Below are 72,089 nucleotides of genomic sequence, written 5' to 3' on the forward strand. Positions count from 1 at the left end.
TGTCACGGAATAGCCAAAGGGGGAGATTGTAAGGTTGAATTTAATCAACTATCTTGTTGGCTTTATTCCATGCCAAATTTGCTTGTATTTCAGCATTTAGTAACCCTGTATTTAGGTGGGTTTTGTTGTAAGAGTAGTGAGTGAGATAGAGTGATTGAATGCTCAAGAGTGTGCAAGAAAACAGAGTCTCGTGGCTTGATCTCGCGGGTGACTCGCGGCTGCAAGCCGCTAGAAGCATCACACGTGCCAAGCATGCCAGAAGTTGAAGCGTCATGCTAGCTGGAGCACTACAAGACAAAATAGGACAATTGGCCTTTCTGTTATCGCGCTGCTGGAACTCGCGACTCAGTCAAGCCGCGAGTCCAAGCTGCGAGCCATCCCTGTTTCGAAAAACCTGACGTTTCACATTCTTTTCTCACCCCAGTATAAATACCCATCATACCCACAAATGAAAGAGAGCTTCTAGAGAGAATTTTGAGAGAGAAACCCTAGAGTAAAACAAGATTGTTTCATCTACAATCTTTACATAAGAGTCTCTTCAAATTCCTCAACTCTCTTCCTCTCCATTGTTAAATCCTTGAGAGGCATTTTACCAAAACCTTTTTCTCACCATATCCATTACCGTGAGAGGGCTGTTTGGTGTTCTGGGAAGCAGTTAGGAAGGAACTAATCTACATTGGTTGATGCTATGATCAAGTAGCGGAATCCGGGAAGCTAGAAAAGAAAAAGGTTCGGCGCAACCTCGTTGGAGCAAGAAGCTTGGAGGGCTTAGGTGCACTGGGTAGATTAGGCTTGGAGGGTCTATTGCTGTCCATGTATCCTAACTACATTTTCTAGTGGATTGTTTACCGCTTGGAGGGTGGCGAAGAGGTTTTACGCCGAGGGCTTCAGTTTCCTCTTCGATAACACATCGCGTGTTGTCCTTGTGTTTGCATCTTTCTTCCCTTTTATCTTTGCCTTTTATTATCTGCTATGGGTTGTGATTTTAATTTGGCTTAGATAGTTTTCCAATTCTGTTTTATAGCTTTTGTTCATTTTTCGCACACTAGTTGTTTGACATAAAGTTTGAATTGGTTAATTTGTAAATTGGGGGTCTAAACGTTCAAGAGTGTTTTTACACTATTTGAACTTTTAGATGCTATGGTCAAGTAGCTGAATCCGGCAAGCTAAAGAAAAAATAGGTTTGGCGTAACCTCGTTGGAGTAGGAGCTTGGAGGGCTTAGGTATATTGGGTAGATTAGGCTTGGAGGGTGTTTTGCTGTTCATGTATCCCAACTACATTCTTTAGTGGATTGTTTACCGCTTAGAGGGCGGCGGAGAGGTTTTACGCCGAGGGCTTTGGTTTCCTCTTCGATAACACATCGCGTGTTGTCCTTGTGTTTGCATCTTCCTTCCCTTTTATCTTTGCCTTTTATTATCTGCTGTGGGTTGTGATTTTAATTTGGCTTAGATAGTTTTCCAATTCTGTTTTATAGCTTTCGTTCATTTTCCGCACACTAGTTGTTTGACATAAAGTTTGAATTGGTTAATTTGTAAATTGGGGGTCTAAATGTTCAAGGGTGTTTTTACACTATTTGAACTTTCAGATGCTATGGTCAAGTAGCTAAATCCGACAAGTTAAAGAAGAAATAGGTTCGGCGTAACCTCGTTGGAGTAGGAGCTTGGAGGGCTTAGGTACATTGGGTAGATTAGGCTTGGAGGGTGTTCTGCTGTTCATGTATCCCAACTACATTCTTTAGTGGATTGTTTACCGCTTGGAGGGCGGCGGAGAGGTTTTACGCCGAGGGCTTTGGTTTCCTCTTCGATAACACATCGAGTGTTGTCCTTGTGTTTGCATCTTTCTTCCCTTAATTTTTTCCATTTAATTTCTGCTGTGGATGTGATTTTATTTGTTTTAGATGGTTTATCAATTCTGTATTAAGCTTATGTTCATTTTCCGCACTTTAATTGTTTGATATTAAGCTTGAATTGGTAATTTGTAATTTGGGGGTCTAAACGTTCAAGGTGTTTTATACACTTATTGAACTTTCAGTTTCTCTCTCAAAATTTTCTTTGGAAGCTCTCTAAATATCGTGGGTATAAGGATCTATATATAGTAGGGAGAGAAGGAATGTGAAAAGTCAGTTTTTCCCAAAAAGGGTGGTCTGGCGACTAGGCCTCGCGACTGGGCTGAGTCGCAAGTTCATGCCGCGAGCTAACGGCCTGACCAGCCTGGGACTTTTGTCCTGTAGTGCAACAGCTGGCATGACTCTTTAGCTCCCCTACATGCTTCACACGTTTGCCAACTTTGGCAGCTTGATAATCGTGAGTCACCCGCAAGTTCCAACCGCGAGTTTCTGCATTTTTGCATAATCTTGAGCATTTCTTCACACTCTCTCATTCACTACCCTTACATGATTTCCACCTAAATACAAGGTTACTAATTGCTAAAATACAAGCAAATTTGGCACGGAATAAAGCCAACAAGATGATTGATAAAATTCAACCTTACAGGTGTTGTGAAAAATGTTGTGGATGTTGCACTTTTTTTACATAATAACTAAAAGTAGCTGGTGCAACAGTGCAAGTTGAACAAATCAAAAATACTGTAACTTCAAGGCATTCACACTTTTTATATATAGATAATATAATATAAAATAAAATAAAAACAAATTGGTGCACTTGAGAAGAAAAAAAATCAATCTCACCAGATTGGCCAAATGCCTTGAATAAGTATGAAAGCTTTTTAGTAGCATTAGAATGAGTCCAGAAACTTGGCTAAACCAACACACTATTCAAAAGCCTATTGGCACTTTTAATAATTTTTTTTGACTTGTAAAGAACAGATTGCTTAGCAGTTTTGAAAATATTTAGACGACAATAAGATGTCTTAAAATTTTCACTGTAGAAATGTTATTTCCACAACATTTTCATAACAAATTAGAAGTAGTAGGTTGTTATTGGTAATTAAAAAAGTAATTTCATTAGCAAGTTTAGATTAGAACATATAATAATTTACCACCTATGGTTTGTTATGAAGGTGTTGTGAAAAATGTTGTGGATGTTGCACTTTTTTTACATAATAACTTTATTTTAGTTGTGGTTGTTTCCAATATGATATTTTATTATTTTATTTTGACCTATAAGAAATGAACACCTCAAAAATTGAGAAAATATTGTGCCATTTTGTTGTATTAATATTTTATTATTTTGAGAAGCATTGCAAATTGAACAAACCAAAAATAATGTGGCAAAACTAGTGTAACTTTACGCAATTAAAGAAACAAAAAGTGGCTGGAGAAACAGTGTAAGTTGAACAAATCAAAAGTACTGTAACTTCAAGGCATTCACACTTTTTATATATAGATAATATAATATAAAAGAAAAGAAAAGCAAATTGGTGTACTTGAGAAGAAAAAAAAAATCAATCTCACCAGATTGGCCAAATGCCTTGAATAAGTATGAAAGCTTTTTTAGTAGCATTAGAATGAGTCCATAAATTTGACTAAACCAACACACTATTACTAAGCCTGTTGGGACTTTTAATATATATATTTTTTAACTTGTAAAGTACAGATTGCTTAGCAATTTCGAAAATATTGAGACGACAATTAGATGTCTTAAAATTTTCACAGTAGAAATGTTATTTCCACGACATTTTAATAACAAATTATAAGTTGTAGGTTCTTATTGGTAATAAAAAAAAAAGTAATTTCATTAGCAAGTTTAGATTAGAACCTATAACAATTTATGACCTATGGTTTGTTATGAAGGTGTTGTGAAAAATGTTGTGGATGTTGCACTTTTGTTACGTAATAACTTTATTTTAGTTGTGATTGTTTCCAAGATGATATTTTATTATTTTATTTTAATCTATAAGAAATGAACACCTCAAAATTTGAGAAAATATTGTGCCATTTTGTTGGGTTAATATTTTATTATTTTGAGAAGCTTTGCAAATTGAACAAACCGAAAATAATGTAGCAAACCTAGTGTAACTTTACACAATTAAAGAAAAAAAAAAAGTGACTGGTGAAATAATGCAAGTTGAACAAATCAAAAATATTGTAACTTCAAGGCATTCGAACTTTTTGTATATAGATAATATAATATAAAAGAAAATAAAAACAAATTGGTGTACTTGAGAAAAAAAAAAAATTCAATCTCACCAGATTGGCCAAATGCCTTGAATAAGTATGATAGCTCTTTTAGTAGCATTAGAATGAGTCCATAAACTTGACTAAACCAACAAACTATTCCTAAGCCTACTGGCAATTTCAATTTTTTATTTTTTTTTGACTTGTAAAGAACAAATTGCTTAGCAGTTTTGAAAATATTGAGATGACAATGAGATGTCTTAAAATTTTCACAGTAGAAATGTTATTTCCACGACATTTTAATAACAAATTTAACTAGTTGGTTGTTATTGGTAATAAAAAAAGTAATTTCATTTGCAAGTTTAGACTAGAACTTATAACAATTTACCACCTATGGTTTGTTATGAAGGTGTTGTGAAAACTGTTGTGGATGTTGCACTTTTATTACATAATAACATTATTTTAGTTGTGATTGTTTCCAATATTATATTTCATTATTTTATTTTGATCTATAAGAAATGAACACCTCAAAAATTGAGAAAATATTGTGCCATTTTGTTGTGTTAATATTTTATTATTTTGAGAAGCAATGCAAATTGAACAAACCAAAAATAATGTAGCAAAACTAGTGTAAATTTACGCAATTAAAGAAAAAAAAAAAGTGGGTGGTGAAACAGTGCAAGTTGAACAAGTCAAAAATATTGTAACTTCAAGGCATTTGAACTTTTTGTATATAGATAATATAATATAAAAGAAAATAAAAACAACTTGGTGTACTTGAGAAGAAAAAAAATTAATCTCACCAGATTGGCCAAATGCCTTGAATAAGTATGAAAGCTTTTTTAGTAGCATTTTAATGAGTCCATAAACTTGACTAAACCAACACACTATTCAAAAGCCTATTGGCACTTTTAATATATATATATATATTTTTTTTTGAATTGTAAAGAACAGATTGCATAGCAGTTTTGAAAATATTGAGACAACAGTAAGATGTCTTAAAATTTTCTCAGCAGAAATGTTATTTCCACGGGATTTTCATAACAAATTATAAGTAGTAGGTTGTTATTGCTAATAAAAAAAGTAATTTCATTAGCAAGTTTAGATTAGAACCTATAACAATTTATCACCTATTGTTTGTTTTGAAGGTGTTGTGAAAAATGTTGTGGATGTTGCACTTTTATTACATAATAACTTTATTTTAGTTGTGATTGTTTCCTATATTATATTTTATTATTTTATTTTGATCTATAAGAAATGAACACCTCAAAAATTGAGAAAATATTGTTCCATTTTGTTGTGTTAATATTTTATTATTTTGAGAAGCAATGCAAATTGAACAAACCAAAAATAATGTAGCCAAACTAGTGTAAATTTACGCAATTAAAAAAAAAAAAAAAAAAAAGAAAAAAAGTGGGTGGTGAAACAGTGCAAGTTGAACAAGTCAAAAATATTGTAACTTCAAGGCATTTGAACTTTTTGTATATAGATAATATAATATAAAATAAAATAAAAACAAATTGGTGTACTTGAGAAGAAAAAAAATTAATCTCACCAGATTGGCCAAATGCCTTGAATAAGTATGAAAGCTTTTTTAGTAGCATTTTAATGAGTCCATAAACTTGACTAAACCAACACACTATTCCTTAGCCTATTGGGACTTTTAATATATATATATATATATATATATATATTGACTTGAAAAGAATAGATTGCTTAGCAGTTTTGAAAATATTGAGATGACAATAAGATGTCTTAAAATTTTCACAGCAAAAATGTTATTTCCACGACATTTTCATAACAAATTATAAGTAGTAGGTTGTTATTGAAAATAAAAAAAGTAATTTCCATTGCAAGTTTAGATTAGAACCTATAACAATTTACCACCTATGGTTTGTTATGAAGGTGTTGTGAAAATTGTTGTGGATGTTGCACTTTTTTTACATAATAACTTTATTTTTAGTTGTGATTGTTTCCAACATGATATTTTATTATTTTATTTTGACCAATAAGAAATGAACACCTCAAAAATTTAGAAAATATTGTGCCATTTTATTGTGTTAACTTTTTATTATTTTGAGAAGCACTGCAAATTGAACAAACCAAAAATAATGTAGTAAACTAGTGTAACTTTACGCAATTATAGAAAAAAAAAAAAAAAAAAAAAAAAAAAAAAAAAAAGTGGCTGGTGCAACAGTGCAAGTTGAACAAATCAAAAATACTGTAACTTCAATGCATTCAAACTTTTTATATATAGATAATATAATGTAAAAGAAAATAAAAACAAATTGGTGTACTTGAGAAGAAAAAAAAAAAATCAAGCTCACTAGATTGGCCAAAGGCCTTGAATAAGTATGAAAGCTTTTTTAGTGGCATTTTGAATGAGTCCATAAACTTGACTAAACCAACACACTATTCCTAAGCCTATTGGGACTTTTAATATATATATATATATATATATATATATATATATATATTGACTTGAAAAGAATAGATTGCTTAGCAGTTTTGAAAATATTGAGATGGCAATAAGATGTCTTAAAATTTTCACAGCAAAAATGTTATTTCCACGACATTTTCATAACAAATTATAAGTAGTAGGTTGTTATTGAAAATAAAAAAAGTAATTTCCATTGCAAGTTTAGATTAGAACCTATAACAATTTACCACCTATGGTTTGTTATGAAGGTGTTGTGAAAATTGTTGTGGATGTTGCACTTTTTTTACATAATAACTTTATTTTTAGTTTTGATTGTTTCCAACATGATATTTTATTATTTTATTTTGACCAATAAGAAATGAACACCTCAAAAATTTAGAAAATATTGTGCCATTTTATTGTGTTAACTTTTTATTATTTTGAGAAGCACTGCAAATTGAACAAACCAAAAATAATGTAGTAAACTAGTGTAACTTTACGCAATTATAGAAAAAAAAAAGTGGCTGGTGCAACAGTGCAAGTTGAACAAATCAAAAATACTGTAACTTCAATGCATTCAAACTTTTTATATATAGATAATATAATGTAAAAGAAAATAAAAACAAATTGGTGTACTTGAGAAGAAAAAAAAAAAATCAAGCTCACTAGATTGGCCAAAGGCCTTGAATAAGTATGAAAGCTTTTTTAGTGGCATTTTGAATGAGTCCATAAACTTGACTAAACCAACACACTATTCCTAAGCCTAGTGGCAATTTTAATATATTTTTTTTTTACTTGTAAGGAACAGATTGCTTAACAGTTTTGAAAATATTGAGACGACAGAAAGATGTCTTAAAATTTTCACAGCAGAAATGTTATTTTCACGAGATTTTCATAACAAATTATAAGTCGTAGGTTGTTATTGGTAATAAAAAAAGTAATTTCATTAGTAAGTTTTGATTAGAACCTATAACAATTTACCACCTATGGTTTGTTATGAAGGTGTTGTGAAAAATGTTGTGGATGTTGCACTTTTATTACATAATAACTTTATTTTAGTTGTAATCGTTTCCAATATGATATTTTATTATTTTATTTTGACCTATAAGAAATGAACACTTCAAAAATTGAGAAAATATTGTGCTATTTTGTTGTGTTAATATTTTATTATTTTTAGAATAATTGCAAATTGAACAAACCCAAAATAATGTAGCAAAACTAGTGTCACTTTTCGCAATTAAAGAAATAAAACCAGACTGGCCAAATGCCTTGACTAAGTATGAAAGCTTTTTTAGTAGCATTACAATGAGTCCATAAACTTGACTAAACCAACACACTATTCCTAAGCCTATTGGCAATTTTAATATATTTTTTCTGACTTGTAAAGAACAAATTGTTTAGCAGTTTTGAAAATATTGAGACGACAATGAGATGTCTTAAAATTTTCACTGCAGAAATGTTATTTCCACGGCATTTTCAAAATAAATTTGAAGTAGTAGGTTATTATTGGTAATAAAAAAAGTAATTTCATTATCAACTTTAGATTAGAACCTATAACAATTTACCACCAATGGTTTGTTATGAAGGTGTTGTGAAAAATGTTGTGGATGTTGCACTTTTTTTACATAATAACTTTATTTTTAGTTGTGATTGTTTCCAATATGATATTTTATTATTTTATTTTGACCTATAAGAAATGAACACCTCAAAAATTGGGAAAATTTTGAGCAAATTTGTTGTGTTAATATTTTACTATTTTGAGAAGCATTGCCAATTGAACAAACAAAAAATAATGTTGCAAAACTACTGGAACTTTACACAATTAATGAAAAAAAAAGTGGCTGGTGAAACATTGCAAGTTGGACAAATCAAAAATACTGTAACTTCAAGACATTCACACTTTTTATCCATAGGTAATATAATATAAAAGAAAATAAAAACAAAGTGGTGTACTTGAGAAAAAAAAAAAAATCAATCTCACCAGATTGGCCAAATGCCTTGAATAAGTATGAAAGATTTTTTGTAGCATTAGAATGAGTCCCAAAACTTGACTAAACCAAAACACTATTCCTAAGCGTATTGGCTCTTTTATATTTTATTTGGACTTGTAAAGAATTGATAACTCAGTAGTTATGTAAATATTGTTATGACAACAAGATGTCTTAAACTTTTCACAATTGAAATGTTATGTCGATGACATTTGCATCACAAATTATAAGCAATAGATTGGTACAGGTTGTTATCTTTGGGCAAAAAATAATTTAATTAGCAAGTTTAAATTAGAACTAATAACAATTTACCTTCTATGGTTTGTTATGAAAGTGTTGTGGAGAATGTTGTGGATGTAGCACTTTTTTTACACAATACCTTTATTTTTAGTTGTTGTTGGTTCCAATATCTGTACTATTTTAAGGGGCTTCTCCTATTTGAGATCCTCATTTTTTTGGTTCAAAAAAGCCCCTACTCCCCTATGTTTAATTAGAGACAAAAATAAAGGAAATCTTGTAAAAATACTACTCTAACTCCTAGTAAAACATTACCAAAAAAATAGGGTCACTTTTATATTGATTTTCAAATTACTTTATTCACTTATAAATTAGATTCTCAAAATAAAAATTATATATAAAAAATTAAAAACACCGGTTTTCTTTTTCTTTTTTTTTTTCTTTTTTTTTGGCTGCAAAATAGGACCCCTAAACAAAAAGCCTCGTCGCACGCACAAAGCGCATATGATGTGGCTAGTGATATTTTATTATCTTATTTTGACCCATAAGAAATTAACACCTCAACCATTGTGAAAATATTGTGTCAACTTGTTGTGTTAATATTTTTGTGAAACATTGTGAATTGAACAAACCAAAATTAGTGTAGCTAAACTACTGTAACTTTACGCATTCGAAAAGGAAAAAAAAAAATGCTTATGGTGAAACAATGCAATTTGAACAAATCAAAAATACTGTAACTTCAAGCCATTCGCTCTTTTTATATATAGCTAATATAATATAAAACAAACAAAAACAAATTGGTGTACTTGAGAAGAAAAAAAAATCCATCTCACCAGATTGGCCAAATGCTTTGAATAAGTATGAAAGCTTTTTTAGTAGCATTAGAATGAGTCCAAGAACTTGACTAAACCAAAACACTATTCCTAAGCCTATTGACTCTTTTTATATGGTTAACAAATATCTTTCTATTGACAGTGCAAGTTGAATAAACCAAAAATACTGTAACTTCAAGCCATTCGCTCTTTTTATATATAGCTAATATAATATAAAATAAACAAAAACAAATTGGTGTACTTGAGAAGAAAAAAAATCCATCTCACCATATTGGCCAAATGCTTTGAATAAGTATGAAAGCTTTTTTAATACATTAGAATGAGTCCAAGAACTTGACTAAACCAAAACGCTATTCCTAAGCCTATTGGCTCTTTTTATATGGTTAACAAATATCTTTCGATTGACAGTGCAAGTTGAACAAACCAAAAATATTGTAACTTCAAGCCATTTGCTCTTTTTATATATAGCTAATATAATATAAAACAAACAAAAACAAATTGGTGTACTTGAGAAGAAAAGAAATCCATCTCACTAGATTGGCCAAATGTCTTGAATAAGTATGAAATGTTTTTTAGTAGCATTAGAATGAGTCCAAGAACTTGGCTAAACCAAAATACCATTCCTAAGCCTGTTGGCTCTTTTTATATAGTTAACAGATATCTTTCGATTGATAGAGTGAGGAAAATTGCCCCTGCACTTCACGCAATGTTATTGGATTGGCTCCTGTCCATTCAACGCAGTATCATTGATGATAGATATTTATGCCTGCTCTGCAATAAAAATTGCATATTAAATTCTACTGCCATTCTACCAACCCTTGAAGTAGCTACAAAAAATATTTAAATCATTCTCAGAGAACCGTCAATAATATTTTCAGGTTAGAAAAAATATAAGTCATTCAAATTCAACCCACTACCAAAAAAAACAAAAGTTTCATTAAAATTCCACCCACTGCAAGATAATAAAAAAATAAAATAAAATAAAATAAAAACTCAATAGTATTTCCGGGTTAGAAAAATTAATCTGTTTCACGGGCATTTATATAACTATTAAAACCTCCACCCACTACGAAAAAAATGTCATGTTGGTTCTTGTGCCTTGAATTTGGGTCCACTTAATGTCGAGGTTCTAGATATAGGAGTACTTTTCTTGTAAGGCTACATATATTGGTTTATATATGAAGGCCAGCTGGTTTGCTTTGTTGGACTATAGACACCCAGAAATGGCTGTGCAAGTGGTAATGCGAATTAGGGTGAGTTTGGTTCAGCTTTTTGAAAAAGTGCATAATGAAAAAGTGGAGTTTTGTAAAAGTGCATAATGAAAAAGTAGAGTTTCAAAAAGCTGAGTGTTTGGTAAAAGCTGTTAAAAAGTACATAATGAAAAAGCTGAGTGTTTGGTAAAAACTGTTAAAAGTGACTTTTTGAGGGGTAAATGACCAAAAATGACAATGTATATATAAGGGAATTTATTTCATACTTTTTTTTTTTTTTGAGTTTTTTCATACTTAAATCAATTATTTCATCATACTTAAATTAATTTTTCTCTTTCTAAAAAAAATATTTTTTTCTCACCAATATTAGCTAATAATAACCTACCACTTAAGATTTATTATGAAAGTATTGTAAAAATATTGTGATAAAAATTGATACTAATTTTAATTTTAACATACTATTAAAATTATTTTTTTCTCTTTCTAAAAAAATTATTTTTTTCTCACCAATATTAGCTAATAATAACCTACCTTAAAATTTATTGTAAAAATATTGTGATATAATTTTTTTTCTCTCCCCCACACACACACACACGGGCTCTCCTTCCCTTCTTCTTTTTTTTTTTTCCCCCCCTCTTTTTTTCTCCTCCACCCACGTACCCACACTCTTTTCTTTTGTTTTTTCCTTCTTTTGTTTTTTCGTTCGTTCCTCTTTTATTCCTACCACACCAACACTATCCAGAACATTCATTCCACAGCTCTTTCTTCTTCTTTTTTTTTCCTCTTAGCACTTCAGTCCAGAACAGTCGCTCTCTTCTTCTTCTATTTTTTTTTTTTTTTCCTCTTAGCACTTCAGCCAGAACAGTCGCTCTCCTTCTTCTTCTTTTCTTTTTTTTTTTTTGTTCTCTTAGCACTTCAAAACGAATGAAGGAACCAGCTCTCCTTCTTCTTTTTCTATTTTTTTTTCTTGTTCTTGGATCATCGGGAAGATTGGATGATCGGGAAGATTGGATGGTCGGTAAATCTCTCCCTCCCCTTTTTTTTTCGTCAGTCTTTTTGATCCGCCAGAGGGTCTTGATCTGCTGTTGTTCTAATTTTCTTGTTGTTGTTGTTGATCTGCTGTTGATCCGAAAGAGTTGTTGCTCTAATTTTTTTTTTTTTTCTGTTCTTGATCTGCTGTTTCCGAAAGAGTTGTTCTAAATTTTTTTTTTTTTTTTTCTGTTCTTGATCTGCTGCTTCCGAAAGAGCTGTTCTATTTTTTTTTCTGTTCTTGATCTACTGTTTCTGAAAGAGTTGATGTTCTAATTGAATGGGTATTTCCGTAATTCTACCGTAGCAACGGTAACCATCCAAAACGTGCACTGCACGTTTTCATTTATGGACCCTCAGAGGTCCATAAAATTTTTCGCGTTTGTCTGCGTTTTTGCTCTATGCCCAAAACGCAACTTTTTGATAAAAGTTGCGTTTTGGGCTTAACCAAACGCAAATTTAGGACTGGCTTTTTTCAAAAAGCGCTTTTTGAGCTGAAAATGTGGAACCAAACGGGCACTTACTTTCTTTCTTCTACTGACCACCTATGAGTTAGCAGAAGCTGTAGCACCTATAGCAAAACCCAATTGTTCTGATAGCTGTGGAGATATTTACATTCCATACCCGTTTGGAAAGACTACCGAATGTTACTTGAATTACTGGTTCAAAATTGTTTGCAATGAAACTAGCGGCTCTCTTAAAGCATTCCTACCCAGCATTGGCATGGAGGTCCTGGAAATCAATCTTACTCATTATTATTTTTGGAATGATCCGGGACTCGTTCGAGTCAATATGCCAATTATTTCTTCCAACTGTAAGAATAGGAGTTCCAGCCATATTGGTGGTGTGAATATCTCAGGTGGTCCTTTTTTCTTCTCATCTTATCGGGATAGATTCATTTCAGTTGGTTGCGACAACTTCGCCATGATGACCGGCATCAATCCTATGTGGCGGTTGGATGCAAATCGAATTGCGTTGATAAAAGCATGATAGAGGACATCAAACTTAAGCACTGCTCAGGCATCAACTGCTACATGATCACAATCCCTTCTGGGATTCAAGTACTTAATGCAAGTTTCAGATGCATAAAAGAAGAAAATAAAGTCAGTGAAGAATGCAAATATGCCTTCCTTGCAGATGGTAAATGGTGGATTTCAGAAGATATCACTTACAATGTGCAGTTTTTGGAATACGTTCCTGTGGTGCTGGAGTGGACAGCATCTGACTTTATTACCGTGGATCCAAACGAGATGAGAAGACGGAACTCAGAAGGGTATCCTACACTTTACGGGACCAAATATTATTATTGCCTTAAAGGATACCAAGGAAATCCTTATCTTCCCATGGGATGTCAAGGTCAGCTACTGCAATTACCAACAAGCTTTCATTTTCTCGCATATTATTCGTCTAGTTTTCACTACTTTAATTCACTCATTTTATTTTATTTTATTTATTTGTAAATATACGAATGAAATGAAATTTCATTTCATGCTCCTTTGAAAAGTACTTAGCAAACATATTTTTCAAACTCAATTTAGATTTTCTATTATATTTAATGGACTTTTATAACTGAAAATGAAATAATATCACGAAAATGTATTTAATATTTTTTTAAAATTTATGAAATATATATTTACACAAAAATAAAACTCATTGAACAATAAGGTATGTAAGGGCACGATTATTTAACGACCCAAGAATGACATTGGGCTCGTGGGTAAAGGGCCCTAACAATGTAATTTGTAGAGAGTGGGCTTGAAAGGCAGGACCTTGGTCACAAGTCAGCAGTTTAATCATGGTTTTTATGGAAGCTTTTACATGGGAGGACTTGGCTTGACTAGCTAAGCATTCCATTGGTATGGGTTGTAGGATTTAAGTCCTCGGATTGCGTCCGAGGAGCACAGTCTCCTTCCCATTCTCCCTTTTGCAGGATTTTTTCCCTCCTTCCGGGGATCCCCTTCTCCTTCGCCTTCTTTCCCTTTTATACTAGTGTTCCTCTCCCCTTTTAGTGTCCACGTGTAAGTTTTACTTTCTGGGGTGCAGACCTGTCCTGTCAATCCATACCTAGAGTGGTTGGGGGTGGTTGGGGGTGGTTCGAAAAGTTAAATAGCATGGTTTGGACTATGGGCCTGTCAGATGCAGGATTCTGTATTACGATGTTGGCAGCTTTCTCCCTTGTCCTGCCCCTGTACTGAGTTTGTCCTTTTCTTTAGGCGTTTTGTGTGGTGCTGAGCATAAGATCGTCCTCGGCCATACCCTTATGCCTTTTTTGGGCTTTCATTATGCGTCCTCGGCAATAGCTCTCCTCGGCTTAGGCCTTGGGCCCTAATGTAGAGTGGGCCTGGGCCACGAATTCTCTGACCCCACAATAGCCCCTCAAAATCCTGCTGCCCGACTTTTAGTTGGGGATGAGGGTTTTGGTGATGTTGGGCCCACATCATGGCTCGCTCAAGTTCTGTACTTTACTGATGTTTGTGTTTTTCCATTTGCATGGGAGATGTGCCGAATTAAGAGGCATCCCTTTAGTTTTTACTCACGCGGTGTCCTTTGACGTTTCAATGCTCGAGACGCACCTTCACGAGGATCTTCAAATCTTAGGGTTGCAGATGGTGTTGGAAACCGAGCCAAAATCGTCTTGTCCGTAGCATTCCTTGGAAACCTGCATAAATTAAACACCACCACCTTGCCCTTTATATAAGTAGGATAGGAGGTTATTCCCCTTACACATAAACCCTTCGGCTCCTTGCAAAATCATAATCTTTCAGCCACAATCACAGTCTCCATATCCAGTGCTATCCACCCTTAGTGCAATATGTCTGAGGCGCGGGTGGGGGTGAAGGAACTACACCCGCCACAGAGGCACCGAACCCTCCCGAGACTCAAGGTGATGCGGTCTGGATAGGGGAGACACAGACTCAAGATAATCTTCCATTTTGATAAGGTGGGGATGGTATCTCTGTCTCTTTTAGTCAAAATCCGAAGCAGGTTCTGGTCGCATCAGATTCTTGGTGCGTCAGAAGTAAGGTTTTCCGCCATCAGCGCCGTCTGCTCTATCGCAGGTGTGGCTAACATGGAGGCTCATCAACTTCCGGCTCCCTGCACCTTTTCTTCAACGGTGCTAGCCCCAAGTTGGGCTCTCTGCACCTTTTCTTCAACGGTGCTAGCCCCAAGTTGAGCTCTTTTGCTGCCCGAGTTATGGGCATGTAAAAGTATTAAGGAATGGTTTTCGTAGACACCGTTTTAGAATTGTTGCATCTCTCTTCTGTTTTTTGTTCACTTCCTTGTACCTTTTCTTTTTGCTTGTGTAGTTAGTTTCTAGCATAAGCTTATTCAAGCTCTTTCATTGTACGTTGTACTCTTTCTTTGTCTTAATAAAAGATGAATATGTTTCCCTCTATATACTTTTCTATTCTGCAACAATTACTTTGTGAATGGGTGTACTACATGTGTATTTTCCTTTAATGATACTTAGGGCAGGAAACCCTCGAACAAAAAGCTATTAACTTTGAACTTATCAACATTATCGAATATAAAAATGCGAACCTACAGTATATTAAACTTATGGGACTAACCGAGATAACAGCTGAGCGCTTCGTAATGCGTGTGAGGCAGCCGTCCGAGAATGATAAATTCGAAATAAACCATCCAAGAGGGTTGCCGAGTAGTGAGGGACTTTGGCCGTGTTTTTGATAACACTTGGCCCTATCATAACCGTATCAATTCCCCTAGTATTGAGGATCCGAGGGTAGACTGGGGATTCCATTCAGTCTAGGGACTAACCCAACTATTAATGGCTAACTCCTCTCCGGGGTAGAGTTTAAGGGCCATATAACGTCCAGGTTGAGTCCGAGGACCATACAAGGCCTTGGTTCTATCCAAAACTCGTATTGTTTCTTCTGAGTAGTTGGTTTCCCCAGAGGTTTGAGTCCGAGGACCATACAAGGCCTTGGTTCTGTCCAAAACTTGTATTGACCATACAAGGCCTTGGTTCTGTCCAAAACTTGTATTGTTTCTTCTAAGTAGTTGGTTTCCCCAGAGGCTTGAGTCCGAGGACCATACAAGGCCTTGGTTCTGTCCAAAACTTGTATCGTTTCTTCTAAGTAGTTGGTTTCTCCAGAGGCTTGAGTCCGAGGACCATACAAGGCTTTGGTTCTGTCCAAAACTTGTATTGTTTCTTCTAAGTAGTTGGTTTCCCCAGAAGCTTGAGTCCGAGGACCATACAAGGCCTTGGTTCTGTCGAAAACTTGTATTTTTTCTGCTAAGTAGTTGGTTTCCCCAGAGGCTTGAGTCCGAGGACCATACAAGGCCTTGGTTCTGTCCTAAACTTGTATCATTTCTTCTAAGTAGTTGGTTTCCCCAGAGGCTTGAGTCCGAGGACCATACAAGGCCTTGGTTCTGTCCAAAACTTGTATTCATTTATTTATTTATTTACTTATTTATTTATTTTTTGAAGATTAGCCCCTCGACCAAGGTGGGGAGAGTTAGCTTGATATTGGAAGCCCCTAGAGCTGCCCGTGCCATTAGCACTGCGAGGCGTAGCCCCTAGCGGAAATTTATGTCGGAGCAACAACAGCATGTCACTGGAAATGGAGGAACCTTCGCTTGACAGAGGCTTAACTCCACCGCCACCTGTGCCAACGCGCAAGCCTTCCCACAGACGGCGCCAATTGTAAGGGCACGATTATTTAACGACCCAAGAATGACATTGGGCTCGTGGGTAAAGGGCCCTAACAATGTAATTTGTAGAGAGTGGGCTTGAAAGGCAGGACCTTGGTCACAGGTCAGCAATTTAATCATGGTTTTTATGGAAGCTTTTACATGGGAGGACTTGGCTTGACTAGCTAAGCATTCCATTGGTATGGGTTGTAGGATTTAAGTCCTCGGATTGCGTCCGATGAGCACAGTCTCCTTCCCATTCTCCCTTTTGCAGGATTTTTTCCCTCCTTCCAGGGATCCCCTTCTCCTTCGCCTTCTTTCCCTTTTATACTAGTGTTCCTCTCCCCTTTTAGTGTCCACGTGTAAGTTTTACTTTTTGGGGTGTAGACCTGTCCTGTCAATCCATATCTAGAGTGGTTGGGGGTGGTTGGAAAAGTTAAATAGCATGGTTTGGAGTATGGGCCTGTCAGATGCAGGATTCTGTATTACGATGTTGGCAGCTTTCTCCCTTGTCCTGCCCCTGTACTGAGTTTGTCCTTTTCTTCAGGCGTTTTGTGTGGTGCTGAGCATAAGATCGTCCTCGGCCATACCCTTGTGCCTTTTTTGGGCTTTCATTATGCGTCCTCGACAATAGCTCTCCTCGGCTTAGGCCTTGGGCCCTAATGTAGAGTGGGCCTAGGCCACGAATTCTCTGGCCCCACAAGGTATAATTCATATAACAAACGGAAGTTAATATGTTATATATTAGATCTCATCTCATAGCTTGAAAATTTGAACAACCCTTTTTTTTATTCCCTCTTGTCAGTTACGATCAGTTACATGTAACTCTTGGAATGTTGTCACACGACATACTTCATTGTTAATTATATTTTTTAAAATTTTGTGTGGTGTTTTAATTTTCTCTCCAATTATTAATTGAACAATATTGCATTTGTTCTTCTTTGGCTGCAAGTGGATTGTACTTCTTTATTTCTTTTAGAATTAACTCACATGAACTATTGGTATTTGGTTGTATTATATGAATTTCTAAATCATATAGGCACTGTGGAAAAAAATATCTTGAAAGTCACACATGGAGGCTTTAAAAAGAAAAGAAAAAAAAATCACATATGGCACTAAGCAATAGAAACTTAGTTACAAAGATAAAATTTGTGCAAAAATATTGTAGACACTCGATTTTGCACCATTGATTTAATCAAGGAAGATGACTGGAGTAACCATCCACGTACCCCAAAAATCATGATTTCATTACATGCATTAATTTGTCTATTGCATATCATAAAAATGATCTTGAGATTCTAATGGTCACAACAGTATGTCCGGTTTCTAAATCGGACCATCGAATTGAAATATATCACAAGATCAAGTTTTCCCATTTTGCATGTATTGTGTGGGGTGAAGCCGATCACGTGTGATTTATTGAAATTAATTTTGATTGGTTAATGATTAAAATTAACTAAATGGATTTATGTGATTAGTGGAGTATTTTTCTTAAAATGAGATTTGTTGCATGGGATTAAAACAAATAAGCTGATAATATTTAAAAACTGTGGATAATTAAGCTTTTGGGATAATTATATTCAAAATAATTATTTTAAAAGTCATAATTATCACTTTGGAATGAGGTTTATCATGAAAATAACTCTGAAATTCGTCCAAATACAGTTTAGAGTTGGAAAACACTTCAAAAACGTGCTAATCAAGTAGCAGATTTCAGATTCATGTTCTAAGGCACTTTTGGCATAGTAGAACTCAAAATTTGGACTAGGCTATTTTTGGAAAAGTTGTAGAGAATCGAATTTCCCTTCAGCTGCCAAAATTTCATCTAATTTGAATTTTGAGTAAAGATATATGATCAAAATACTGAAACTGGTTCTGATTTAAAAAATCAATTTATTCTTATCCAAATCTCCTTTTTCTTTTAGGATTTTCCCCATACGTTTTTTGCTTATTTTTTAAGCTGATTGTACTTAATTTTTAAGCAAACCTAGCTTATTTTCTAAGCAATTAACACCTCTATAAAATAAGGGATGCCTCCCAACATTCAGGGACTCAAATATTCTTAATAGTCTATATATATATATATATATATATAAAACCAAAGCCTTTGCTGGCACCACAATTTTCCATGTCAGCACAATATTTAAAAACATTATAACTCCTCAAAACCCTAGCAACCTTACCCCTCTCTCAAGTGAAGAAATATAAAGCCATAGAACGATTTAATGCTGGAGAATCCGCACTATTCCTCACCGTGGATACTGAAAATATTTTACATGTGATGTACTAATTAACAAGATGGTTTGTCATATCCTAAGTGCAGCTCCAGATGACTGCTCCTACGCTGGAAGGCATGGCATGAATGCCTTGCATGCACTTGTCCTTCACACGAGTTGTTGTAAGTGCTGCTCAATCCAGCCTGCTTCTTAAATATTTGTGCACTAACTTATATATCAATCAAAATTGGTGAGTTCAATTAAATAGGTGTGGACAGAAAATGTTCTTCGCATACAATTGCATGCACACACACCTAAACGCACGGTATAGCATTCAAGATCTACAACACACGGTATAGATTTTAGCTTATAAAGTTTAGCTTTTGTAAGGTTAGTTTTGTTTATATATTAATTAATACATAATACTTTGTTCACCATTGAATACTCATATAATCAATTTCCAATTCAGTGTTCAAGAATTAAACCAAAATTCTAACTGCGCTATCACAAAATATTATTATTAGTATGAATTTTATGGAGTTGCGGTGTTCAAGAATTAAACCAAAATTCTTTTAAATTATCTATAATATTTTGTCCTCCGAAAATTTTCTCTCTTTGATTTTAGTATATTGTGTTTCTTAAGATATAGAGAGATTTTCTTTGGTTTCTGCAAACTTTCCCTCTCCAGATGTAGGAAGCTCTAAACGCACGGTATAGCATTCAAGATCTACAACTCACGGTATAGATTTTAGCTTATAAAGTTCAGCTTTTGCAAGGTTAGTTTGTTTATATATTTTGATAGAGAAACATGTTCAATGTGGTACGGCTTAATAATCGCATTGATAGCCAATAGTTAATACCATTTGCAAATTCAATTCATGGAGTTGCAATTTTCATTAAATCGTTCTATGGCTTGAAGCACTTGCATTTTACCAAATTGGACATGTCTTTAAAGTCCTTTTATTTCTTTGGGGAAAAAAAAAGAAAAAAAAAAGGAGAGGATATGTTAAAACTTGGCATCATCAACTTATAAAGAGGATATGTTCTTAGATGGTAGGAATAGGACAAAATGGTTATATGTTTGTTACGCCTGACTGCCAAAAATTGCTCATAAAGATGTATGCACATGATCTACTTCCCTTTGCTTTAGTGAAAGATTAAATGCACGCCAATGTTGAGATCAACCACTCTAAAAAAATAGTCTGTGCAATCATAAAATATTATTATTAGTATGAATTTTATGGAGTTACGGTGTTCAGGAATTAAACCAAAATTATTTTAAATTATCTATAATATTTTGTCCTCCGAAAATTTTCTCTCTTTAATTTTATTATATTCTGTTTCTTAAGCTATAGAGAGATTTTCTTCTTTATTTTAAATTTTATGGGATGTAAAGAGATCTTTGATTTTGTGAAATAATTTATACTCTCTCCTTCTTTGATTTGATTTACTTACTATCTTTGGCACTTGCCATCGGCAATTACTTAGGGCCACTCTTATGGACTAAATCAACTTATTCTCCAGTCACCATCATTGATAAATGAGAAATCAAATCAAGGTTATAGTTTTTCTATTTGGTTGCTAGGGTTTTTGTTCATGAAATTGCTATTTTCTATTTAAAAATTGCACCTGTAGATCAATATTTATATTTCTTAACTTGGCATTTTGCACCTATGGCTAAAATTTGTGTGGATCTTTGTAAGTTCAAAAATATTTTCTCCATTTACCATGGTTTTTCATTGAGTAATTTCTTTCTCTCTTACTCCTCTTGACGAGTTTTGTTTTTGACTAGAAGAAAGCTTTTTTGCTTTGAAGGTCATGCAACACCTGTCTCATTTTATTTGTCCTCACCACAAGGAAAACATCTAGGTAAGGCAAATAATCTATTTTAAAGTTTGAATGGAAATTACCAAGTACAAGAGGTAAATCTTTAAGGGATGAGCTTAATTGTTTCTTATTTTCAATAATAAATCATTTTATTGCAATACCGGGTTTGAGAAATCCAATATGTTCATATCTCTATAGAATAGAGAATAGTAGAAGCCAATTGAGTTGACTTAATTCCGTACAATATTACAAAGTATAGCATGAGAGATAATGGAATTAATTGTTGTAATTTTTATTTTCTTTCCATGTTTTGAATTTCCTCTATATTATTATTACAACTGAGCAAAGATTGAGAAAGTAACATTACTACACTAATTTGAAGTTTAATGCGTCCTTCTCAAGTCATGGTCTTTATTTATATATTTGCAGTTTATATTTCTAACCGTTGATGAGAAATTAAGGCTCAGTTGCGCAATATGTGTAAATTCTTCAAAATGCTACTTTAAATAGTAAGTCAATGTGTCTCTTACATTTGGGTATTAGTTAGAATTGTTTTCAAATGATTGTACCAATAAAGGTGAATATGTATAAATTTTGTTTAACTATCCCGTGCATCGCACGGGTTAGCGACTAGTTAGATTAAACACCAAGTACGTCTTATGTAAACAATGTTATTAGGTAATTATCCCAAATTTGATTTCTTATTACACAAATTTTTATGAAGAAGAATAAATTACTAAATAAAGAATTTAATTTCATATTAATTTTTTTATTTTTAATATTGCTTTTGAAAATAATAATAATGTTCTTTCTTTCTCTTTTTACTTTTATTTTCCCTTTTGTTCACGTACCATTTACTTTTTATAGGTTTTGAATCTTAAAATATATTGATTAAATAAGAAACATTTTTTTTCTTCTTTTTTGAATGAATTTCGAAAACATAGAAGAGATAATAGTGTAATCACTATAGGTGTGATAAAATTTATTGTGTTAATAAAAAAAAGCATAAAAGAAATTCACCCAAAAATTAAATAAGAAAAAAAAATTCAAATTCAATTGAGGCAGGGGCATTAGTTGTAAAATATCTGTTGGCTGCTGATTCTAATTTGTAATTTGATTTCTTATATATTTCAATCAGATATAAACGAATGCGAAAGCAAGACACTCAATCAATGTCCCAACAAGTCGGATTGTGTGAATATACAAGGTAGCTACCATTGCAACATGCCAAAATCTCCAGTGAAGATAGCCATTATAGGTATGTCAATTTTTAAACCGTTATAGATGTGCCTTATACTGATTTAACTCGTGTGATGCACGAAAAAGTTTAAGTATAATATATATATTTTTTTCACTTTTTTTAGTCTAAATATGAAATTTTGATAATCATGATAGTTACTGATAGACATTTATTATTATTGTGTTTGTATATACAACTATATATATTCTACCATTAAAATAAAATATAATGTACCATGATTCAAATGATGGGTTTAGATTTATATAGGAAACAAAATTAAATTCAATTAAAAAATATTATAATGAAGTGTAAAATTGTGCGGTCTCAAAAGCGTATTTGGCAAAGTATTTGAGGTGGACCATAATTCAAATGCCTTCAATATTATAAATATTAGTTGGCAACCTATGTAATGCATATAACAATTTATATAATATGATATATATATTTTTATTCAAACTATTAAAGTTGATAATTTTTTTTTGAGTAAAAAGTTGATAATTATAGTGGATCTCAATTAGAATTTATTTTATGATTGTGTTTGTGAACTATATATTCTAGGAATCAGAATTTATTGTAAATTTATTTATTTATAAAATTATATATTCTAGCATTTATAGAAGATATGATGTGCGAAAATTCTAATGGATGGTTTAAATATAGAATAGGATTCAAAATCAATTAAAAAGTATATATTAAAATAATTATGTGTAAAATTGTGAGGTCTCAAAAGTCTATATGGCACAATATTATGATGTTTATCAAAAGTTAAATGTCTTTACTGTTTTTGATAATTCGATAGTTACAACAGGAGAAAGAGAATTTGAACTTTGGATATCTTAAAAACATAAAACAATGCCAACCAATTGAGTTGGAAGGCACTTGGCATAGATTATAGACTATAAATTTAGAAAATGAATAAAGTAAAAATAAAAACAAGATCATAGTTATGTGATAGAGAGGTGCTATACCATAAGTCCTTGACAAGAGGGACTATACACAAATTCTCATCCATTATTGTAATTCTATGGTGATATACAATTCTAACATCCATTCATTCGCATATATTTTTTTTTTTAGTTAAATTTTTGTATGGATTAATTTTTATTTTACTTGGAAAATAGAATTGTACTTTTAGTTTATTGGTTTTACTCAGTTCAATGGATCATGGAAGGGAATGACTAAGCCACTTGGGTATCCTACCTTTCTTTGAGCTAGAACGGATAAAACAACTATATTTCATGCACTTTTAGTTTACTAAATTTATGTATGCTTAGAAGATGAAGAAGTACATTAGCTTTTAAGTTTTGTTCTTTTGATAATCTATCACTAAAAGATAAATCATGCATTTTATAATTTGATAGTTTCAGACTTTTAGCTGAATTGCATTACTCATCTCTCTTACATGCTTTTTTTTTTTACCTTAAAAATGTTCTAAATCATAATATGATTGTCTATTATCTAATATTACAAATCTATCTTGAGAAGTCAATTTCTCTCTATAAACTTGCCTAATTCTTCATTTCAATTTAGATTTTTTAATCTATTATGATATAGATTTTTACAGTAAGCTTGAATCTGGTGTGAGAAGAGAGGACAAGCTAGCTCATCTTTTTCAGTCATTTTTCACTAAAAAGGGATAAAAAATTTGACATCATACTTTGATCAAATTCAACATATAACAGGAGATGTGAGGTATTTGAATAATGGAAGAAAATAAAGGAGAAATGAGTGAAGTATTTTGGTTAGTCCTAGAAAATAGTGAAGGCTGATTTTACTGATGAGCACCACTATACAATTTCTTTTGGTAGTAAATTTTATAATCTATAATAAGAATTCGCCAATTAGGTGTTTAAACTCATGTAAGGTAGGACTGCCAGGTACATGTTGCAAAGTTAGCTGGAGCCATGCAACGGGGAAATTTTTGTTGGGCTCATAAGCCCCTTAAAACACAATAGACTTGCATGAAAAATCAAATACCTAACAATAAATTTCATGTATAAAAAATGTTTCCATGAAGCAAAATAATAAATTTAATTCTTCCTAAGAAATTAATTAGTAGTTAACACCATTTTAACCACCGCACCAAGAACACCATTTTAACCACCGTGCACCCTTGGTGCGGTGGTCACTCCACGAGTATAAATGCTTGTGGGGTGTAGGGGGTAAGGTCGGGATTCAAGTCTCCAGGAGGGAGTTTCACACACATATACACTTAGATTAGGCTAGAGTGGAAATTCTATCTTGTATCAAAAAAAAAAAGTTAACACCATTTTATATTCTAGGATATTATGAGAAATATTAATGTAAAAAAAAGAAAAAAAAATTAGTAACTTCTTTTAAAACATGAGAAAGATATTTACAATTCATTGTACTTTTGTTCAAATCTATTTCACACTTATTCATAATTTTATATAATCTGAATTTAGGTTGGTGCGGTGGTTACTCCACAAGTATAAATGCTTGTAGGGTGTGGGGGGCAAGGGCCGGGGTTCAAGTCTCCAGGAGAGAGCTTCACACATATACACTTAGATTAGGCTAGAGTAGAAATCCTATCTTGTATAAAAAAAAAAAGAAAGTTAACACCATTTTATATTCTAGGATATTATGAGAAATATTAATGTAAAAAAAGAAAAAAAAATAGTAACTTCTTTTAAACCATGAGAAAGATATTTACAATTCATTGTACTTCTGTTCAAATCTATTTCACACTTATTCATAATTTTATATAATCCGAATTTAGGTTGATGTGATATTTCTATTTAATTTTCTTGACCTGTGCAGTTAGTTGTTCAAGCCTTGGGGCATTGTTTCTATTCGCTATTATATGGTGCTTGTACAGAATGATAAAGAAAAGAAACAAAATCAAGCTCAAGAAAAAATTCTTCAAAGAGAATGGTGGTTTATTATTACAACAACAATTATCTTCAAATGACAACAATGTTCAAAGGATAAAATTATTCAATTCAAAGGAGTTGAAAAATGCGACCGATCATTTTAACAAAAACAGAATACTTGGTAAAGGTGGGCAAGGTACAGTTTCTGAAGGAATGTTAGTTGATGGAAGAATTGTGGCAATTAAAAAGTGCAACACAGTGGATAAGGAAAATATTGAAAAATTTATTAGTGAGATTATCATTCTTTCCCAAATCAACCATAGAAATGTGGTCAAACTACTTGGGTGGTGTTTAGAGACAGAAGTTCCTTTGTTAGTTTATGAATTCATTCCTAATGGGACACTTTCTCAGTACATTCATGAAGAGAATGAAGAGTTTCCATTACTAACATGGGATATGCGCTTAAGGATTGCCATAGAAGTTGCAAGAGCTCTTTCTTACTTACACTCAGCAGCTTCACTACCCATTTACCATCAAGATATAAAATCTTCAAACATACTCCTTGATGAAAAATATAGAGCAAAAGTAGCAGACTTTGGAACTTCAAGAACAGTGGCCATTGGCCAAACTCATGTAACTACACTGGTATATGGTACTTTTGGGTACTTGGATCCGGAATACTTTCAAACAAGCCAATTTACAGAAAAAAGTGATGTTTATAGTTTTGGAGTAGTCCTTATTGAGCTTTTAACTGGAAAAAAGCCAGTTTTTTTAACAAGATCACAAGAAGATCGAAATTTATCTACATACTTCATTCATTCAGTAAAAGAGAACCATCTCTTTGATATACTTGATACTCAAGTAAGGAAGGATGGTAATAAACATGAAGTCATGGCAATTGCTAACCTTGCACAAAGATGTTTGCACTTGTATGGAAAGAAACAACCTACGATGACAGAGATTGTGAAGGAGTTGGAGGGAGTTCAAATAGTTTATCATGATCAACCAAATTTTGAAGAATTTGATTATGTTAGAAATGAAGAAATGAGGCCTTGGAATGACATTTCTATTTTATCAAGATCAAGTTTAGAAATAGGTGAACCTTCATCACAATTTGTCCTTCCATTTTTATCTCACTTTGATTAATAAATTATCTATTTTGGTACCTTTTTTTTCCTTGTTGTAAACTATTATAACTTCTTTTAGGCATATGCACAATATACTAGTCAATGCATACGTTCATTTTAAAATATTGTGTAAGAAATTATGTTTATGAGCCATATTTGGGGAATTAGGTTCAATTATAAGAAGAAATAGAACATGTAGTTTAGACCCAAGTTGTGTATTAAGCAGCAGATTAATTAATTGTATACCAATCTGTACCATATCATAAAGCAATAGATGCACAATATGGAGATGAAGTAGAAAACTGATGGATCTTGATTTTAAAGGGGAAAAAATGGTTTTAGGTTAAAAACCTTTTTGAGAAACCAGTGACTTACAAGAATTAATGTTGAGATAAACTAAAAATCTCAATGTTTCCCATGTTATGATGGGAAGTCCTAGCCATCCTTAATTAAGTTCCCATCATTTTGTTGTGAATAATGTGGTTATTTGATTGATGAGGTTTGAACCAAGTGATTACATAGAGGAGAACCTCCTTCACAATTTCATTAGTTGATGGCTTTTTGAAGGAAACCCTTAAACCGGAATTAAAATAGAATTTTTGAAAGAAAAAAAAAAAATTGTGCTTTGAAAAGAGAGTTTTGGAAGATCAAAATTTTTTAATGAGATAGAATTTTGGCAACATAATTGCTTTAAAAAGAAAGTTTTGAAAGATCAGATTTTTTTTAAATGGAGATTAGGAAATCAATTTTGAGACGTTCATTTTAAAATATTGTGTAAGAAATTATGTTTTTGAGCCATATTTGGGGAATAGGTTCAATTATAAGAAGAAATAGAACATGTAGTTTAGACCCTAATTGTGTATTATGTAGCAGATTAATTAATTGTATACCAATATGCAACATATCATAAAGCAATAGATGCACAATATGGAGATGAAGTAGAAAACTGATGGATCTTGATTTTAAAGGGGAAAAAATGGTTTTAGGTTAAAAACCTTTTTGAGAAACCAGTGACTTACAAGAATTAATGTTGAGATAAACTGAAAATCTCAATGTTTCCCATGTTATGATGGGAAGTCCTAGCCATCCTTAAGTTCCCATCATTTTGTTGTGAATAATGTGGTTATTTGATTGATGAGGTTTGAACCAAGTGATTACATAGAGGAGAACCTCCTTCACAATTTCATTAGTCGATGGCTTTTTGAAAAAGGGGAAACCCTTAAACCGGAATTAAAATAGAATTTTTGAAAAAAAAAAATTGTGCTTTGAAAAGAGAGTTTTGGAAGATCAAAATTTTTTAATGAGATAGAATTTTGGCAACATATAATTGCTTTAAAAAGAAAGTTTCGAAAGATTAGATTTTTTTTTTTAATGGAGATTAGGAAATCAATTTTGAGACAGGATTTTGGAAGCATAATTGCTTAGGGAAAAAAAAAAAGAGTTTTTGAAAACTTGATTTTTAATGGAAAATCATGAAACTAGGGTTAAGAAATAATTTTGGTAGCATAGCTGTAGAATTTCACCATTGGCTAAAGAGATCATGAGAAAGGGGAGCATGCATGTATGCAAGACTATAATGTTATAGAGGGGTATACACAATATTAATACCCATTTTTGATAACAAGGGCCCAATGGCAGAAAAGCCCAAATTAAGCCAAGAGAAAGAAAGAAAAGACTAAGGAATAATGGCAGGAACAATAGGACCATGTCCCTAAGGCCCAGAGAAAAGGAATACCCATAAAAGAGCAAGGAATAGAATACAATGGCCCATGAGCAGTAGGGAAGGGCCAGCCACGGTGAGATGGCCCTCTCCAAGAGAGAAGAAAATAGGCCTTGACTGGCTCCAAGAGGAATGGAAGAGGAAAAAAAAGGCCCAATGGGTCGGCCCAGCAGGAGTTAGAAGAAAATAATAAAGGAAATACCTTGAGGGGTCCACGAGCCCAAAAGGTGAAGATGAGACAAGCCCACATTGTTATCGTGAGGGGCAAACATAAGTGAAGGGAATTAATTTCAAAAAAGAATAAAACGAGACAACATCCAATGGCAGTGGCAGAAATTGCGTGGGAAAGGAAGAAGACAAAACGTGAAGCAATAAGACAACAATGCTATGGCCGGAGCACCACCAATTTGTACCCAGCTAATGCAAGGGGGGTGGACCCATGGTCAAGGGAATTACGGAGGGTGTGGTTTGGTGGAGGGGGGAAAGGGTCTATTTCTAGTATCTAGCCAGGACCTCTTTTGGGAATTGCTTTGCTGGGAAGGCATCTTGGCCCAAAATAGGTAGTAAACTGGCTGGGGCCACTTAATGCATGCTAGAGAGATAGGTAGAGAGAGACCTAAGGTTTTACCCATCAAAGGATAGAGAAAGATATACAGTAGAAGGGAATGGATAAGAATTTTTTGTGGGATGGGTAGTGGAAGAGAGAGAAAACATTGAGCATGCCCATATGTAGTGGAGGCCGAACAGCCAGAAGGGTAGTGGGCACTTCTGATGGGTGTTCGCAGTAGACAAAAATGGTTAGTGAGTAACAAGGGTAATAGGGAGAAATCATGTAGGCTTGATTCAGTATAAATAGGAACAATAACCATAAGAGGAAGATGGACAACGACTAAGGCAAGAAACACAAAGAATTGAAAAGGAAATAAGAAAGAAAAAAAGAGAGAGTGAAGTAAGACTTAGAAAGGTAGAAGAGTGCATACAAAAGAAATAGCATGCATCAATAGAAAATCTTTTCCCTTTTTTATGTAACAAACCCACTATTTGTACTCCCAGCAAGACAAGAAGTAGCTATCTAGACCTATTCTCCAAAATGAACAACTTTATGGTTTAATTTAGCATTAAGGTTGTCCAGGTTGGGATTTGGGCTCTCTTTAGTTCACTTCCTATGGGAGACTTATTATTTACGTTCTGCTGCTTTAACTACGTTTAATTACTAACGGTTCTTTTGACTAATCTTTCTACCATAACATACATATATATATATATATATATATTCATGTGCTCACACATATATACATATATTACTTGTTGTCTTTCTTTTGGGATGTTTGTCTTGTGCAAAGACTGGCCCCTTAACAAGGTCCTACGAAGATAATGGGCTAGGCCTAACTCTTCGACCCACAGTAGAATGGGCCTTAGCCCAAAAATACAAAAGGCCCCAACACACAACAATATGAAAATATTTTAATATATGTATGTATGCATGTTCATGTCATAGTGAGGTGGAATTTGGATAGCGTACCTGCTTATATGGGCAGAGCTTCCTTACTCTTAAGGCAATAGTCTATCATGGCCCAATGCGGGCGCAAACGCCCGCAACAAGCTTTTGGGCTTCTCATGGGAAGTACGCCTTGGCTTAGGGTGGACCATGGCGGAGGGTGTAAATGGAGTTGCCACCTAAATTAGGTCTAGGAACCATAAATATAGCTCCCTTGTGGAAGGACTGGTATTTACCAGAGCACGTGTCCAGAGTTCAGGTATGGGGATGGGAAGGTGATAGAAACCCAACCCCACTCGACCCGTGGGTTAGCCTTCACTCATTATGGTCCAAATCTTAATCTCATTAAAGGGTCTTCTAACTCACACACATTCTAACATGCATCTAAAGCAAGAAAACATGGCATATCATCCCTAAGCTTAGCATTCATCTATCATGGTATCCAACACAAACCAACAAAACAAAGGCATCAAAAGGCAGATCAAAGTAAACACATTTAAATATCCAAGCATTAAACTCATGATATTCAACCAAGCATATTAAGCAACTCAAAACTCAAACATCCAAATGCATGTTCATGTGATTTATGCATGAATTACCTCACTTACCTTACTACATCACAGCACTTATAAATCAATGCATGTTCATATTCATATGTATGTTCATGGTATCCAACCAACAAAAAAAAACCTAATTAAGACCTGATCACTAAAAAGAACAAAACATGTTAAAGCAGATAAATAAAGGCTTAAAATAAGAAAGGTATACTAAAACAGAGGCCAAACATGTGAAGGAAAAAGAAAAGAAAACGAAGAAAAAAGTGATTTAGGGTTTCTAGACACGAGTATGCGTGTGCATCCCAATTGTATGCGTATGCATGCATACAAATACACGCCTAGAACCCTAAAACCAGCAACTTAACAAAGAAAATAGAAGAAAATAAGAAAACTAACAACCTATCATGCTTCTAATACGAGCACAAAGTAAACATAACCTAACATGAACATATTAAAACATATTAAAGCATATAAAACATATAAACAAACAACAAAACAAAGAAAAAGTGGAGAACCAAAGTTGGAACCTATACCTCAACACAAGAAATCCCTAGAGCTTGATTTGACCATTCCCTTCAGTCAATCTAATCAACAACAAAACCAGCCAGTTAGTAAGCTTTAGAACTCAAAAGTCAAGACCAAAATAGGTCATAACCAAATAAAACTTGACTTGAGGATGTTTTATGAAAAACTCCCTCTTTGATTCACTATTTTCTAGTGAATCTTGCGTATATTCGCCTCCCCATTGAAAAAGTGCCTTTTATGGCTTTATATAGTGGTAAAATAAGGGTGTGGGGTAGCTCCCAAGCACTTTCCTTTCATATAATTTTGGAACCCTAGCTGCGTGCGCATACTCGAGGTATGTGTGTGCATACCCTAAGTATGTGTATGCATGCTTCAAGTGTGTGTGAGCATACGCGTGTATGCGTACATACACTTAAGGTTTCTAGCAGCCTTTCTTTTCCAAAAATAGGTTTATTCTTCCAAAAATAATTTTGTTTTCTCCATAAATAATTCTTCAAGTCAATTTTCACAAGATTGGGCCCTAAATCAACCTTGGACCTCAGAGTAATGTTGTCATTACGGAATGGGGGCCCGAGTCGTAAGTGGTACAAAATGAGGTGTCTACACCCAATAGAAGTAGAACAACGTGACAATCATATTAGTGTAAACATAATATTGACAAATTTTGAGTATAGTGTTAGCAATTTGGTGAGTGGTATCTTTACAAATTTCTTAGCACGAATGCAATTGGCAATACTAGTTGGTGATATTGTATTTTTTTTCGGCTATAAATTTTGCTAGAAGTTTTAGCTGTAAATTAAAGGATTTCATGGTTTTAATAGTTAAACCTCTTTTTCTTTTTTTTTGTTAATTTTTTATCAATTTTAATGCGGTTGGCTAAATTTAATTGAGCTTTAATTGAAATTTGAAAATGTGATTGGATTAATTTTGGAATTATGTTTAAGATCATGAAATTCCCTTTAATTTAACTCGTCATGGGAAAAAATTGAACTTGAATCAAATGAGGAAGCACTTAACTAATGAAATTACCCATTTTGCATTTTAATTGTGGAAAAAGTATTTAAATTTCTATGGAACCCATGCTAAAAGTTTAGAGTATTTCCTTAGAAAATCCGTACTAAATATACCATTTGGGTTTCATTTATTAAGCATGCCATTAAAGTTTTGAGCATCAAATTAATTAAAAAATTTAGCTGATTTTCATAAATCACGTGTTTTGTTTTTTATTTGGGTTTATTTACTTTGACATATTTGGTCCTTTATTTTTATTAGGTCATACATGTAATTTTTATTTAAAGATGAAATTAATTTCTTTTAATGGATAGAGATGTCAAATTTTATTGTGAGTTATTATTTGTTAGTTTAAAGTCTATGTCATAAAGTGCAAACCATATTCAAAAGAAGCAATTAAACGATGCGACATAAATTTCTATCCATATAGCCATATGTGTATGCTTTTAATTTTCATATGGCCATGCTTGCAATTAAATATTTATTTGTTATTTTAAAGATTTACAACCTGTCTAAATTGTTTCTCTAATTAAACCTATTGCTTCTCATATAAGATTTATGACTTGTCTAAGAGCATCTTGCCTCTGAACAACAATGGATCCGTAAAAAGTTAAGGCCCATTTGATATGTATGTTTAAACAACAGTTTTCAGTTTTTTTTTAAATACGTGTGGGTGAAAAGTGTGTGAAAATACGTGTGATGTTGTTTAAAAACTGAAAACATGTGTTTAAGCTCACGTACCAAACATGCCTTTAATGGCAAAATGGAAATCTTTCCATTGATGAATTAGTTGCAGAATGTCCATAGTAAAAAACTAAGGGTACTAAATTAGTTGGGTTTGTGGCAGTGGTTTTGTTCTTAGTTCAAGTTGCAGTTTTGAATATATATATAGTCGGGAGCACTTCAAGCACAGTGGCAGAACTTTGGGCTCTGAAGGACGGGTTTACCATGGCAAATCAAATGGGGATTGAGAACATTTGTATTGAAATGGATGCTGAGTTTATTGTTCAGCTTGTTTCAACGCCTTCTATGGTCAATCTAATGCTTGAACCTCTCCTTTCTGAATGTAGGGACCTGATTCAAACATTCCTTAACTATTCAGTGGCGCACGTGTTTAGGGAAGCAAATGGCTGCGCTGATTGGCTTGCAAGGATGGGAGCTGAACTTGATGTAACTGATTTTCTTTTTTTGTTTGACCCACCGGATGTGGTGGCTGAAATGCTGGCTAGAGATAAAGTTGGCCTTGTTTGTTGTAATAGACTTTTTGTTCGTTAGTTAATTCCAAGCATCGTTTACCCAAAAAAAAAAAAGAATATATATATATAGTCTCAGAAAACTATTGTACTATCAGTTCCTTCTTTTCACACACACACGAAAATATATATAAATATATATATCAGCTCCAAAAATAAAATCTGTTTTTTATTTTTGAAAAACTTTTTTCCCAACTTACCAAGTGCTTTTTTTATTTATTAAAAACAAATTTCTGCAAATAGAAAGCTAAAACCATTACCAAACATTACCTGATACTTTTGTTGGTTTAGGTCTAATTTGAGCTTCAGCATAAGAGAGCAATTTGTTTGTGATTGGTTCTTAGGGGTAAAATCAGCTCTTTCCTTTGAATCATGCAGTGGGTTGGATGATTTTTAAAAGTAAATATTTTCTTATTTTTAAGTATTTTTTTATATGTAAAATGTGGTTAAACTTGTAAAAAATATTTTTAGTTAAGCCTAAAATCATTTGTAAAAAACTGTAAAATGTTTTACCTTTAAACACTTAGTAGTCCTCTCCTCATTTGGTGGCTAAGTCACCAATTCGATGGGCTAGGCAACCAATGCCAATAATTCAGTCGTCCAAGTCGCCAATTTGATTGTTGGAGTTGCCACTCAGATGGTCGATACTAAGGGTCAAGTCACAAGAGCTGCCAGTTTTGCATCCAAAACGATAATCTGGTCACCGATGGTTTCGATAGTTGGAGCTGCTAATTTTGGTGGTTTGTGCTTTAAATATTTTATATGTAACTTATACCAAACATCTAAAAATATTTTATTAAAAATGATTTACATAGAAAATATTTTACTTCCAAACAAATTATACTGCTTATTTTGCTGAAAACTGAAACTAAAACTAAAAACTGAAAATAATAAAAAAAATAATTTCCAAATTACTATTCACACCAAATACATTGTTCATTTGCCTATTTGCACTGTTCATATTTCATGCACAATGCAATAAGCGCTTGTTAAAAAAAAAAAAAAAAAAACCACTGGGAGATGCTCTTTTTGCATTTCCCAATATCAGTTGGCTTTATATCTGGTTTCGCAGATGTACAAGGGCCAAGGGGTGGACTATATATGTCAAAAAAAAGAAAAGGGGTGGACTATAAATCAGATTTATCAAGTGGACAGAAGAATCTTACTGTAGTGGCGTGGCAAACATATTATATGCACTTTGTACTTGTAGTAATTAATGCTAATAATTGTATTGGATCCTTCTAAATTAATGCAAATAATTCAACGAGGTTGTTGATAGCATGATAACTTTTTTTTTTTTTTGATAGAAGCATGATAACTCTTATTTGGTCAATATCACAAACTTTTTAAATTATACTTAATGAAAAATTACAGAAATTCAGTATGACAACCAAACTGTGTTGAAATTGTATTGTTGCTTCCTCAAAAGCACTTGCATATGATAATGAACACTTTTATTAATGATTTATTTTGTTCATATGTCACTAATTAAGCACCCAAGACAAGTGAGGGTTAGTAAAGATCAAAAGACCAAACAGAAACCAGTTTTGACAAGCCCCAAAATGAAATAGAGAGAAACATCTTTCTCCTCCTATATTGTACTGACTGAAGCTCCATTACAAAGATTGAATCCATACCAAACATCATTAGGAATGTAAGTGTTGTAATAAAATGTAGCAGACTTGGTGTTATAACCATTGATTGTCACTTTCTCAGGCATCCAACCATCGAATCCACTCCTGTAGAGGTAGACAAAGCAGATTTGGTATGAGCATGGTCCTAATATCTGAAATGTATCTCTAGAGCACCTCCCAAACATTCATGTTGATGGATCATCCAGTCTTGGTGCATACACCCGATCATCAAACAAATGGTAATTACATCCAAGAAACAGTAATAAGTTACACAATTAGTTAATTATCCATTCTGGATTCTCATGACATATATGCATGCATCTACTTAAATTAATGTGCACAAAATTGTCATTTACATACATTTATACCTGTCATGACTGCTCTTTTATCATCAATCAAAACAATTTTTGGAACATGCGATATTCAAAATCAAAATATTTTATTGGACGATAAGAGACTTGGTCTGTTGAACTAACTCGCATCTACATTTATACATTAATTATTTTATGTGCGGGTGTGTAATGTGTACAGTGAGTTAAGAAAAACCTGTTTCTCAAAAAAAAAAAAAAGAGTTAAGAAGAACCTGATTGCCATAAGCATCACCAAATGCAAGACTGATTTGATCCCTTGTATATTTGGTTGATGAACAGCTTGTCGTTATTGATACTGTGTAAGAGCAGCTCTTTACATTCTACAAGAAAATTAGTATTTATTTTAGAGACATAAATTAAAAATTGTGACATAACCTTTTTTTTTTTTTTTTGGTTTTTTTACTGGAATAAAATAATTTTGTTCAAGTTAACCTCTGTCTGTCTAAGTCCATTGTTTTGAACCAAAAAAGAAAAAGAAAAAGAAAAAAAGACTCTTGCTCTAAAGGGATCTATCTTTTTAGAAAAAGATCAAAGCACCATGTGGGAATCTTTGAGGAGTATTTTCATATCTGGGTATTGTTGATCTTGAAGGATCTAAACTATTGGGGTTGAGGAATGATTGACTTGGCTTGTGAGAATGTGAAGAGGAAGGCCAAAAAGAGCAAAAAAGTCACTGCTTTCACCATTTCCTCCAAATTCCTATGAGCTATATCCCAAGAGTGATTGTGTGAGGAGCAGTATGATCTTTGGAATAATCCTAAAGGTACATAATATACGTAGACTAGTGTAGAGAGCTTTCCAGCAACCAAGGGTAGATCAGTCAAATTCTTGTCCCCTTTGCGTCTTGTCTAATTTATTTATATGAATTATGAGTTTTACTAGAGGTACAATAAATAACCATATTTCTTTTTTAGTAGGGCAAGTCAGTCTTTTTCGACAGGGACTTTTGGTTTTGGATGGACACAAGTAAACCTATGTTTATCTTTATCCAAGTCAGCTGGGAAACGAAGAATAACAAACTAGAGTTTATGTCTTAGATTCTTACAGTAATATTTTACTATGTTTGTGTCGACTTTAATGCTTTCCAACAAAAAAAACATAATTATATTTTTTGAAAAACTATGTCATTTTTCTAAATTTATTAGTGACTTTAAAATGAGATAGAATTTTTTCTTCAAAATGAGTCATACTTTAATAGGGTTTTTCATTGACCAAAAATAAAATCTTTTTTAGATATCTTTTTTGATACCACCAAATACAAGAAAATGTGAAAATTTATTTTATTTTTCTATATTTGGTAGTTGCTCCAAAATGAGATAAAGTTGTTTTTAATAGTAACTTTAAAATGAGTTATATCTTAACAGGTTTTTTGGTCGACCTTTTTTTTTTTTTTTTTCATACTACCAATTTTTTTTTTTTAAAAAGTGAAAACCTATATTCACAAAAGATTGAAATAAACAGAGCAAGATTAAACAAGTTTGGGTCTTCCAGCTCTCCCTTTTAGGAAGGAATCATTTCAAGGCAAATGACAAATGTTTGGCTAGTTAGTGATCTCTCAAGTCTCAGCTTCTCCATGCCCTCTCTGTCTCTCTCCGAAATTTTTTTGAATCATTACTAGAGGAGCATACACTCTTTTATGAGTCAAGGAAGCACTGTGAAAGGTTTTACCAAGCCCTACTTCTAATTCAAATTCATTGCACGTTTATGGTTCCTTGAACTATATTAAATACCCATCATATAAGTTGGACAATATTTTCCTCCACTCATTAAAAGTCATATAATTCAACCGCTACGTAGTAGGTTTAAAGGTTTAAAGGAAATTCCACAGCGCCCCTCTACATCTTCCATGATTTGCAGAATTTCCCAGCAGACTGAGCTCCTTGGGTCTTCAAATCCCACTTTGGCAACTCGAGTAAATCCCTCTTCAATGGCTATGTCTTCAATCATCCCCAAACTTAAAGATTTTCTTGTTTGCAAGACACTTTCAACCTCATTCCTTTTTGCACTCACCTTTATGGTATCTAACCACAACAGCTAAACAAGATTTATTATTCAACAATGCTATAGACACAAAAATTTCACATGTGAGATGGTAGATTATGATTAGTATAGCATCACTTTTATGGGACTACCTTTGACATCATTTTTATTGAATCTACTTTAATCCTAATCCTCTGCAGAAATCATTAAAACTTTCAAATCTCTAATGAAAATTACACATAAGATAAAACTCAAGCTGCATTGGCAGCAGCCATAAGGATTACACATAAATTTTTTTCTTTTAAAGAAGGAAATCCTTCGTGAAATTCTCTCCCATTAGCTCAGCCAGCTGTCCAGGTAATAGCAAGTAACTTAAATTGCTGTATTTAGCATTTTGACAATGTCAAGTTGCCTCAAGAAGGATTTCCCTGATTGAAAGGGTAAACATACATCAATGATTTGGTACATTTAAGTAACTTGAATTACTGCAGTTAGCATTTTGACAATGTTGAGTTGTTTTATGAAGGATTTCCTTGCATTGATTATTTAGTTCATATAAGTAACCTGAATTACTGCAGTTAGCATTCTGACAATGTCAAGTTCAAGTTGTTTTATGAAGGATTTCCTTCTTTAAAAGGAAAAACTTAACTGATTTAGTTCATTTTTGAGTTTCTTTACAACCAAAATTCGCTAATTCAGCTCAGCATATCAAAAGGGTACTTTAAATGCAATAGAAAAAGAAAAAGAAAATCCTATCCCTTCAAATTTTCTCCCCAATATTCCTTTCACAATAAAATTACTCTTATCAATCTTTAGACTAAAGCAGAAATAACAAATCCTAAGAAGCTGTCAGGATGATTTAATTATAATTTCAAGCCATCATAAACATGTGAAAATGACAGAATTGCTGCATTGTAATTGTCACCAACAATCCAAAAAGAGATACAAGAAGTAATAGAAAATTCAAATAGAGTTTTTACCTTGAATTCATAGACAAAACCGTGAGGCACTAAATTATGCAGCCTATACCCCAAACAAAAAGGTGATAAAGGAAAAGAGAAGAACTTTATAAACTCATCTTAGATTCAGAAACGTTGCAGTGATACACAAGCAAGTTAGAAATCCAACCATTTAGTGTAGTATACACAGGTCGCTGGGGAAATTATTCCATCCGGTGTACATAGACTTATCTGTGGACAAACTCCGCATGGAATTGAAGCCATGGCCCCAATTTTCGGTTCCGCTTTAAGGCCTGCTTTGCTTGCGCATCTATAACAAACTTTCCCAATAGGAATAGAATTAAACTCCCCCATTCCAGTACTCTTCACCTCCAATATCTCATTGTCCAAAACCAAAGCATTCACAATCTCTTCAATTTGCTGAGTTGTGAACTCAACATTGAAGGCTCTACTCCTCCTTATTGTGTCCAAAATTTCCTCCAGTGTAACAATCTTTTGCTCATAAATGATCTTCACACAGTGCTTTTTCAAGAAGTTTATAAACTCTGTATCGAGGCTCCCCTCAACATACCAAGCTCCACCAGTGATTTCCTTTGATGGTTCAAACTCTGTCGCAATATAGTGTTTTCTGCCTTTATTTTGGATGGTTACAACCTCTTTTATCAGTTTCTTAGCTTGAAGTGCTTTGAGGGATTTGTTAAGCACACATTGTCGGGGATGTTTGTTTCTCATTTCATGTCTCTTGTCCAAATAGCCATGTCTTGCTTGCTTCGGATCAGATTATAAAGGATACGCTCATGTTCTGTCAAAGATTCAATAGGTGATTTTGAGTCAGGCTGTTTACGCTTCAGAGATGAGAGCCCTTGTGATCGGTTCATTCCTATCAAAAGACAATTGCAGGGGAAAAAAAAAAGAAAAGAAAAAGAAAAGAAAAAGAAGGAGAAGACGTCATTCACTTACATAGGAGTACTGAACCTTGTTTTCTAGCATGGTGGGCATTAACATTCATATTTTAAAATAACCAGAATAATAAAAACTTACAGCCTTTATTCGATGTTGCATAATAACAGTAGGAAAAGGAAAGAAGAAAGTAAAATTTGTAAACTTAATTACTTCCATCTGTCAGCTATTCTTAAAAAAAAGAAAAAAAAAATTCTCAAAAATTTAGAATTTTATTTAAAAAAACCCAAATGAATCCACCACGAGAATCACCTTTCCATCCACTTCACAACAGAACAATAGTTCAGCCTATATCAGTATCACTACAAAGGCTAGCAAAATATTTCTATATTGTGTTGGTTTCTCTAGGTATACAGGTACAAGTACAACTATTAAAAGAGTTAAAGAATTATAATTATTTCTCAAGCCAAAATTCCCATAAGAAGATGTTGTTCAACCTCATAAGTCAGAATTTCCATAAGAACCAAGCAAGATCACTAGAAATAATCATACACAAATACTCTCATTGGGGAGGTTGCCATGGACATACAACTTCCTAGAAACAAATATGCTTTTATTAATTTTTACTTAATCAACAAAAGATCTAAGCCCACAAGCACATTGATAAAACTTCTCTTCTTCCTTAAGCCAAAACTTCCCAGTTTATTGGAAGCCAAAACACAAAGAAGTCAAATATATATTAACTCTTCTTTTCCTCAGTTTTCTTAGCATGCAAACAAAAAGAAAACTCCATTGATTTTTTTTTTTTTTTTGGGAGGGGGGGGGGGGATGGCTTAAGGACAAAAGGGGCATTTTTCTTTTTTAGTAATTCTAGTATGCTTTACCATTACAGAAGAGAAAAGCAAACTTACAAATTTAAATATATATATATATATATATTGTCATCTACAATTTATCTTTCTAGGCAACTTTATTCTCAATATATATATATATATATATTGTCATCTACAATTTGCAGTCTAATCGTTATTGCTTTTCATGACTGCATATCTGATTATTTGATGAAAACCAATGTTTTTTTTCTGCCACAACTATTTTATAGTGCTATTTCCTACCTGGAATCTCATGGAAATCAATAATAATTTTCCTTCTAATCTCTCATCTAACACTATCTAAAAGATCCAATAAGAAAGAAGCTCTAAGCTACAAATGATGAAATATATAAGAACATTTCCTACATAAGAAACACAAAACATTTCTAATACAAATGAAGATAAATACTTAAAATTTCAAGCAAACCACAAATGCATGTATCTTATCCCTAAGCAAATTGGAATTACTGTTATCAAATCTCATATCCACAATTTTCATTCTTTTTTGCATCAAAATCCCAAAATAGCAATATTTCAAAGGACCCATTTTCCCTATGACCTCCAAATCCCAAAAGAAGCACAAAAAAGATTGAAATGTTGGCATTTTCCACTTAGCTGACCTTACTATGATTGTTTATCTTACATGAATGAGCTCCTAAACACTTTTTTCCCATAAAAAATTACAAAACAGAAGTGCAGAATTGCATATTTCATATTCTCTGCTTTCTCTAAGCAGCCAAACATAGGACAATAAAAAGAAAGAGAGAGAGTACCTGCACTCATTTTGTAAAAGCTTTTTGAATTCTCTAACAGGTTCGGAACACAAAGGAATTCAATAGAAGAAGAAATATGTAATATTCAGTTGAAATCTGCATCACAAGGAAAGAGAAATGGGTCATATTATACACTCAATAATATTGGTCATTATCAATATCTAATACTCTGATGCACCGATACGGCAAAAATGCCATCGTATCGGTATCCGATACGGATTCGGTTGGCATACCGGTACGAACGTACCCGAAGAGTATCGAGTCGAAGAAAATCATTTTTTAATTCCGATACGGCTCGGATACGTCCGAGATATGGCGAGTATCCGATAGGATACTGGAGAAAAAAAAAAAAAAAGGAAGAGAGAGAAGAATTTTGACACCTGGATGATTTCTGACCATATAAGGAGCCCTAATTTTGCTTCACCTTCACCCGATCTATCACTCTCTCCTTTCTACTCTCTCAGTCGCTCACTCTCAAAAGTCTCCACTCTGCTCTGAGCTTGCCGTCACAGACAGACCCACGACAAGAGCTCCTCCTCCTTCTTCTTGCCGCCGGTAAGTCTCTCAAACTGTCACTCTCTCTACCTCGCCTCTCGCTTGCCTCTGTTCTGAATCGGAAATCGGAATCGCCGAGAGGATTTTTTTTTTTTTTCTTTCCCTTTTCGCCTTCCCTTCTCTCTGTTTTTTCGTTTTGGGTTTTGGGCCTCGGGCCCTTCGGCTCGGCTCATGTTTGTTGTGGGTCTGTGACTCAAAGACCAGAGAATGGTTTTTTTTTTTTGGGCTGAGAATGGGTATGTTTGTTTTGTTGTGGTGTGGCCCATTGTCTTGGCCCACATGGGTTTGTGACTCAGAGTATATATATTATTTTATTTTTATTTTTTTGCTGATAATGGGTATGTTATATGTGGGTCTGTGATATCATATATATATATATATATATATATAAAAGAAACATTAGAAACATCAAACATTAGATAATAAAAACAATAGAATGTGATATATTGTTACTTAATTTTAAAACTTAAAATAAACATAAAATATGTACAAAAATATTTAAATATACCTAAAAATAAATATTAATTAATTAATTACTTGTCATATCCTTGACGTATCATATCCTAGATTTTTTTTAAAAATGTTGTATCCTCATACTCGTACCGTTACCGTACCGATACCCATATTTGTATCCATGCATCATAGCTAATACATGAGTGATAAGTGGGGTGGGAGAAAATACTTTCGGCTTTAGCATAGTTTGAGTGAAGGGGGGGGGGGGGGGGTTGGGGAAATCAATTGAGTTTTGGTGAATATGAGTACGGAGTTGACACAATTACATATATATAATCTCTCTTTACAACTATGACAAGTCTATAATACAATACAAGTGCACTCTAATAAGCTTAAAATATAAACATATAATTCCAATGAATATGCCAATATAAGCACCAAAAAATAAAGTTACCCAGAAAAGACAGTGGTGTCAACGCATGGTGGCAAAAAGGGGGGTGGAGATGGTGAGGGAAAATGGGTGAAATACAAGTAAGGTGGGAAAATGGGTCATGGGAGAGAATGAAATAAAGGAGAGTCTCAGTGCAAAACAAGGTTCTAAAATCAGCCTCCTCAAATTTTTAGCGAAACTAACCCAAAAAACTTTATTTTTCTAGTTTAGATATCCAAGTTTTGTATGCACACATTAGACTCAATACTTTATTTCTTACTTCACTTAAATATTTATTTATTTTCTCTCCTCTCAACATATACAACCACCACCACACCACAACGAGCCACCACCACATTCACGACACCACCACCACTGCACAAAACCCAACAACCATTTCAACAAAAACCCAAAAAATTCCATGCAATTAACCCATCTTAACCACCATTGCCTTGCATGCATCTACTGACATAAGTTAAATTGAGTTACAAAATTCAACATCTCATCCACATTTTGGAATAAAAACATCTTACCAATGCCCAAGACCATAACTTGACCCGGGGCCTTATTTTTGGTGGTGCTACACCTTGCAAATTCAACCACAAAGAACAATATCCATCAACAACAAGTACCATAAACATATTTACTTTTAAAACAAAAACACACTTCCCTCAGGCCATGATCCAAGATTGCATTCACACAAACATGCTTTCCTCAAGGACTAAGTGCTTGTAGGTAACATTCAAAGCTGTAACACATAATAGCAAAATTTATTCACAGTTTGATACTCCATGAGTGGTAGTAGATCCACATGCTTGACATGCAACACAAGGAATAGTCAATAGGTTGTAAAGAACCATCATTGGTTGACTAGAACAAACCCATCATGCAATATAACTTGAACAAAAAAAATAGAGTTGTTCTGTTTAAAACCCTAAAACATGAACAAACACAGTTAAACAGATGTGAAAATGGGTCAAGAAAAATGATGATTTTGAGTAACAAATCGCATCAACTACTGAAATAGAAACTCTAATTCAAGATTAATGAAAAAAAGAGCCACAAAAATTGAACCCATCATCAAGCAAACCACACTTGTAGCACAACCAATCCCACACACCGCAGGCTACCCATCGATACATGGTAGACACACACACCCATCATCATCAAGCAATTGAAGCACAAATCAAGAAAATTTGGAGGAATTTCAAACCAAATCAATAGTACCTAAAATGGATTTCGATCGGCACTCCTTTCCTTGTGCCAGCAAGCCCAATTAACGGTGAACTCCTTTCTAAAAATGGCAAGTTGAAGAGAGAGCATAATCGAGAGAGAGAGAAAGAATGCAAGACAGCAAATAATTAATGACCTTTTATTGTTTGGCGAGAAAAATTCCCTCATTAGAGTTGGGTGAGTTGCCATTCATCCGCTAAGTTTGAAGGTTGGTCAAACAAGTTAGGTCAATGCGAAGTGGTTTTGGATGGATTTCTCTATTTATTTGCTAAAACTTTAAACCCTATGTTTGGTTTGAGGGAAAGGAGTGGAAGAGAAAAGAAAATGAACAAGGGGAAAGGGAAAAATGTGGGCTTAAAATAACAGGATTGTTAACAAATTTAATACATTTTTTTTTTCTCTCATGCTATCCAAATAGCGAAAAACATATAATTTCTCTTCCTTTCCCTCTTCTTCCTCTAAAACCAAACAAAGCTTAAGAGTGGCGACTCTCTTTTTTGAGAATTAGTTTTTATTATACTGTGCATTTAATATATATATATATATATATTAAGGCTTTTTATTTTATTGTGATATTGTATTGATAAACACTTTGGATAATATTATTCAATCCTTACTAAAAACTAATTTGATTTGATGTAATAAATTTAACTGTAATTTCAAGTATATAAGCTGGTTTTTTTTATAAAAAAAAAAAAAAAAAAATTGTAATAGGTGTGGGATGGGATGTGACAATTTCACACGAAGTAAAATTTTGCATAGTAGGGCCCCACGAAGCCCCATGAGGTAAGGCAGTTTGCCCCATCATATGGGATGGAGGTAAAGACCTTATCCCTTGGCCCCACCCGACCCCATTTCCACCTCACTTGGGTTTCTTTTTTTCCTTTCTTTCTTTCTTTCATTTGTGTGTGGCTTTTCTTTTCTCTTTTTTTATTTATTTATTTTGTAGTTATGGCTATTTGAAACACAAGGACCAAGTCTTTGATACATCAACACTCATTTACCATGGTAACTGAATTCAATTGTTAATTAAGCCAACTAGCCTTGATTCAATTCTTTTTGAAGTGTAATTGTACTCATGTAAAGTGACCATCATATAGGTGATCCTCGTCTAATTTTCAAAATAATACAAACTCCACCAAATTAGTAGCAACCAATCAGCTAAGTCTCTCTAATCAAACAATTTTATAGATGGGATAAATGCCTTTAAAATTTGAAATTTCTAAATCCAATTATTTGGGCAAATAAGATGAAAAAAAAGAGTAAGCAGAGAGTAGTGATCTATCATAGGGTGTTGCAAATTGTGTGTGCAAATTGTGAAGAACAGGAGCGAAAAACACACCAATTTATTAAATGCATTGGCCTTGAGTCTTGACGCATTGTTTCATTAAGAGGAACACGACAATGTATCTTAACTCTTAAGTTCTAAACAAGTGCGCCTGTTTTAGTTAAAAGATAAGCAAGTCACATGATTTCATTAATTCAATTGTTACTTTGTAGTTGGAGATTTTGTTGGTTATTGAGTTCAGTTGTTACTTTTATAGTTTAAAATTATGCGTGAAAGATGAGTTTATGAATCAAACTCTCCTTTATCTTTGTCGATACCATATTTTGTCCAGCCCTGATTCATGCGCCAAAATAAAGACAAAAAATTTAGAGAAATTGAAAAAAGGTACAAAAATACAAGTTTCAAAGCCAAAAAGGGTAAAAAATAAATACAAATATGATTGGATGGTGGATAAAGGGGTTACAACATTTAAAAACCCTTTTTATAGCAATTGAGGCCAAAACCCTACTCAAGTGTGGTTAAAAGGTTGACTTTTCGATCCAACCATTTGATCGAGTTGAATTTTGGACCGTCTCATAGGGCATATTTTTCTCTTCAAAATGGTAGTTTATGGGCCAAAATCAGAGTTAAAAAGGTAAGATATCATCAAAATACCAAAACCCAATAGAAAACTTCACCCTTTTTTTTTTTTGGAAAAACGGGCAGTTTTTAGGCCAACTTCGCACAATAAACTGTACCAATTAGGCAAGAACTGGAGCGATCCGGTTCAACTAACTCAAAGAATAAGGTATTGAATACCTCTCATAAAAAGGGCTCGATGAGATTTGCCTTAATTTGGAAGATACGAATTTTTCAAGGAAAAACATCACAAATTTTCAACACTGCGTCACCTTCCTTCCGAACGTGATATCTTGAAAACCATAGCTCCAAATCTTACGAGGTTAGGATCATTAGAAACTAGATATTTAGAGCTTTCCAGGGATATAAAGTTTGAAGAAATTGGAACCTGGAAAGACCTCCAAACAGCAACCTAAAAATAGTGTCAAAAAAGAGGAAATTCAGAAAATTGGAAAAGAAGGATGGAGAAGATTCTAAAGGGACAGCTGGACATCAGAACTAGAGTTACAACCGTTGCTATAGCTGGTGCTCAGTAGAATGAGTGCCACCTACCCCTCCCTCCATCCCTATAAATATCATCCCCCCTCCACTTGGAAATACACACTAGGAGACACAAAATTCCTACAAAAATTCTCTAGGATAGGACTCTCTCTCTCTCTCTCTCTCTCTCGTTTTTCCCTAGGAAACCACTCTCAGACTTTTAGCACAAAAAAAGTCCTATTTTGGTAGGTGGGTAAGTTGTAAGGGATTGGGTTAGCTTCCCTATAGCTATACCCATTCCCCTTTCTTTTGTTATTATAACATCATACATTAAATATAAAAATGCTCTTTTTTTTATTCATTGTCTCTTTATTTTACTTGCTTTAAATTCCTATATTGTTGTATATCTCTTTATCTTTATGCTTATATTATTATTTTTTGTTTGTAATATTGTGCTTGCTTCCCTAGATGGGTACTGGACCATCTCCTAGGATTTGTATGGGAAGTACCCTTAGGGTCTGTTTGGTTGGAGTGGAAAAGTAGGAAGATAGAAAATGGTAAGAGGATGGAAGAGTAGGAGGATAGAAAAGATTTTATTTTCTCTCCTTTTTGTTTGGTTGGGAGTGGAAAAGCGTGGGGATGGAAAAAATGAGTTTGAATAAATTTACTCATATACCCTTATTAAAGAATTATACCCAATTAAAACAAAAAAGTGACAAATAACCATAAAAAAAGGGGAGTAATCACCCAAATTTATTAAAAAAAAAAAAATCATATCCCAAAAAGATTTTATTTTCTCTCCTTTTTGTTTGGTTGGGAGTGGAAAAGTGGAGGGATGGAAAAAATGAGTTTGAATAAATTTACTCATATATCATTTATTAAAGAATGATGCTCAATTAAAACAAAAAAGTGACAAATAACCATTAAAAAAAAAAAAAAAAAAAAAGAGTAATCCCAATTTATTAAAAAAATAAAATCATGTCCCAAAAAAAAAATCACGTCTAGTTAAAAATAAAAAACTATTATCACACCTAGGCCTAGAAAATCAAAAGAAAAAAAAGAGAACAAAAAAAAAAAAGGCAACGTTGCTGCCCAAAAGAAGAAAGAAGGCACGCCTAGGCCTAAAAAATCAAAAGAGAAAAAAAAGGATAGAAAAAAAAAAATAAAAAAGAAGAGGCAATGTTGCCACATAAATAAATAAAAAATTTAAAATAAAAAGGCAAAAGACAACATTACTGCCCCGGGGAGAAGAAAATAAAAAAGGCAACTTGAAGAAGTCCATATGCACATGGGCATTTTTGTCAATCAAGAAAAAAAATTCATCCTCGCTTAGTTTTCTCTCCATGTTAGGGAGAAAATATTTTGGTGGGTTTGGGGAGAAAACACTTGGGCTCCACCATTTTTTTTCTCTTCTCCTTACTCAACTAAACACACTCTTAAAAAAGTTTTCCCTCTCATTTTCTCGCCAAAGTTTTCCCTCTCACCTAGGCATCTAGGGTCTTTACATTTATGTCATCCATTTTATTTTCAAGCAATCTCCCTCCCTTTTACTTTTAGGGTGTGTTTGTTTAGAGGTAAAATAAGGTGAATGAAAAATTTTGGAGAGGAAATGTGAATGAAAACTTTTTTATAGTGTGTTTGGTTAGGTTGGAAGGAAGAAAAATAAATGGTGAGGCCCGGGTGTTTTCTCTCCAGGCCCACCAAAATGTTTTCTCCCTAAAATGGGGAGAAAACTGGGTAGGGATGCATTTTTCCTAATTGACAAAAATGACCATGTGCAAGTGCACATGTGCTTCATCTAGTTGGTTTTATTTATTTATTTATTTTTTTCTGGGCAATAACATTGCTTTTTTTGCCCCCCTTTTTTCTTTATTGGGGAGTAACGTTGCCTTTTCTTCTTCTTCTTCTTCTTTTCTTTTTATTTTCTAGGATTGGGCGTGATAGTTGTTTTTTTTTTAAACTATACGTGATTTTTTTTTTTTGGGATATGATTTTTTTTAATAATAAATTTGGGTGATTGCTCTTTTTTTTTGTGTGGTTATTTGTCATTTTTTTTTTTAATTGGACATCATTCTTTAACAAAAGTATATGAGTAAATTTATTTAAACTCATTTTTTTTCCATCCCTTCACTTTTCCACTCCCAAACCAAACAAAAATGAGAGAAATTAAAATCTTTCTTATCCTCTCACTTTTCCATCCTTCCGCTACTTTCTATCCTCCCACTTTTCCATCCCTCCAACCAAACAGACATTTATGTTATCTATTTTATTTTCAAGCAATCCCCTTCCCCTTTACTTTTATGTCATCCATTTTATTTTCAAGAAATCCCCTTCCCCTTTACTTTATTGCACACGTGCGCACACATACACACTCTATATCTAGACACTTAAATAAATAAATAAAGATTTTCTATTTCAACCCTCTTAAATGGTTTTTAAACCTCAAATAAAGCACAATATGAGTATGTCTCATAAGAATGGTTGATAGCTTAGAACTCTCATTTCTTTATGATAAAGAACCCATAATGCTTGAAAGAGATTAAAATCTATTTAAGAGAGATATATATAAAATAAAAAAATAAAAATCTTTTTACTCAACATTTACAAGTGTGCCTATTTTATTTAAAACATGAGCAAGTTACATGATTTCATTAATTCAAAAGATACATTGCAATTAGAGAATTTGTTGGTTAGTGAGATGATCAATGAGTTATTTTTGTTTCACTAATTGTAGCGGTTAAGGTTTTTTATTAGAAAAAATTAGCAAATTAATTAGAGATTAAATAGAGTGAGTGAGTCTATGCTAAATATATAATTAAACTATTTTGAACCAATTAATTTCAATTAATGAGGATTTCAATTTTCTCTTTAATTCATTTTCAGTAAATCTAAGATCTATATAATCTTAACTTCTTGTATTTTGAGATTTTAGAGAGAGAGAGAGAGAGAGAGAGAGAGAGAGAGAGAGAGAGAGAGAGAGAGAGAGAGAGAGAGAGAGAGAGAGAGAGAGAGAGATTTTTGACAAATCCACTATTGGATTACATTACCTTTGTATATCCTCATTGTTTGCAAAATTTCAAAACAATCAAAAATCAATAATTAGGTCATCGATCAAATATTTAAAATGCAAAATTTTATAGTTTAAAATTATTCGTAAAAGATGAGTTTATGGATCGAACTCTCCTTTATCTCTCTCTCCCTCTCCGATCTCTCTTACAAACCAACAAGTCAATCCCCCATGGCCATCCTTTTAAGCTTCTCGTTGCTACTCCCTATCGCCATTATGGTAGTTGCTTTTCTCCCCCTTTCTCTCACTCAATTTCAACCCCTCCATCTTTCAAACCAAAACTTGGAAACCCTAGATCAAAACATACTTCGGTGACTGTTTGTGATGGAGTTAGTCGATTGTAACTAGCTCCAATCATGAGAGTTTAAATGATGATGGTTTAGGATTTGAGAGATGGTGAGAAACATGATGGTGTTTTGTTTTCTAAATAATATTTTTAAAAAAATTTAAAAATTATTTGGCATTTTATAAATGCTACATCAGCTTATGAATTTAAAGATTAAAAAAAAAAAAATTTGAAGTTTATCAATTAACATAAAATATTATTATTGTTAATTCAGTGGTACACACCAATTTTAGGTTTCAATTCAGCATCATTATTTTGATAGATTTAGGGTTTATTTATCAAATTATTTTGTAATTTAGCTTAATTGATTGTCAATGTCATAGCAATTTGTGCTTTTAGGGATTCAATTCCAATTGTATATTGAATGATATAGGGTTGGTTTCAATTCTAATTGATTTTTTCATTGTTTTTTTGGGCAGCTGTTAGGTTTTCAATTTGATTTTCCTTATCATGGCGGAGTCTTTCACGGATGTTTCAAATGCTCCATGGTTCAAGCAAAGGCACAATGAGGGTTTTGCTCCTCAAAAAGTTGAGGATTTCGGGGATGGGGTGCCTTTCCTGAGATTCACGTTGCTCAATTTCCTCTTAACATGGGTAGGGTCGTCCTCAGTGGAGGATCAAAGATTGTGAACAGAATCAGATTGTTTACTCGCACTATAAACATCTTATACCCAAGGTGCTTTTGAGTGTAAAAGAGAATGCTGGTGATGATGATGAGGAGGAGGAGTTGCAGAGGGAGATTGAAGAGACTAAAGCTTCCCTTCAAAAGATTCTGAATCGTAGGTTCACTACTGCAAGACAACGACACTCTTCTAAGTTTATAAAGTATAAACCTTCACAGCAATCTGCTTCTGCTGCGTTCAACTCAGGTGCTAAGGAGAGGATAATCAACATATTGGAGATGCTTGCCGATCCCCTTGATCCTCCTAAGTTCAAGCAAAAGCATCTTCCAAAGCCTTCTGCCTCTGCCTCCCCACCTGTGCCAATCATGCATTCTCCTCCTCGCCCCGTTAACGTCAAGGACCAACAAGACTGGAAAATTCCACCTTGCATCTCTAATTGGATTAACCCTAAAGGTTATACCATTCCTCTTGATAAGCGTCTCGCAGCAGATGGTAGAGCCCTTCATGATGTCCACATCAACAATAATTTTGCAACCCTTTTGGAAGCACTGTATCTTGCAGAGCACAAGGCTCGAGAAGCTGCAGCCATAAGATCCAAGCTTCAGAAGGAGATTCTCATGAAGGAGAAGGAAAGGAAAGAACGTGAGCTCAGGGCACTTGCTCAAAAGGCACGTTCTGAGAGAACTGTTTTGGATTATCTACCTCACTCGCGACACAATTTTTTTGAGTTTCATCCTCTGTCACAAGGTTTAGTTTAGCAAGAGTGTTTGTGCTCGTGTTGTGCTTGAGATTCTCTTTGATATTGTCCCTCTAGAAGAAAACACATAATATGTGCAATGTTGTTTAAACACTGAAAACTGTTATTTAAACAACGGTAACAAATGAGCCCTAAATATTTATTTGTTATTTTAAAGATTTATGACCTGTTTAAATTGCTTCTCTAATTAAACCTTTTGCTTCTCATATAAGATTTATGATCTATCTAAGAGCATCCTGCCTCTGAACAACAATAGATCCGTAAAAAGTTAATGGCGAAATGGAAATCTTTTCATTGATGAATTAGTGGCAAAATCCATAGTAAAAAACTAAGGGTACTAAATTAGTTTGGTTTGTGGCAATGGTTTCGTTCTTAGTTCAAGTTGCGGTATTGAATATATATATATATATATATATATATATATAGTCTCAGAAAACTATTGTACTGTTAACTGTCAGTTCCTTCTTCTTCTTCTTCTTCTTCTTCTCTCTCTCTCTCTCTCTCTCTCTCTCTCTCAAATTATCATTTCCAAAAATAAAATCTATTTTTTATTTTTGAAACACTTTTTTCCCAACTTACCAAGTGCTTTTTTTATTTATTAAAAACAAATTTCTGCAAATAGAAAGATAAAAACATTGCCAAACATTACCTGATGCTTTTGTTGGTTTAGGTCTAATTTGAGCTTCAGCATAAGAAAGCAATTTGTTTGTGATTTGTTCATAGGGGTAAAATCGGCTCTTTCCTTTGAATCATGCAGTGGGTTGGATGATTTTTAAGAGTAAATATTTTCTCGTTTTCAGGTATTTGTTTATATGTAAAATGTTGTAAAATGTTTTACCATTAAAAACTTAGTAAAACATTTTACAAAAACACTGTGTGAAGATCATTTATGAGCAAAAGATTGTTACACTGGAGGATTTTGGACACGATAAGGAGGAGTAGAGCCTTCAATGTTGAGTTCACAACTCAATAAATTGAAGAGATTGTGAATGCTTTGGTTTTCGACAATGAGATATTGGAGGTGAAGAGTACTGGAACGGGGGAGTTTAATTCTATTCCTATTGGGAAAGTTTGTTATAGATGCGCAAGCAAAGCAAGGCTTAAAGCGGAACTGAAAATTGGGGCCATGGCTTCAATTCCATGCGGAGTTTGTCCACAGATAAGTCTATGTACACTGGATGGAATAATTTCCCCAACGACCTGTGTAAACTACACTAAATGGTTGGATTTCTAATTTGCTTGTGTATCACTGCAACGTTTCTGAATCTAAGATGGGTTTATAGAGTTCTTCTCCTTTCCTTTATCGCCTTTTTGTTTGGGGTATAGGCTGCTTTGGTCTTTTTCTAAAAAGATAGATCCCTTTAGAGCAAGAGTCTTCTTCTTCTTCTTCTTCTTCTTCTTCTTCTTCTTCTTTTTTGGTTCAAAACAATGGACTTAGACAGATAGAGGGTAACTTGGACAAAATTATTTTATTCCAGTATAAAACCAAAAAAAGGTTTTTTTAAGTTATGCCTCTAAAATAATACTAATTTTCTTGTAGAATGTAAAGAGCTGCTTTTACACAGTATCAATAACGACAAGTTGTTCATCAACCAAATATACAAGGGATCAAATCAATCTTGCATTTGGTTATGCTTATGGCAATCAGGTTCTTCTTAACTCAGTGTACACATTACATACATTAGTATAACATAAATTCATGTCTCTCTTCTATTTTATTTTATTTTATTTTTTCTCTTTTGCCTAAATATAAGTACATATACCCGTACATAAAATAATACATGTATAAATGTAGATGCGAGTTAGATCAACAGACAAAGTCTTTTATTGTCCAATAAAATATTTTGAATTTGAATCTCGCATATACCAAAAATCAACTCTTGTTTTGGTTGATGATAAAAGAGCAGTTATGACAAGTATAGATGTATGTACATGACAATTTTGTGTACATTAATTTAAGTAGATGCATGTATATATGTCATGAGAATCCAGAATGGATAATTAATTAATTGTGTAACTTATTACCGTTTCTTGTATGTAATTACCACTTGTTTGATGATCAGGTGTATGCACCAAGACTGGATGATCCATCAACAGGAACGTTTGAGAGGTGCTCTAGAGATACATTTCTGATATTAGGACCATGCTCATACCAAATCTACTATGTCTATCTTTACAGGAGTGGATTCGATGGTTGGATGCCTGAGAAAGTGACAATCTATGGTTATAACACCAAGTCTGCTACATTTTATTACAACACTTACATTCCTAATGATGTTTGTTATGGATTCAATCTTTGTAATGGAGCTTCAGTCAGTACAATGTAGGAGGAGAAAGATGTTTCTCTCTATTTCATTTTGGGGCTTGTCAAAACTGGTTTCTGTTTGGTCTTTTGATCTTTTCTAGCCCTCTCTTGTCTTGGGTGCTTAATTAGCTAGTGACATATGAACAAAATAAATCATTAATGAAAGTGTTCATTATCATATGCAAGTGCTTTTGAGGAAGCAACAATACAATTTCAACACTGTTTGGTTGGCATACTTTGAGTTTCTGTAATTTTTCATTGAGTATAATTTAAAAAGTTTGTGATATTGACCAAATAAAGAGTTATCATGCTTCTATCAAAAAAAGAAAAAGAAAAAAAGAGTTATCATGCTATCAACAACCTTGTTGAATTTCCCCTCAAAAAAAAAAACAACCTTGTTGAATTATTTGCATTAATTTAGAAGAACCCAATACAATTATTAGCATTAATTACTACGAGTACAAAGTGTATATAATATGTTTGCCACGCCACTACAGTAAGATTCTGTCCACTTGATAAATCTGATTTATAGTCCACCCCTTGGCCCTTGTACATGTGTGAAACCGGATATAAGAGCACCCACAGTAGATGTGGGATATGTGCCAAATGCTAAATATTTGGCACATATCCCACACCAAACCCAGTTTAAACCCATTTATAAGATGTTGTAAATGTTATATTTTTTGCAACTTGCTATAGTAAAATCACAAATATACAATTGTACGGTAAAGCTGTGGTATATTGGTTTATTAATTTTTTATTTCTCTTTCAACCCTCATACCTTTTTCATTTCTCCTTCAGCTCACCGCCTCCATCTCCATCTCCACTCTCCCATTCTCTTTCTTCTTCCCTCTTCCCCGTTGTTCTATTGTCTTCCCGTTCATGAATATGAGCTACCATCAAGATCGTTTCTACCATCACTGATCTATATCCTTCACCGGTTTTTTTTCCCCCTTTTGTTCGCTTTGTCCTCTCTGTTCTATCGGCGTCGGTCTGGTTGTGGGTCTTCCCCGTTGCTCTATTGTCTTCCAATTCATGAATATGAGCCACCATCAATTTCGTCTCTACCAGCACTGATCTATATCCTTCACCGGTTTTTTTCCCCCCTTTTGTTCGCTCTGTCCTCTCTGTTCTATCGGCGTGGGTCTGGTTATGGGTCTGGGTTGTGGTTGTGATTTCCGATTGTGGGTCTGGTTGTGGGTTTGGTTTTATTTTCCGATTGTGATCGGCGTGGGCGTAGGGCTTTGGGTTGTGGGTCTCTCCTCTCTGTTCTATATCGCGGTGAACTGACCGAGCCTTTTCGTCTCATCAGAGAGTAGGCTCTTTTAGGTTCTTCTTTGGTGTCTACTGGGGTGGGGTTAAAATTTGTCTCAGCTAAGGGTAGTGATTTGTGATTAAAAGGAGCTATTTTTCCCCCATACTTTCATTGTGTTTGAGTTGTTTTGGAGAGAGAAACCCATCTTGCTATTGTGGAGATCTAGGACTTGTTTCATCTCTTATGCCCGATGAGGACTTTCTTTCCCTCTGAGTCTTGTAAAGAAACTCAACTCAATGCTCTCAATCCATAGTCTTGGCTCCAAGTTGAAAGAGGGAAACTTTCCAAACTTTCATTGCATCCTTCTTCTTCTTCTTCATCCATGTAAGTTTTTTCTACTCAAATTATTCAGTTACAGCAACTTAATTTATTTTCCAATGCAGTGAATTAAAGTAGTTTTGGTGTTGCCTAGTTGTTTCTTGGGGGGTTTAAATTGGCGTAGAGAATCTTTTATCAAGGTCCCTGAGCCACAGATACTCCCATTCTTTAAACCTGTTGATTATGTAGAAGTTTTAGCTCAAATTCATGAAGAACTCGAATCATGTCCTCCGCAAGAGAGGTCAACCCTCTGTTTATTACAATTTCAGGTGTTTAGAGGCCTTGGAGAGGTCAAATTGATGCGGAGAAGCCTCCGCACAGCGTGGCAGAAGGCTAGCACTGTTCATGAGAAGCTTGTATTTGGGGCATGGTTGAAGTATGAGAAGCAAGGGGAAGATCTTATTGCTGACTTGCTTGGCACTTGTGTGAAATGTGCACAAGAGTTTGGGCCTATTGATGTAGCATCTCAGCTTCCCCTTAATTTAAATGTTAATTCCCATGAGTGTGTTTTGATGAATGGGAACCAAGTTTCGAGGAATGTTAGTTTTAGAATTGGAGATGAGAAAATACTCTTCTGGTTAAGAGTATTGTTTGAAGCCCAGGCAGGCCGGCTTCTAAAAAAAAAAAAAAATTTAAGAGTATTGTTTGAAGCCTAAGCTGGCCGGTTTCTAAAAAAGAAAAAAAAATAAAAAATTTAAGAGTATTGTTTGAAACCCAGGGGCTGGCCGGTTTCTTAAAAAAAAAAAAAAAAAAGAATTAAGAGTATTGTTTGAAATGTTACCGTTGAGATTTGAAAGAAAATGGAAAATGTTACCGTTGAACAAATAATAAAGAAAGGATAAAATAAGAATTAAAAATAATAAAAAATAATAATATTTAAATGAAGTGGTAAAAATATAGAATATCTGGTAAATGAGATATTGTAAAATGATATGGTAAAATAATAAAGTAGGCTTTTAGTGTGGTAAAATGACATAATATTTACAACGGTTGCTACGGATGCTCTAAAGCCAATTGACATTGGGAAATGCAAAGAGCATCTCTAGCTATACCACACCCGATACCACTTTGTTTTTTTTTGGTTTTCTTTTTTCTTTTTTTTTTAACTCACACTTTCTTTTTTTTTTTTTTTGGAGAACTTGTTCCTGTGTTTGTTGAATGATTTATTCGTTAAAAATGGGTTAGGTACAGTCATACTTTAAAAAGGTGCGGTTTTTTAAAACTATGTATTGATAAATAATGTATAATTTGTTTGAAAGTAAAATATTTTCTATGTAAATTATTTTTAATAAAATAGTTTTAAATGTTTGGTATAACTTACATGTAAAATATTTCATGCACAAACCACCAAAACTAGCCACTCCAACCATCGAAACCACAGGTGACCAGACTGTCGTTTTGGATGCAAGACTGGCAGCTCCTACGACTTGACCATCAATATCGGCCACCTGAGTGGCAACTTTGGAGACTAAATTATTGGCATTTGTGACCAGACTGTCTTTTGCTCATAAACTTAGTGAAAGCCACCAGTAATTATCAAGCTATCTTTCAAGAGAAAATCCTTTGAGGGTAGACGTGATTCCTTTGGTTATGTTTTCATTTGACCTCTCAATTATCTTATGTGTAATGCATACATATTGATAAATAGTCCAGGATTCCACCTCCAATAACACGTGTTCTAGGTTTTAGAGTAAAAAATGCTAATCCCTTATTTAAAACTAGCCCTTGAGCATCAAGGATTTTTTTTTTTTTGGGTAAATATTAATAATTTGCATCTATTATAATTTGAGATTACTATATTTTTCTAATTATAGAATATCTAGAGGTGTGATGAGTGTTATGTGTTTGTGGGTGAATTATTTTTTCATCACACCTCTAGGTATTTTATGACTGGAAAATGAGGAATCTCAAATTATAATGGATGCAAATTATTAACCTTTACTAAAAAAAATAGAAGAGCTAGTGGCTAGTTTTTAAGAATTGGTTTGTATTATACAATGCATTTAATGTATGAATATTAAGACTTTTTATTTTATTGTGATATTGTACTGATAAACACCTTTGATAATACCAATCAATCCTTACTAAAAACTAATTTGATTTAATGTAAAAAAAGTTAACTGTAATTTCATGTATGTAAGCTTTTTTTTTTTTTTTTTTTTTTTTAAAAAAGACAAACAAACAAATTGTAATAGGTGTGGGGCGGGGTGTAACAAATTCACACGAAGTAAAATTTTGCAGAGAAGGGCCCCACAAAGCCCCATGGGGCAAGGTAGTTTGCCTCATCATATGGGACTTTTGAAGGTGAAAACCCAATCTCTTGGCCTTGCCCTTTCTTTTGCGTGTGGCTTTTCTTTTCTCTTTATTTATTTATTTTGTAGGTATGGCTATTTGAAACACAAGGATCAAGTCTTTGATACATCGACACTCATTTACCATGGTAATTGAATTCAATTGTTAATTATGCCAACTAGCCTTGATTCAATTCTTTTTGAAGTGTCATTGTACTTGTGTAATGTGACCATCATATAGGTGATCCTCATCTAATTTTCAAAATAATACAAACTCCACCAAATTAGTAGCAACCAATCAGCTAAGTCTCTCTAATCAAACAATTTTATAGATGGGATAAATGCCTTTAAAATTTGAAATTTCTAAATCCAATTATTTGGGCAAATAAGATGAAGAAAAAAAAAAGTAAGTAGAGAGTGGTGGTCTCGATAAATTGTTTCATGGGGGGTTGCAAATTATGTGTGCAAACTGTGAAGAACAGAAATGAAACACACCAATTTATTAAATGCTGAATTGTTTCATTAAGAGGAACATGACACCATATCTCAACTCTTAAGTTCTAAATAGGTGTGCCTGTTTTAGTTAAAAGATTAGCAAGTCATGTGATTTCATTAATTCAATTGTTACTTTGTAATCAAAGAATTTGTTGGTTATTGAGTTCAGTTGTTACTTTTATAGTTTAAAATTATGCGTGAAAGATCAAGTTTATGGATCAAACTCTCCTTTATCTCTGTCGATACCGTATTTTTTCCGGCCTCGATTCACATGTCAAAACAAAAACAAAAAATTTAGAAACAAATTGAAAAAAAGGTGCAAAAATACAAGTTTCAAAGCCAAAAAGGGTATCAAAAAATAAATAAATAAATACAACATGATTAGATGGTGGATAAAGGGGTCACAACATTTAAAAACCTTTATTACAGCAATTGAGGCCAAAACCCTAAACGGGTGTGGTCAAAAGGTTGACTTTTTTATCCAACTATTAGATCGAGTTGAATTTTGAACCATCTCATAGGGCATATTTTTCCCTTTGAAATGGTATTTTACGAGCCAAAATCGGAGTTAAGACAAATGAGATATCATCAAAATACCAAAACCCTAATAGAAAACTTCAAATTTTTTTTTTTTGGGAAATTACAATTTGCCCACCTGTGGTTTGCCCGAAAAACACTTTGCCTACCTGTGGTTTAAAACTTGGCACTTTACCCACCTGAAGTTAGTTTCGTTTGTCTTTCCTTACCTATCTCTGTTAAAAATAGGAGTAAATTTGTATTTTTGTTACCCTTTTATATCTCTCTCCTCTAAAATATATATATATATATATATATATATATTTAAGGAAAAGAAGATCTAAAAGTTAAGTTTTGTTAAAATTAAAACCTAACTTTTACATCTTTTCATGTATCAACTTTTAAATCTTTTATTTTAACACATTCTCCTCTTTTTACAGAACACACACATAAACAAAGCCTATGTTGTGCAAAAATCACTATGAAATCTTATCATAGTGATTTGATATTGTGTTGTGCAAAAATTCTGCGTCACCCCATAAGAACCGAAACTTGAAGTGTCAAAATCACACTGGAAATTTTGTCTATTGTTGAAGGAATCGAGCATCTCATGCCAACCATTGGTCTAGTTATGTATCTGCCAATCTAGCACCACAGGACTGAAACCCAATTTTTCCATAATTTTAATGGACTCTAGTATCTCCGGTCGACTATTGTCTAATAAAAAAGCATAGTTGCATCCCTCTAGGACCTTGTTATCTATGCTTACAAAATCTACATTAAATGCTTGAAGACCAAAAGGGATTGAGCTTGTGTAGTGGTTGAAGCCTGAGCCGAAATTGCGTGCTTTGTTTATCAAGCTTGTGTTACAACGAGATTTGCACCCAACAATCTCTTCATCATTTCTTCAATTGTTGCTATTATGTTCCAACCAAACGAAATGAAAAAGTTATTGGAATAAGAGAAGATAAACCTTTTAAGGTTCATAACTCCGGTTCTCATACTCGTACAATTGGGATTCAAAGAGATCACTGAACCACCTTTGACACGAATCGTATTCTTTGGCAAACTGCTTCTACTGGTAAGAGCGATTTCCAGCACTGTCATGTTAATTTTTTTAAAGAATGCTCTAGTTCCATGGTAGAAAATTTCGAACCAAGGGTCCATATAACAACCCAATTGGATTCCAAAGGAGTACGGAATTCTAACATTCTTACACACAGATGGCTTTGTTTATGTGTGTGTTCTATAGAAAAAGGGGAATGTGTTAAAATGATAGATTTAAAAGCTAATACATGAAAAGAAAATGAAAAAAAAAATATAAAGTTAGGTTTTAATTTTTACAAAACCTAGCTTTTAGATCTTCTTTTCTCTTGATTTTTTTTAATAATTTTTTTTTAAACTTTTTGAGAGGAGAGAGACATAAAAAGATAACAAAAATACAAATGAACCCTTGTTTTTAACCAAAGTGGATAATGGGAGATAAACAGAGCTAACCTCAGGTGGGTAAAGTGTCAATTTTTAAACTATAGGTAGGCAAAGTATTTTTCGAGAAAACCACAGGTGGGCAAAGTGTAATTTTCCCTTTTTATCCTAGAAAAATGGGCAATTTTTAGGCCAACTTTGTGAAATAAACTGTACCAATTGGGTAAGAACTAGAGCGATTCAGTTCAACCAACTCGAAGAATAAGGTCTTGACTACCTTTCATAAAAAGGACTCAATGATATCTGCCCCAGTTTGGAAGATACGAATTTTTCAAGGAAAAATGTCACAAAATTTTCAACACTGCATTACCTTCCTTCTGAATGGAATATCTTGATGACTGTAGTTCCAAATTTGGCAAGGTTAAGATCATTGGAAACTAGACATCTAGAGCTTTCAAGGGATATAAAGTTTGAAGAAATCGGAGCCCAGAAAGACCTCCAAGCAGCAACCTGAAAATAATGTAAAAAAAGAGGAAATTCAAAAAATTGAAAAAGAACGATGGAGAAGCTTCTAGAGGGATAGCTGGCCATCACAACTAGTTTTACAACCACTATTACAACTGGTACTCAGCAGAATGAGTGCCACCTGCCCCTCCCTCCATCCCTATAAATATCATCCCCCATCCTCTTGGAAATACAAACTAGAAGACACAAAAAATTCCTACAAAAGTTATCTAGGATAAGACACTCTCTCTCTCTCTCTCTTCTCTAGGAAACCACTCTCAAAATTTCTAGCACCTCTTTCCTTCAAAAAAAAAAAAAAACTTTTTTTGGTAGGTGGGTAAGTTATAAGGGATTGGGTTAGCTTCCCTATAGCTATATCCATTCCCCTTGCTTTTGTTCTTATAATATCATACATTATGTATAAAAATGCTCTTTTGTTTTATTCATTGTCTCTTAATTTTACTTGCTTTAAATTCCCATATTGTTGTATATCTCTTTATCTTTATTCTTATATTGTGGAAGTACCCTTAAAAGAAATCCCATCCCACCTAGGCATCTATGGTCTTTATATTTATGTCATCTGTACGGCACCGAGATCCCAGGCCCATACAGGCCCTGGGCCCAGCCTCATGCCGTCCTTGGGCACAGGCCCATACAGGCCCTAGGCCCAGTCCTATGCCGGCCTTAGGCACAGGCCCATCAGAAAGGTCCAATTCTCCTGCGCCCTTCTTGAAGCTTCCTTGATGAACAAACAAGTGTAAGGTATTGAGGTCCAAGTGGTGGTCGGTCAAAAGTTCCCGGTCATGTATATAAACCGTTCCTGGGAAGGTGCGATTTGCATAGGAAACTGAGTTGCCGAACATAATCGGGCAAGATGGAACCAAGTTCCAAGATCATAAATGCCGCACCGTCCTCCCACCTGAACATCCACTTTAATCAGATAATATTGGACCTTCAGTAGCACTAACGGTGGCTGTAATCATAATCTCCCCACTAACCTTGGCTATAAATAGAAGAAAGTTGGGAGAAGAAAGGGGTTCAGAAAATTTAAGAGAAAACAGTGAAGGAGTGAATATCAACTGGGCGTTGCTTTGAGTCTCTTTGTCGAGAACGACCCATAGTAGGAAATCTTCAAACCCACTACAAATAGATTGTGAGCCCAAGTGATCTAAGGCCCATAAGTCTTATACTTGGTTCTTACAATTGGCGCCCACCGTGGGGACCTCCTACAAAGCTGTGGTTCGACTGAGACTCAAACGACAAGAATGTCTGAGGAGCGTTCAGGAGAGCGTGCACTAAGCGGCTCCATGGGATCTTCTCGGGGGTCAACATGGAGGGAGAGAAGGCAAAAACGGCGGGAAGATAGGGAGCACTCAAGAAGGGAGGAAGGGTCCGGATTGGGAGAGGGGTCGGCTCAGACACACTGGACGGTTTCGGACGTCTCGGTGCATCGGCAGCGTGACGGAAGGGACCGAGAGTTGGAACGGTTACGCAGACTGGTAATGGACTTAGAGCTGGAAGCAAGGGGTCGGCGAGATGAAAGGAATCGCAACCCCCAGCAAAGGAGAAACCAGGGCGAGGGCTTCAGCCGGTCTAATACGCAGCGATCCCGAGACCGATCGCGTTCCCAAGAGTCACACCGGCAATCATGGGAACCACGCCATAGGTGGAACCGTTCACGGTCGCATGGTTATGATCACCAAGGATCAGAATCGCCGGAGGAACGACTGCACCACAATGCCTCCATGGACGCCATGAGCCGAGCCTTGCAGATGGCGGCCCGGTCACCATTCTCCGATGAAATTGAACGGGCCCCAATGCCGAGCAGATTCACACGACCACCATTCAATTCGTATGAGGGGAGGACAGACCCCGTGGAGCATGTTAGCCATTACATCCACATGATGTCTTTACATGCGCACAACGATGCATTGATGTGTAAAGTTTTCCCCTCTAGTCTCGGCTCTACTGCACTGAGATGGTTCAATGGGTTGCGGAAGGGTTCTATACACAGCTTTACCGAGCTGATTCAAGAATTCGGCAGCAGGTTCGTGACATGTAGCCGGGTGCAACAGCCAGTTGACGCATTACTTTCCATGAAGATGAGGGTCGGGGAAACCCTTCGGAGTTATGCCAGCCGATACTGGGAACTCTACAACGAGATTGGTGGAGGAAACGAGAAAATTGCGGCAAGCACCTTCAGGATGGGGCTCCCTGAGGATTCTGAATTACGGGAGTCACTGACGAGAAGACCCCCCGAGGATATGAGGCAACTGATGAGACGCATAGAGGAGTACAAACGCCTGGAAGATGACCAGCTGCAAAGCAGGGGGAAAGCTCCTTTAGTGGGGAGATCTCGGCAAAGCGTTTTGCCGACGAAACTGAAAAGAGACTTCAGAATGCAGGGACCAGAGGTGCAGATCGACGGGGTCAATGTGGTGTTTAAAGAGCCAGTGCACAAGATCTTGGAACAGATAAAAAACGAGCCATTCTTCAGGTGGCCGAACAAAATGGGGGGCGACCCATCTCGGAGAAACCAAAACCTATACTGCACCTATCACAGAGACAAGGGGTACACCATCGAGCAGTGTGGGTATTAAAAGATCATCTCGGACAGCTAGTAAGGGCCGGGTACCTGAAAGAGTTGGTAGCGGATTCCACTGACCGAGAAACCGGGCAGGGCGCCCAACAGAAAAGGAATCCCCTCCCACCACCCCTGGGGGTAATCGAAGTCATCCATGCCGCACCAAGAAGGGCAGCAGCGGCAAAAAGGATATTGACAGTGGCTTGCGTGGAGGGAGAATCATCCAAAAAGAAAAAGAAAGTTGGACGGCTGACCATCTCGTTCGGCGAAGATGATTTAGAAGGGACGGTCCAACCCCACGACGATGCTTTGGTGGTGACAGCCCGAATAGGCGGATTCCTGGTAAAGAGGATAATGATTGATCAAGGAAGTGGGGCTGACGTCATGTACCCGGACCTCTTTGAAGGGCTCAGGTTAAAGACCCAGGATTTGGCAAAGTATGACACGCCGTTGGTCTCGTTTGACGAGAGAGTTGTAATTCCCAAGGGGCAAATCTCTCTCCCAGTGGACATGGAAGGCAAGGGAGTTATGGTGACATTTATAGTAGTCCGATCATTCGCACCGTACACTGCAATCCTGGGAAGGCCATGGATTCACGCCATGGGGGTTGTTCCGTCCACCCTTCACGTGAAAGTAAAATTTCCTACTGAGAATGGAGTTGTCGAGGTGAGGGGGAACCAACAGGTGGCGAGGCAGTGCCTTGTCGCCGCGGTCAGGTGGGAGAAGGAACAGCTCGGTCGAACTGAGGAAAACGAGAAAGGGAATTCATAGTAATTACAGAAACCCCAGGGGGAAGCTATGGCGGACGTTGCCGAGGAGGTGTTGAAGGTAAGAATCCTCCTAGATGCTGACAGATATTTCCAGATAGGTACAAGCATGAACGATCGGGAAAAGGTAGAGATGTTGCTGTTCCTATTGCAGAACGTGGATGTTTTCGCATGGAGCCCGTATGAGGTGCCCGGCGTAGATCCCGAGTTCATTGTCCACAGACTCAACGTGGATCCATTGTTCCCCCCAAAGAAGCAGAAACCGAGAAGAGCGTCGAGGGAACACGTCGATGCAGTAAACCTGGAGGTACAGCGGCTGAAGGATGCCGGAGCCATAAAGGAGATATTCTTCCCGAAGTGGTTGGCAAACACTGTCGTGGTGAAGAAGAAGAACGGGAAATGGAGAGTTTGTGTGGATTTCACAGACTTGAACAAGGCATGTCCCAAGGACCCATTCCCGATGCCCAAGATTGACCAGCTAGTAGATGCGACGTACGGGCACCCGAGGATGAGCTTCCTAGATGCCTTCCAGGGCTACCACTAGATTTCCTTGGCGCCCGAAGACCGAGAAAAGACAGCATTTATCTCCCCGAATGCAAATTATCACTACAAGGTCATGCCGTTCAGATTGAAGAACGCCGGGGCTACGTATCAGCGAATGATGACGAGAATGTTCCGAGAAAAAATTGGATGCACGGTTGAAGTTTATATCGATGATATGGTGGTAAAAAGCAGAATTGAGTCGCAGCATACCAAAGATCTCCGGGGAGTGTTTGAGATACTACGTCGGCACAAATTGCGCTTGAATGCCGAGAAGTGCACATTCGGAGTGGGGGCTGGTAAGTTCCTGGGATATCTGATCTCTACTCGAGGAATAGAAGCTAACCCCGACCAAATAGAAGCCGTGAACCGCCTCAAACCACCAAGCAACCCCAAAGAGGTGCAAGTGCTCACTGGAATGTTAGCCGCCCTGAACCGATTTATCTCCAAGTCTGCCGACCGTTGCCGGCCGTTTTATCAGCTTCTGAAAAAGTGGAAGGGGTTTCGATGGGACGAGAGCTGCGATGAAGCCTTTCGAGAGCTAAAGGAATATTTGGCAAAGGCGCCGAGGTTGACGGCCCCGGAGCCCGGGGAGGATCTGTTTATGTACCTTGCAGTCACCGATCATGCCGTAAGTGCTGTGTTGCTAAGGGACCGGGGAATGCAAATGCCAGTGTATTACGTGAGCAAAACCTTGGTCGATGCCGAGACAAGGTACCTGCCTCTTGAGAAGTTATTTTTGGCCCTGGTGCACGCCACGAGAAAGTTGCCACATTACTTCCAGGCACACACAGTGTTCGTCCTCATCGAATATCCATTGCAGTCACTATTGAAGAGATCGGACTTTACAGGGCGGATTGCCAAATGGGGGACTCGGTTGGGATCGTTTGACATAAGATACCGACCTAGAAGCTCAGTGAAGGGACAGGTTCTCGCTGATTTCATCGCAGAGTTTACACCTAAGAATGAAGGCAAGGTAATCTGTAATGCGGAGATTCGCCCGTGGAGGTTATTTGTGGACGGCGCATCGAATGCTATGGGGGTCGGGGCTGGTATAGTCATAATCGCCCCTGAGGGTATACGACTGGAACACTCCCTCAGATTGGGGTTCAAAGCCTCGAACAACGAAGCCGAATACGAAGCACTGCTGGCCGGGTTAAGGGCAGTATTACATCTGGGCGCAAAGGACATAGAGATCTACTCAGACTCTCAGCTGGTTGTTTATCAGATCACTGGGGACTTCGAGGCTCGGGACCCCAGAATGAAAGCTTATCTGAGTACGGCAAAGCAGATTATCGGTCAGTTTGGAACGGTAAAGATATCCCAGGTAGCCCGGTCACAAAACAAGCACGCTAACTCTCTTGCCACGTTAGCCTCATCGGCTACCGAGGATACGCCGAGGCTCATCACGGTAGAACTTGTAAGGGAGCCAAGCATCTGTGTGAAGAATGTTCCCGACCAAGTCGGAGTAGAGGTTGCACAGGTGGCAGTGGCCGGTCCATGTTGGATGAACCCGATCATAGACTTCCTTGCCGAAGATAAAGTTTCGGAGGATGAGGCCGAGGCCAACAAGATTCGATGAATGGCTCCCAGGTACTGGCTATCTTCGGACCAAAAATTGTACCGAAGATCCTTCGTAGGCCCTTACCTCTTGTGCCTACATCCCGAAAGAGTCAAAGAGCTTCTGACCGAGCTGCATGAGGGAGTGTGCGGCGGGCATGCCGGGGGACGATCTTTAGCACACAGAGCAATGACACAGGGGTTTTGGTGGCCACAGATGCAGAAGGATGCCGCCGAATACGTTCGAAGTTGCGAACAGTGTCAAAAGCATGCCCCAATGATCCATCAGCCTGCAGGACAGCTAAATCCTGTCAACAGCCCGTGGCCATTTGCACAATGGGGGCTTGACATCCTCGGGCCTTTCCCCCGGGCAACGGGGAACCGCCGTTTTGTATTGGTGGCTGTAAATTACTTCACAAAGTGGGCTGAAGATGAAGCCTTGGCTAATATCCGGGATTCTGACGTGAAAAAGTTTGTATGGAAAAACATAGTTACACGGTTTGGGATGCCGAATTCGCTAGTGACGAACAATGGGCTACAGTTCGACAGCAATGCTTTCCGGACCTTTTGCAGTAAGCTTGGCATCAAGAACAAGTATTCAACCCCGGCATACCCACAAAGCAACGGCCAAGCTGAAGCGATAAACAAGACTATTTTGAACGGGCTCAAGAGAAGGTTGGATAGAGCGAAGGGAAGATGGGCGGAAGAGCTACCCAGTGTATTGTGGGCCTACCGCACGACCCCCAGGAGATCCACGGGTGAAACCCCGTTTTCCCTGACATACGGCTCAGAAGCAGTGATACCAACCGAGGTGAGCTTATACAGTGCACGGGTCGCCGGGTTTGACCCCATATAGAACGCCGACCTGATGATGGAGCATTTGGATTGGCTAGAAGAATGCAGGGAGGCCGCGACCGTACGTCTTGCCGAGTATCAGCAGAAGCTGGCCCAAAGGTACAACCGAAATGTAAAGAGCAGGGAATTCAGTGCCGGGGAACTAGTGTTAAGAAGGGTAGTGGGGAACATGCAGGACATGGCTGCAGGGAAGCTCGCTCAGAGTTGGGAAGGACCATACAGAGTCACAGCCATTGCGGGTGCAGGGGCCTACTACTTGGAAGACCTTGACGAGAGGCCACTCCCCCGACCATGGAACGCCAACAACTTGAAGAAATTCTACGCATAATCATCGGTGTAAGCCAGAACTTGTATTCCATTGAAATTAAGAGCATGATGAATCTTTTTGTATATGCTGTTTTTCACTCCTTAACCGCACGCCGACAGAATCACCATCAAATCTCTAAGGACAGAAACCTGACCCTCGGTTCGATCAATATCGCCGAGCAAGTGGAAACCTTACGAATAATCTCTAAGGACAGAAACCTGACCCTCGGTTCGATCAATATCGCCGAGCAGGTGGAAACCTTACGAATAATCTCTAAGGACAGAAACCTGACCCTCGGTTCAATCAATATCGCCGAGCAGGTGGAAACCTTACGAATAATCTCTAAGGACAGAAACCTGACCCTTGGTTCGATCAATATCGCCAAGCAAGTGGAAACCTTACAGATAATCTCTAAGGACAGAAACCTGACCCTCGGTTCGATCAATATCGCCGAGCAGGTGGAAAACCTTACAAATAATCTCTAAAGACAGAAGCCTGACCCTCGGTTGTACCAATATCGCCGAGCAGGTGGAAACCTTACAAATCAATATCTGAGGACAGAAACCTGACCCTCGGTTCGATCAATATCGCCGAGCAGGTGGAAACCTTACAAGCAAATAGCCTAAAGCCGAAAACACGATTCTCGGTTAAGCCAAAGCCCGATGAAAGCCTAACCCTTTTTACAAATACAGAATCCATTAGCGCTCTCTAAATTAGCCAAAGCGCCGCACAACAGGTTTTCAGGAGTACCATTCTATTAAGCGGCAATAGCACTGGCGTGATTTAAGCAAAACATATAAATAGATGTAAATTCATTCAACAAATTGAAACGGCAAAAGAAAACGGACTACTAATTAAAACAAATTGAGGCAATTGTTCGGTCACCACATCCCGGTGACATAGGCAAATAAAACCAACAAAATAAAAATAAGTAAATAAAAGTAAAATCAGTTGGGAGGTTGGGTCGGCGGTGTCACTTCCTGCTGGACGGTCAGGAGAAAAGGCGGGGCCTCACTAAGAAGCTCTTGCACAGTCGGGATACTGGTGGCTTCCATTTCCTCGGGCTCGGCGTGAGCATCGATTTGTTCAACCAGCTCCCTCATACTGGCCGTCTCCTCCTCGTCAATAGCAACCGGGGCTTCCTTGGCGGCAGGTGCAGGGCTCGGGAATGGAATCTGGCCGGGGTCTCTCAGATGGGAATCCTCGGGAACTCCCAGTGCTTGGAGAGCGGCAAACCACCCGGCCTCAAAACTCATATTCCGAGCACGAGCCACCATCGGCTCTGCGGAATTTTCGGCATCAGTAAAACCGACATCATACCATTTTTGCTCCGCGGCCGCCAAGCCTGCCCTGAGGTCGGCAATCTCCTCGGCGTTGGAGGTGTTAAGGCTGATGGCTTTGGCTAGCTTGACCTCCGTCTCATTCTGCTGAGTCAGGAGCTCTGCGTACCTCTTCTCGGCCAATGACCGATTTTTCTCCGTAGCAGCAGCCTTTTTCTCGGCAGACTCAGCAGCCTTCAGCTTTTCCTTAGCCGTTTTCACCGCTGACTCCCGCACCTCCTTCTCGCGCTCGTTCTCCTTGGCAAGCTCCCGCGCCCGGGCAACCACAATGTAAGCCATTTGAGTGGCCTAGAAAGCAAAAAGGTTAGAAAGGAAGCAAAAGGAAATCTATATGGAGTAGATAGACAAAAAATTTACCGCGATGGCATGCCACTCTAACCGACGCCCCACAGACTCCTCGGATCCATCCTCGAAAGCATGCACGTCCTCGGGGAGTAGGAGAGCTTCAGCCAAAGTTTGGGCAATACGGCCGCCCTCGCCCTTATCCCACATCCGAACACAGGCGGTTCAGGGCAAAGGCTTGCCGTCCAAGATGAACTTTGGCTTCCACGCTGGAGCCACTTGGGAAGAGGACGCGCCCCCTGTGCCAGCTTCGGTTTGCGGCTCGCGGATAACGATTGAACCTGCTGGCCGGGGAGGAGTCTGGACAGCGGCATCCCCCAGGACCGTGGAAGGTTGGTCGGTAACTTTCTGCTTCTTTCTGGCACGACCGGCCTGCGAGGGGGATGGGGGCTGAGGCAATTGACCCCGGCCCTGAGAAGGCGGGGGCTGATTGGGTTGCCGAGCACCGGGCACGAACCGTTCTATTGACATCACCTTCCTTGATACCATCTCTCCGCTAGATCGGATAGCTTCAGCTAGCAGGGCAGCCGCTTCTATCGCTTGTTGTTGAGGCACAGCGGCTGGGTTCTCGGGAATGGGCTGCTCTTGCGCTTGTTCTTCTTGCTGTATGGCTTCGTGGGCTATCTCCCTGAGGCCCCGGGATGCTTGCTCTGCGGATTCATCTCGCAAAGGGGCTAGCTCGTCCGCACAAGTAAACCGCCGACCAAATTCCCTCGCTTCCCCGGTTGTAAGCTTCGGCGGCAAAAAGTTCACGTACCGGACGTCTATATACGATAGCAGGGGGCTGTCAACTATCAGTGCCTGCTTGAAAGGCTGCCAGGTAGAATAAACCGGCTCCACTCCGAGGATCAAGTGAGAGGCCCGTAGTTGCCCGTCCCAATGCACGTATATCTCGGAACAGAGGACGAAGTTTAAATCCTTGGAGTGGACGGGTCTGAGGTCCTGCACAAACACTTTGCCATCTGCAAAAGAACAGGTGACACATTAGTCTCTTATAATAAAGATTGTACGGGGGGAGGAAAGCAATTGTACGAAGGGGATGGTACGAACCCACTTCACGCTGTGTAAGGGGGCAAGGGATCTCCCCGGCAAACCAATTGCCGCGCACCCTAACGAACTCCCCGGCGGAGTTCCTGTTCGAATCAGGTAGGCATGATATCAGCCGTACCCGAGCATCTCTTGTCTTTAGGTAATAATTGGTGGCCTTGCTCCCACAGAGCCTATACATTTGGTTAATATCGTGGTGGTCTAACTGTAAGTTAAAGGTGTGGTTCAGCTTACTGACACAACTAACTACCCGGTAAAAATTGGGGGGAAGCTGGTCGGGGCACAGCCCATAGTAAGTGAGTGCGTTTATCAGGAGGGGATCTACGGGGAACTCGACCCCACCTTCTAAAATGGACATCAAAGGAAAGAAGGCTGTACCCTGCCCTCGGTGGAGTTCAATATCACTCTCATGGCAGTAAGCCACATCCACGTCATTGGGAATGTTAAATTTACTCCTAAAGGTAGCCAAAGCAGCAGGGGATTCTAGGAGGTAAGAGTAACCCATATCTAACGCCTAAAAACTACGAAAGTGAACTCAAAGAAATAAAGCTGAAGGAACAGGAAAGGGAAGAAAAACTTACTTTGGGTTCTAAGGAGGAAAAGAACACTGAGCAAGCAAGCGCACAGAAATGTGGTCGGCATAGAGTAAGCACTAAAGATCAGAGGCAAAGGAAAAATAGAATAGTGTTCAGAGGGGGACTATTTATAGAGCCAGAAAGAGATGGGGGAAGAAGAAACGCCTAATCAAGCAATAAATGGGCACAGTGTACGAGCGACCCAGCGAATGCCAAGCGTAACCGATTCGCACGCCGCTTCGGTTCACGAACCGTCAGGTAATGATGACGACTGCGCCTGGCGCCGCGAAACGGCGCGTCTTTTGAGATGAATATTAATGAGAAGCGACAGTCATAAGTCCCAGGCTAGAAGATTCCCGAGGTCAAAAGGCCCAGGCAGCTCCTTGATTCTTCTCGGCGACCGAGTATGAATCAAGGGGGGGCTATTGTACGGCACCGAGATCCCAGGCCCATACAGGCCCTGGGCCCAGCCTCATGCCGTCCTTGGGCACAGGCCCATACAGGCCCTAGGCCCAGTCCTATGCCGGCCTTAGGCACAGGCCCATCAGAAAGGTCCAATTCTCATGCGCCCTTCTTGAAGCTTCCTTGATGAACAAACAAGTGTAAGGTATTGAGGTCCAAGTGGTGGTCGGTCAAAAGTTTCCGGTCATGTATATAAACCATTCCCGGGAAGGTGCGATTTGCACAGGAAACTGAGTTGCCGAACATAATCGGGCAAGATGGAACCAAGTTCCAAGATCATAAATGCCGCACCGTCCTCCCACCTGAACATCCACTTTAATCAGATAATATTGGACCTTCAGTAGCACTAACGGTGGCTGTAATCATAATCTCCCCACTAACCTTGGCTATAAATAGAAGAAAGTTGGGAGAAGAAAGGGGTTCAGAAAATTTGAGAGAAAACAGTGAAGGAGTGAATATCAACTGGGCGTTGCTTTGAGTCTCTCTGCCGAGAACGACCCATAGTAGGAAATCTTCAAACCCACTACAAATAGATTGTGAGCCCAAGTGATCTAAGGCCCATAAGTCTTATACTTGGTTCTTACATCATCCATTTTATTTTCAAGCAATCCCCCTCCCCTTTACTTTTATTTCATCTATTTTATTTTCAAGCAATCCCCTTCTCCTTTACTTTTTTGTCATCCATTTTATTTTCAAGAAATCCCCTTCACCTTTACTTTTATGTCATCCATTTTATTGTCAAGCAATCCCCTCCCCCTTTTACTTTTATGTCATCCCTTTAATTTCTTGCACAAATTCCCTTCCCTTTTACTTTACTGCACCTATATATATATATATATATATATATAGAGAGAGAGAGAGAGAGAGAGAGAGAGAGAGAGAGAGAGAGAGAGAGAGAGAGAGAGAGAAAGAAATAAATATTTTCTATTTCATCCCTCTTAAATGGATTTTAACCTCAAATAAAGCACAAATATGAGTATGTCTCATAAGAACGGTTGATAGCTTAGAACTCTCATTTCTTTATGATAAAGAACCCATAATACTTGAAAGAGACTAAAATCTATTTAAGAGAGACAAAAAAAAAAAAAAAAAACTTTTTACTCAACGTATACAAGTGTGTCTATTTTAGTTAAAACATGAGCAAGTTACGTGATTTCATTAATTCAGTTGACACATTGTAATTAGAGAGTTTGTTCATTAGTGAGATGATCAATGAATTATTTTTGTTTCACTAATTGTAGTAGTTAAGGTTTTTTATTTTTTATTTTTATTAGAAAAAATTAGCAAATTAATTAGAGATTAGATAGGGTGAGTGAGTCTATGCTAAATATATAATTAAACTATTTTGTACCAATTAATTTCAATTAATGAGGTGTTCAATTTTCTCTTTAATTTATTTCCTGTAAATCTAAGATCTATATAATCTTAACTTCTTGTATTTTGAGATTTTAGTATGGGTTCAACTTGGATTTGACCCTGACAAACCCTCAAATAAGGTTTTTCTACAAAATAAACATTTAATGACAGCTTTAGACATTACCTTCGTATATCCTCATTGTTTGCAAAATTTCAAGACGATCAAAGATCAATAATTAGGTCATTGATCAAATATTTAAAGTGCAAACTTTTATAGTTTAAAATTATGATTGAAAGATGAGATTATGGATCAAACTCTCATTTATCTCTCTCTCTCCTTCCCCAATCTCTCTTACAAACCAATAGGTCAATCCTCCATAGCCATCCCTTTAAGCTTCTCATCATTGCTCCCTATTGCCATTATGGTAGTGGCTTTCCTCCCCCTTTTTCTCACTCAATCTCAACCTCTCTATCTCTCAAACCAAACCTTGGAAACCCTAGATCAAAACTTATTCTAATGGCTATTTATGATGGAGTTGGTCAACTATAACTAGCTCCAATCATGAGAGTTTAAATGATGATGGTTTAGGGTTTGAGAGAGAGTGAGATGAGGAAGAGAAACACGGTAGTGTTTTGTTTTCTAAATAATATTTTTTTAAATTAAAAATTATTTGGCATTTTATAAATGCCACATTAGCTTCTAAAATTTAAAAAATAATAATTTTAGTTTATCAATTAACATAAAATATTATTATACTATACTTTACACATATATTTATTAGAATGATTTAAAATAAAATTAATTAATATTAATATTAATAGGCAATAGGTGGCGGTAACCAACTTAGGGTGAGTTTGGTTCAGTTTTTTGAAAAAGTGCATAATGAAAAAGTGTTTTTTTAAAAAAGTGAGTGTTTGGTAAAAACTGTTAAAAAGTGCTTTTTAAAAAAACTGAGTGTTTGGCTAGCACTTATAAAAATGGCAGTTTGAAAGGTAAATTACCAAAAAGGACAATGTACATATAAGGGAGTTTATTTCATACTTAAATCAATATTGTGAAATTATTTTTTTCTCACCAATATTAGCTAATAATAACCTACCACTTATGATTTATTGTGAAAGTATTGTGATAATTTATACTGATTTTAATTTGAACGTACTATTATAATTATTTTTTTCTCTTTCTAAACAAATTATTTTTTTCTCACCAATATTAACTAATAATAACCTACCACATAAGATTTATTGTGAAAGTATTATGAAAATATTGTGATAGTATTTCTCAATTTTAATTTCTTATTCTTTATTTTATGTTTCCCTTATTTTATTTTATTTTTTTATCCATATTTCATTCTTTTTTTTTCCCTCTTTTTTTCTCCTCCACACACGTACCCTTAATTTTTTTTTCTTTATTTCCTTCTTTCCTCTTTTTCCCTGCCACTTACTCCACACACGTGCCCTTACTTTTTTTCTTTATTTCCTTATTTCGTCTTTTTCCCTTCCACTTCACACTCCACTCCAGAATGTTCCACACACTTTAAACCCCTCTCTCATCCCTCAAAGTCTCTACATCTCTTTTTTTTTTTTTT

At 35.9% G+C, this 72,089-nt stretch overlaps 1 protein-coding gene and 2 pseudogenes across 2 annotated transcripts in view; 2 read left to right on the forward strand and 1 right to left on the reverse strand.

Annotated features, from left to right (window-relative positions):
• The first annotated feature begins 12,779 nt into the window (after window positions 1-12,779).
• On the forward strand, window positions 12,780-25,712 carry LOC115950213 (wall-associated receptor kinase-like 10). The gene is made up of 3 exons (XM_031067452.1): window positions 12,780-13,149; window positions 21,631-21,750; window positions 24,514-25,712. The coding sequence occupies exons 1-3, from the start codon at window positions 12,780-12,782 to the stop codon at window positions 25,710-25,712; spliced, it is 1,689 nt and encodes a 562-aa protein (XP_030923312.1).
• Window positions 25,713-37,180: 11,468 nt separating this feature from the next.
• Window positions 37,181-40,469, reverse strand: LOC115994993 (annotated as a pseudogene).
• An 8,197-nt stretch (window positions 40,470-48,666) lies between these two features.
• Window positions 48,667-72,089, forward strand: part of LOC115950214 — a 29,064-nt pseudogene continuing 5,641 nt past the window's right edge. The window contains exons 1-2 of the transcript XR_004083047.1: window positions 48,667-49,525; window positions 65,866-65,894. The product of XR_004083047.1 is annotated as an SNW/SKI-interacting protein A-like (transcript). The remainder of the gene's footprint in view (window positions 49,526-65,865; window positions 65,895-72,089) is intronic.

The sequence above is a fragment of the Quercus lobata genome, chromosome 6 (assembly GCF_001633185.2).
Source record: "Quercus lobata isolate SW786 chromosome 6, ValleyOak3.0 Primary Assembly, whole genome shotgun sequence".
Taxonomy (NCBI): domain Eukaryota; kingdom Viridiplantae; phylum Streptophyta; class Magnoliopsida; order Fagales; family Fagaceae; genus Quercus; species Quercus lobata.

Bases quoted from the DNA above. Each gene is read 5' to 3' on its own strand.
- LOC115950213 (XM_031067452.1), top strand. From the start codon at position 12,780: ATGATAGAGGACATCAAACTTAAGCACTGCTCAGGCATCAACTGCTAC. The intron at 13,150-21,630 runs GTCAGCTACTGC...TATTTCAATCAG, and splicing joins TCTTCCCATGGGATGTCAAG to ATATAAACGAATGCGAAAGC. The intron at 21,751-24,513 runs GTATGTCAATTT...TGACCTGTGCAG, and splicing joins AGTGAAGATAGCCATTATAG to TTAGTTGTTCAAGCCTTGGG.